Here is a 72089-nt window from a genome sequence, read left to right on the forward strand (position 1 = left end):
TGGGTGCATAAATATTTATAATTGTTATATGTTCTTCTTGTATTGATCCCTTGATCAATCCAAGTGTCCTTCCTTATCTCTTTTAACAGTCTTTATTTAAAGTCTATTTTATCTGATAAGAGAATTTTTACTCCAGCTTTCTTTTGATTTCCATTTGCATGGAATATCTTTTTCAACCTCTCACTTTCAGTCTGTATGTGTCCCTTGGTCTGAAGGGGGTCTCTTGTAGACTGCATATATATGGGTCTTGTTTTTGTATCCCTTCAGCCAGTCTGTGTCTTTTGGTTGGAGCATTTAATCCATTACATTCAAGGTTATTATCAGTATGTATGTTTCTATTACCATTCTCTTAATTGTTTTGGGTTTGTTTTTGAGGGTCTTTTTCTTCTCTTGTGTTTCCTACCTAGAGAAGTTTCTTTAGGATTTGTTGTAAATCTGGTTTGGTGGTACTGCATTCTCTTAGCTTTTGCTTGTCTGTAAAACTTTTGATTTCTCTGTCAAATCTGAAGGAGATCCTTGCTGGGTAGAGCAATCTTGGTTATAGGTTTTTCTCTTTCATCACTTTAAGTATATCCTGCCACTCCCTTTTGGCCTTCAGAATTTCTGTGGAAAAATCAGCTGATAACCTTATGGGGATTCCCTTGTGTGCTATTTTTTGCTTTTCTCTTGCTGCTTTTATTATTTTTTCTTTGAAATTAATTTTTGTTAGGTTGATTAATATGTGTCTTGGTGTGTTTCTCTTAGGGTTTATCCTTTATGGGACTCTCTGTGCTCCCTGGACTTTGGTGACTATTTCCTTTCCCATGTTAGGGAAGTTTGAACTATAATCTCTTTGAATATTTTCTCAGACCATTTCTTTTTCTCTTCTTCTTCTGGGACCCCTGTAATTCTAATGTTGGTGCATTTAATGTTGTCCCAGAGGTCTCTGAGATTGTCTTCAATTCTTTTCATTCTTTTTTCTTTATTCTGCTCCTCAGCAGTTATTTTCACCATTCTGTCTTCCAGCTCACTTATTCATTCTTCAGCCTCTGTTATTCTGTTCTTGATTCCTTCTAGTGTATTTTTCATTTCAGTTATTGTGTTGTTCATCTTTCTTTCTTTGTTCTTTAGTTCTTCTAGGTCTTTGTTAAACATTTCTTGTATTTTCTTGATCCATGCCTCCATTCTGTTTCTGAGATTCTGCATCATCTTTACTATCATTACTCTGAATTTATTTCTCAGATAGCTTGCCTATTTCCTCTTCATTTATTTAGTCTTTTAGGTTTTTACCTTGCTCCTTCGGCTGTAACATATTTTTTGGTTGTCTCTCTCTCTCTTTTTTTTTTTTTGATGGATGGGTTTGTGATCCTGTCTTACTGGTTGTTTGACCTGAGGCTTCCAGCACTGGAGTTTGAAGTCTGGAAAAAGACCCAGAGCTGGGTCTTGGTGCCGAGATGAGAATCTCACTCTGATGAATATTTCCTGGGGTGTGAGGTTCTCTGTTAGTCCACTGGTTCTGACTCGGAGCTCCCACCACAGAAACTCAGACCTGTCCCCCAGCTCCTGAACCTAGATCCTGCAAGCTGTGCAGGGCAGCAAAGAAAAAGAAAAAAAGGAGAACAATAACAAAGAGTAAAAAATAAAATAAGATTAGAAAACTAACAGATATGTTAGAAAAGTAAAAATATAGATGAAACTACAACCAGAATGTAAAACAGAACCACAATAGCAAGAAGAGGAAAAAACTAAAAGGCTGGAAAAGGCCTTAGCTGTGGGGGGTGGGGCTTAGGATGGGGCGGGGTTTAGGCAGCAGGCAGGTGCCTATGCTTAGGTCCCATGCAGCTGGAAAAGGACTTTGGGGGGTGGGGGCAGGGCATAGGCACAGCACGGACAGAGGGGCCCAGCAGTGCCTCTGACCTCAAGGGTGGAGGACAAGGTCCGGCATCCCAGCAGGTTCCCTGGAACTGAGTGGGTGGGGGGAATGTTAAGTGTGTTCCCCTTGATCCTCCAATCCTGGAGTGTCCCTCCCTTTTTGTCTCTCCTCTTCTTCCCCCCCCCTTCTTATTCCCCTAGGACCAACGTGGACAAAGAGGACCTCAGAAGGTGGAGGACCCAGTCCAGGACCCCAGCAGGCTTACTTGGGCCCAATTGGGCAGGGGAAATGCTAGGCATACTCCCCCAGATCCTCCAAGCCTCCAAGGGTCTGTCCAGGTGTGGAAAGCCCTCCCCTCTCCCAGCCACCCCTGGGTTGCCAGTCCCATCTGCACTCCACTTCTCCTCCCCCTTCACTCCCCCCAACTTCCTACCTGGTCACTCGCAGGTTCCTCCTGTCTCCTTGGGCATAGAGGTCCCCCACCAGTGTCTGGCAGGTGCTCTAGTTGTGGGGAGATGTGAACTTCATGTTCTCCCACCCTGCCATCTTGACTCCACCCCCACAATAAGTTTAATAACCATCTGTCCCCATACAAAACTATGACAACATTATTTACCATATTCCTTATGCTGTATATTACATCCCATTGGTTTATTTACTTTATAAGTGGAGGTTTGTACCTTTTAATCTTCTTCCCCTATCTCACCCACTCCACCAAATGTCTCCAATCGGCTAAACACCTATTTGTTATTGTATCTATGAGTCTGTTCTCATTTTGTTTTGTTTCTTGGTTTGTTTGTTTTTCAGATCCACATGTAAGTGAGATTATACAGTATTTGTCTTTTTTTGTCTGATTTATTTCACTTAGCATAATACCTTCTAGATCCATCCATGTTATCAAAAATAGCACAATTTCACTTTTTATGGATGAGTAATATTCCAATGTATATATATACAACTTCCTTATCCATTCATTTGTTGACAAAAAGATTGTTCCACATCTGCCTATTGTAAATAATGCTGCAATAAACATTGGTGTGCATGTATCTTTTTGAACTGACATTTTTGTTACATTTATCATGTTATTTTATTTTTTATTTTTTTATTTAAGTATAGTTAATTTACAGTATTTTGTTAGTTTCAGGTGTACAAAACAGTGATTCAGTTATATATATATTTATTATATATATTCTTTTTTAAAATTCTTTTCCATTATATTCAACTATATTGAAAATAGTCCCCTGTGCTATACAGTAAGTCCTTGTTGTTTACCTATTTTATATATGACTGTGGATCTGTTAATTCCATACTCCTAATTTATATCTGCCCTGCCTTCCCCTCTGGTAACCATAAATTTGCTTTCTATGTCTGTGAGTCTATTACTGTTTTGTAAATAAGTTCATTTGTACTATTTTTTACATCACTCATATAAATGATATATAATATTTGTCTTTCCCTGTCTGGCTTACTTCACTTAGTATGATAATCTCTAGGTCTATCCATGTTGCTGCAATTGACAATGTTTCATTCTTTTTTATGGCTAAGTAATATTCCAGTGTGTGTGTGTGTGTGTGTGTGTGTGTGTGTGTGTGTGTGTATACCACTATTCTTTATCTTTTCATCTGTTGATGGACACTTAGGTTGTTTCCATGTCTTGGCTCTTGTAAATAGTGGTGCTATGGACATTGGGGTGAATGTGCCTTTTTGATTTAGGGTTTTCATTATTTCCAGTTATACGTGCAGGAGTGGGATTGCTGGATCATATGGTAAACCTATTTTTAGTTTTTTAAGGAAACTCCATACTATTCTCCATAGTGGCTGAAACAATTTACATCCTCACAATAGTGTAGGAAGATTGTCTTTTCTCCCCACCCTCCCCAGCATTTATTTGTGATCTTTTGAATGATAGCCATTCTGACCTACAACCACCTCATTGTAGTTTTGATTTGCATTTCTCTAATAATTAACAATGTTGAGCATCTTTTCATGTGCCTTTGGAGAAATGTCTATTTAACTCTTCTGCCCATTTTCTGACTAGGTTATTAATTTTTTTTTTTGATATTGACCTGTATGAGCTGTTTGGAAATTAAGCCCTTGTTTGTCACATCATTTGCAAATATTTTCAACCAGTTTGAATGTTGCCTTTTTGGTTTGTTTATGGTTTCCATTGCTGTGCAAAAACTTATGTTTGATTAGGTCCCATTTGTTTATTTTTGCTTTTATTTCTTTTGCCTTGGGAGACCAACCTAAGAAAATATTGCTATGATTTTTGTCAGAGAATGTTTTGCCTATGTTCTCTTCTAGGAATTTTATGGTGTCAAGTCTTATATTTAAGTCTTTAAACCATTTTGAGTTTATTTTTGTGTATGGTGTGAGAGAGTGTTCTAACTTCATTGATTTACATGCAGTTGTCCAACTTTCCCAACACCACTTGCTAAAGAGACTGATTTTCTCCATTGTATATTCTTGCCTCCTTTGTTGAAGATTAATTTACTGTGTGTGGGGGGTTTATTTCTGGGCTTTGTGTTCTGTTCCATTCATTTATATGTCTGTTTTTATGCCAATGCCATGCTGTTTTGATTACTGTAGCTTTGTAGTATTGTCTGAAGTCTAGAAGGGTTACACCTCCAGCTTTGTTCTTTTTCCTCAGGATTCCTTTGGCAGTTCTTGCTCGTTTGTGGTTCCATATAAATTTTAGGATTATTTGTTCTTGTTCTGTGAGAAATGTCATGGGTAGTTTGATAGGATCACATAAAATCTGTAGATTGCTTTGGGTAGTATGACCATTTTAACAATATTAATTCTTCCAATCCAAGAGCATGGGATGTGTTTCCATTTCCCTGAATCATCTTTGATTTCCTTTATCAATGTTTTATACTTATCAGCATATGAATCTTTCACCTCCTTGGTTAGGTTTATTTCTAAGTATTTTATTTTTCTGGATGCAATTTTAAAAGGAATTGTTTTTTACTTTCACTTTCTGATATTTCATTGTTAGTGTACAGAAATGCAACAGATTTCTGCATATTAATCTTGTATTCTGCTATCTTGCCTAATTTGTTTATCAGTTATAATAGTTTTTGTGTGGAGTCTTTAGGGTTTTCTATATAAAGTATCATGTCATCTGCATATAAGGACATTTATTTGCAGATACAAAGAGGTACCACTTCCTTTCCAGTTTGGATAGATTTTATTTCTTTTCCTTATGTGATACTATGTACATAGTATTCCAATACTATGTTGAGTACAAGTGGTAAGAGTGGGCATCCTTGTCTAGTTCCAGAATTTAGTGGGAAAGTTTTCAGCTTTTCACCATTGAGTATTATATTGGCTGTGGGTTTGTCATAAATGGATTTTGTTATGTTGAGGTATGTTTCCTCTATACCCACTTTGATGAGAGTTATTTTTATCATTAATGAATGCTGAATTTTATCAAATGTTTTTTCTGCATTTATTGAAATGATCATATGGGTTTTGTCTTTTCTTTTGTTGATGTGGTGTATCATATTGATTAATTTGTGTATGTTGAACTATCCTTGTGACACTGGGATGAATCCAACTTGATAATGGTGTATGATCCTTTTTATGTGTTGCTGGATTTGGTTTGGTAATATTTTGTTAAGGATTTTTGCATCTATACTCATCATGGTTATTGGCCTGTAATTTTCTTTTTTAGTAGTGTCTTTGTTTGGTCCTGTTATCAGGGTGATGGTAGCTTCATAGAATGAGCTTGGGAGTGTTCCCTTCTCTTTAATTTTTTTGAAGAATTTGAGAAGGATAGGTATAAATTCTTTGTATGTTTAGTAGAACCCAGCTGTACCTGGACTTTTGTTTTCAGGGAGTTTTTTGAATTACAGGTTCTATTCCACTGTTAGTGATTGCTCTGTTCAAATTGTGTGGTTCTTCTTCATTCAGATTTTGCAGGCTGTAAGTTTCTAGAAACTGGTTCATTTCTTCTTTGTTATCCATTTAACTGACATATAGTTGTCTATAATTTTTTTCTTTTGTATTTCTGTGATATTGGTTGTTATTTCTCCTCTTTCTTTTCTTATTTTATTTATATGGGTCCTTTCTTCTTGGTGAGCCTGGCCAGAGGTTTGTGAATTTTGCTTATCCTTTCAAGAAACCACTTCTTGCTTTATATTGATTTTTCTACTCTTTTTTAATCTCTATTTTATTTCTTGTCTGATCTTTATTATTTTCTTCCTTCTGCTGACTTGAGGATTTGATTTTTCTTCTTTTTCTAATTCTTTTAGGTGGTAGGTTAGGCCATTTATTTGGGATTTTTCTTGTGTTTTGAGCAAGATCTCTATGACTATGAACTTCCCTCTTAGAACTGCTTTTGCTGCATCCCATAGATTTTGTATGGTTGTGTTTTCATTGTTATTTGTCTGAAGATATTTTTTATTTTCTCTTTGATTTCACTGTTGACCTACTGGATTTTTAGTAGCTTGTTGTTTAGTCTCTAAATAATCATTTTTTTTCTTCTCATTTCTCTTTCTGTGGTTGATTTCTAATTCTATGTCATTATGGTAGAAAAGTTGCTTGAAATAATTTCTATCCTTTTAAATTTGTTGAGGGTTGTTTCACAAAACAACTAGTATATGGTATATCCTAGAGAATGTTCCATGTGCTCTTGAAAAGAATGTGTATTCTGGTTTCTTTTGGATACAGTGTCCTGTAGATATCAATTAAGCCTAACTGTTCTATTGTGTCATTCAGGATCTCTGTTGCCTTATTGATTTTCTGTTTGGAAGATCTGTCCATTGATGTCAGTGAGGTGTTAAAGTCTCCCACTATTATTGTATTCCTGTTAGTTTCTCCCTCTATGTCTGTTAGTATTTGTTTTATGTATTTAAGTGCTCTTGTATTGGGTGCATATATGTTAATGAGTGTAATATCCTCTCCTTGTATTGATTTTTTATCATGATATAGTGTCCTTCTCTGTCTTTCTTTATGGTCTTTGTTTTAAGTCTATTTTGTCTGTTATGAGTATTGTTAACCCTACTTATTTGTCATTTCCATTTGTATGAAATATCTTTTTACATCCCCTCACTTTCAATCTATATGTATCTTTTGCCCTCAAGTGGGTCTCTTGTAGGCAGCATATTGTAGTTTCTTGTCTTATTGTCCAATCTACCACTCTATGTCTTTTGATCAGAACACTTAGTCCATTGACATTTAAAGAATTGATTGATAATTATGTACTTATGACATTTTAAACCTTCTTTTCCAGTTAATTTTGTATTTCTTCTTTCTTCCTTTCTTCTTCCTTTTATTTTTCCTTTTGTGGTTTGATGGTTTTCTTTTGCATTATGCTTGAGTTCCTTTCTTTTTGGTTTTTGTGACTCTGTTGTATGTTTTTGATTTGTGGTTACCCTTCTTTTCAAGTATGTTAACCTGTAACTACACCTACTTGCTTTAGACTGGTAGTCATATAAGCTCGAACACATTCTAAAAGATCTACATTTTCTTATTCCCTTCCCCAACATTTCATAATTTTGATGTCCTACTTTACATTTTCATCTTTATCTTTTTGCTGTTCCCTGTAGTTATAATCACTTTCACAGAGGTTTTTTTTTATTGTTTTTTAATCTGTTTAAGTGGTCTTCAATTATTTTATATATTTACATTTCCTATTGTGATTTCTCTTTCCTGTAGATTCTAGCTTCTTTTCTCTTTAGAGAAGACCTTTCAATATTTCTTTTACGATAGGTTTAGTATTGTTGTATTCTTTTAGTTTTTGTTTGTCTGAGAAATTCTTTTATCTCTCCTTCTATTCTAAATGATAATCTTTTGGGTAGAATATCCTAGGTTGCAGGATTTTCCCTTTCAGGACTTTGAATATATCATGACATTCCCTTCTGGCCTGCAAAGTTTCTGCAGAGAAGTCAGCTGATAGCCTTATGGGGATTCCCTTATAACTGACTCTTTGTTTTTTCTCTTGCTGTCTATAGAATCCTCTCTTTGTCTTTAACTTTTGCCATTTTAATTTGTGATATGATATGATATATCTTGGAGTAGGTCTGGTTGGGTTCATTTTGTTTGGGACTCTCTGTGCTTCCTGTACCTGGATATCTGTTTCCTTCTTTATGTCTGGGAAGTTTTCAGCCATAATTTCTTCAAATATATTTTCAATCCCCTTTTCTCTTTCTTCTTCTGGGATTCTTATTATGTGTAGATTGGCACACTTTATATTATCCCATAGGCCTCACATGTTGCTTTCTGTCTTTCTGTCTCCTGTTCAGATTGAGTGATTTCCATAATTCTGTCTTCCAGATCACTGATTATTTAGTTTATTTATTGCCTTTAGCTTAGTTTTCACCTCAGCAACTTAGTTGTCTAATTTTGATTGGCTTCTCTTTATAGTTTCTTGTTCCTTGTTACAGTGAGCTCTGTTTCTATTGATAGTCTTAATACCTTCAGCATTTTTATCACTTTTTTTGAATTTAGGAACTGGTAGACTGGAGAGTCTATTTCATTGTTCTTTCAGGGTATTTCTCTTGTTCTCTTAATTAGGAGTAGTTCCTCTGCTTTTTCATTTTACTTATATTTCTCTGACTCTATTAATTTAGGAGAAACAGTTATCTCCTGTGGTCTTGAAGTGTTGTTTTTATATGTGAGTGACTCTGTGTAGACAGTATGAGTCCAATATTTTTGGTGCAAGGTCTGCTTTTGGTATGAATGCTTGCCCCATCTTTCCATCAGGGTGTGCTGGTGTTTTCCCTCTTGATAGAGGGTGTGTTTGGTGTTGAGGAGACCAGAGCCTACACTGGATGTTGAGCAGGCTCTCCTCTTTGTCTGTGGTTGTCACAAACCTGTTGGGGGTAGGGTCTGCTCCCCAGCTGTTGGAGTAGAAACCCCCAGATCCAGGTCTAAGCTGTAGTGTGAGGAGGTGGTACTGGAGTGCTCCTTTGGGGAAAAGAGCCTGCTGCATGTTCTTCCCCAGGAGTTCTCCACAGGGACATGAAATTTTGTTATGCAGGCTGCCACCCTGTGTGTGCCCACAAAGATCAATGTTGCTGGCACTGCACTCAGGGACTGCCTCTGCTCTGAGAGAACTGGAAAATAGCTCAGAGGACACTTAAGCATGCATGTGCACTCACAAAACTGCCTGCCCAGAAACTGCAGAAGCTAAGACCCCATGCTTGCTATGAGAATGCCAGTAATTGACTCAGGTTTCAGCCCCACCTCTATGTATATATGCCCACAAAGTTCTCAAAACCCATGGCAGCCCTGAGCAGTGCCCTGTTGATTGTGCTGATAATGAGGCTGCTATGGCAGATTCATGCCTCTCCCTTGTTGTTTTGACAATGGGGCTCCTATGGCAGACTTGCCTCTGTCCTGTACACACCCCCAGTTGTGGCCCAGGCCACACTTCCGGCCCTTCAATCTGTCCTTGCACAGCTAAACCAAGTCCTCTCCCTGTGTCTCTCTGCTGAAGCCCAAGTTTCAGCAACCACTCACTGTACACACCAGCAGGTACACCACTCGAACTTGGGAAATGTGGTGATGTGAAAAGGACCATCTCTGCTCGTGTCTCTCTGAGCCTCTGAAGCTCCCTGTCTGTCCTAGCAGACCTCCCAGCCAGTGAAGGAGGTTCCCAAGGTGAGGAAACCTTTTTTCTTTCACAGTTCCCTCCCAGGGGCACTGGTCCCATCCCAAATCCTCTTCTTCTCCCTTTTCCCTTTGTCTTGCCTGGTGACATGGGGTTCTATCTTGAAGCTTTGCTTGTATGAGATCTTCTGCAAGCTTTCAGTAGGTATTCTGTGAGAATTGTTCCAGATATAGATGTATTTTTCATGTATTTGTACTTGAAAAGCATGTGCATTCTGCTGCTTTTGGATGAAATGTTCTTTATATATCCATTAAGTCCATCTCCTCTAATGTGTTGTTTAAAGCCATTGTTTTCTTATTGATTTTCTGTCTGGATGGATCTGTCCATTGATGTCTGTTTGGTGTTAAAGTCCCCTAATATTATTGCATCACTGTAACCTTCTCCCTTTATGTTTGTTCATCTTTTCTTTATGTATTTAGGTGCCTCAATGTTGGGTGCATATATATTTATAATCTTTATATCATCTTCTTGGGTTGATCCCTTGATTATTATGCAATGTTCTTCTTCCTCTCTTGTTACAGTCTTTGTTTTAAAGTTTATTTTATCTGATATAAGTATTGCTACCTCAGCTTTCTATTTATTTCCATTTGCATGGAATACTTATTCCCATCCTCTCACTTTCAGTCATGTGTGTCTTTAGATCTGAAGTGAGTCTCTTATAGACAGCATATATATGGGTCTTAATTTTGTATCCACTCAACCACTTTATGTCTTTTGATTGGAACATTTAATCTATTAATATTTAAAGTGATTATTGACAGGTATGTACTTATTGCCATTTTAACTCTTTTGGGGTTGATTTTGTAGTGTTTTTGTTGTTGTTGTTGTTGTTGTTACTGTTCTTTTCTTCTTCTTTTGCCCTCTTCCATTGTGATCTGATGACTCTCTTTAGTGTTGTTTGAATTCCTTTCCCTTTTGTGTGTGTATCTATTATAGAGTTTTGGTTTGTGGTTACCATGAGATTTATTTACAGCTATATATATTTGATTATTTTAAATTGGTGATGTTTTAAATTCAAACACATTTTAACTACCCTGCAATTTTACTCCCCTCCCTCCAACGTTTACTGCTTTTGTCATCATATTTTATAGTTTTTTGTTTTGTGAATCCCTTCACTATTTATTTTGGTTATAGATGATGGTACTACTTTTGTCTTTTAACCTTCATACTAGCTTTTAAATGATTGATCTATTACCTTTATTGTATGTTTGCCTTTACTGGTGAGATTTTTCCTTTTATCATTTTCATATTTCTAATTGTGGCCTGTTCTTTCCCACTTAGAGAAGTCCCTTTAACATTTCTTATATAGCCAAATTAGTGGTGGTGAAATCTTTTAGCTTTTGCTTCTTTGTAAAACTCTTTAGCTCTCCTTCAAATCTAAATGATAACCCTGCTTGATAGAGTATCCTTTATTATAAGTTTTTAATTTTATCTCTTTGAGTGTATTGTGCCACTCCTTTCTGGCTGGCAATATTTCTGCTGAGAAGTCAGCTGATAATCCTATAGGAGTTCCCTTGTATATAACTAGTCGCTTTTCTCTTGCTACTTTTAATATTCTCTCTTCATCTTTAATTTTTGCCATTTTAATTATAATGTGTCTGGGTGTGGATCTCTTTACTTTTATCTTGTTTGGGGTTTTCTGTGCTTCCTGGACCTGGATGCCTGTTTCCTTTCCCAATTTACAGAAGTTTTTAAGCTATTGTTTCTTCAAATAAGTTCTCTTCCAATTTCTTTCTTTCTTCTCCTGCTGGAACCCTTTTAATGCAAGTTAAGTATGCTTGATGTTGTCCCAGAGGTCACTTAAACTATCTTCATTTTTTCAAAATTCTTTTTTCTGTTCAGCTTGGGTGATTTCCACTACTCTGTCTTCCAGATTGCTGACCCATTCCTCGGTATCAACTAATCTACTGTTGATTCCTTCTATCATATTTTAAAATTTCAGTTATTGTATTCTTTGGCTCTGTTTGTTTTTTATTTTCTAATTCTTTGTTGAAATTCATACTGTTTTCATCCATTCTTCTTTCGAGTTTAGTGAGCATTTTATGACAATTGCCTAGAACTCTTTATTGGATAGATTACTTATCTTCACTTTTTAAAAGATATTATTACTTTGTTTGGAACATTTCCCTATGTCTCCTCATTTTACCTATTTCTTTGTGTTTACTTCTATGTATTAGGTAGGTCAGTTGAATTTCCAGATCTTGGAAAAGTGGTGTTATGTAGGACATGTCCTATGGGGGTCAGCAATATGTTCCCCTCTGGTTACTAAATCTATATGCTGCAGAAGTGTCCCCTAATTGAGTTGTGTGCCCCCTTCTTTTGTGGCTGACCCAACTACAGTGTGCACACTGGAAGGTGGAGCTGACCCAAATGGCTGCTAGGTCCTGTCTCATGCAGTGGCTGTGGGCCTGCTGGAGGGTGAAACTATATCCCCGTGGAGCTAGCTGCACAAGCTGGGGTCCATGGGCCCTCTGGGCTAGTGTCAGCCCACGGGTGGGCAGGGGTAGGATAGACATCTTTTTTTCTTTTTCTTTTTTTTTTTTCTGTGCAGTACATGGGCCTCTCACTGTTGTGGCCTCTCCCGTTGTGGAACAGAGGCTCCGGACGCGCAGGCTCAGTGGCCATGGCTTATGGGCCCAGCCAGTCTGTGGCATGTGGGATCTTCCCAGACTGAGGCATGAACCCATATCCCCTGCATCGACAGGTGGACTCTCAACCACTGCGCCACCAGGGAAGCCCAGACAGACATTTTTATTGCTATTTTAAGAATAAAGAAAAAAGGACACATAGAAGGTAAATAATTGGTTTGGTGTCACAGACCTAGTAAGTCCATATTAAGATTCTAACTGAGGACTGTTTCACCCAAACTCAAGCTGTTTCTACTATCCCACTTTGATTCTATTGACTAATCATCTTTCAACTAATAAAGAGCATGATCTGATACAATTTGGCTCAACTATTAGGGGCAAGATAAAAGAGTTAATAAATTATCAACGACAAAAAATCTTACTCTAATTCTGTACTTTTTTGGAGCAGTCAAGTTGACAATAAAATATCTTGAGGGAGATGTGAATATAAGTGAGGGTGGAAATTTGAGAAGTTTTTCCACTTTTCCTCTAAATTCATGACTTGGAACAGTATGCTGCAATCTCATAATTGCATAAAATATGATTTTCAGAGGAAGGAAGGATTGTGAAATGTGTTTTGGGTCACAAAGGTACTGAATTGTGTGTTTATGCTTAGAACATTAGAGCTGGATTTTTTAATGAGCACTTAGGAATTCATGGCTAGCAAGATTTTTGCTGATGTTTTCTGGAATTGGAGCTTTGACCAACCTTGTTGACTGAGGAGACTTTGGAATTTTTAATCTCAATAACACATATCACTGCTCATAGACATTTGTCCTAACTGGGTTGCATATGGACAGCACAAGTGAAAGATAATTGACAGGAAAGACTGGACTTAGAAAGAGGAGAGGGAAGTCAGAACATCAGAAATTCATGAGAGGAGGCCCTAATATTGAAGACTACGAGACATACACTGGGATAATAGACATATCCAGTATTTAGTTTTTGAAAATATGAATATTTGAGACAGAAAATTCTTGGAAAGCGTTAGGTCCAGGCTAAGATGGTGTTATAAATAGATGAAATGCAGAGATTGAATTTAGTCTGAAGACTAAACTTCAGACTAAACTACAAACTCTTGTTTCTATTTGATTTATAGGTTTTGACTGAACAACATGTGCATCAGCTCTGCTACTTACTGTGTATGTGAACTTGAACAAATGTTTTAACTTTTCTGAACTCCATTTTTTCATCTGTGAACTGAGGATACTGATATTTACCTTGTAATGTGGGTGTAAAGATTACACATAATATAACATGCTGGGTTTATAGTAGATAATCAATATATAGTGGCTTTCTCCTTTCTTAAAAGAGAGTTCTGATACATACCTGTTTGACAATACTACACACTCTGAGAAGAGTAAGAGACACTAATTACCTAAAAGTATATAAAATAATGAAAGTTCAGAACTTTTTTCCATTATTCTAATGGTATAGCTTTAATGGAGAGTAAGCTAGCACACCAACACATGCTCTCTAGGTTTATGTGAGTTAGCTCTGCCTTGGTACATATCCAACTCTAATTTAGTTATACAATACAATTTCATTTTGTCCTTCTTACATAATATGACCCATCCATAAAGATGTGTCAACATTAACAAATCATGACTCATAAGAAGGTGAAGTGTCTCAGCCATGGCAAAGTAGTGCCTAGGATCATTACACAGATTTGTCAGGGCAATGAGTATCAATGGTTACAGATATTTGACCTAACCCCCAGAATAAAGCACTTATAAATTCCAGAATTTAAGCAAAAAATATATGGATAACAAAAGAAAAAGTAATTCAGCCAAGTGTAAATACCCCAAACTTTCATTTATTTCAGAGGTGTGTAAGGCATGGAGTAGACACTTTTCCAGTGAGAGACTGAATAGACAAACAGACAATGATTGTACTATATATAAAAATAGAACTTTGACCCACAACCTCTAGCAACCTGCCCAGGAAACCAATCTCCTTATCTTCAACCCAGGAAGCCAACTTGTTGTAAGTGCATAGAGCTAGATTGATATCTCTAGTGACAATCCAGGACATTAAACAATAACTTCTGTGACAATCAATCAATCTAAAATGGCTAAGATTTTCTGAGAAACTGATGGGCTTATTTTTATCTCATTACCAACTGAGGATCCAACTGGACTTTCTAACCAATTTCACAGGATACACACTTCTAGTTAGCCCACCTACAGCATCCCCAGATCAATAGCTTTCAATCAGGATATACACAAATAGCTCCCTTTTCCCCACCGTAATGTTTCCCATGTGTCTATCTGCTTTGAATCTCTGCGAAAACACACATTTTGGTGGCTGACTCCTTTGCTACAGCAAGCTCTGGATAAATAGCAATTGCTTGGTCGCATTTGGTTGGTCTTTGTTTTTTTTTTCCACACCAGGGAGAGACCTGCCAAGTCAAAAAGAAAGGAACTCAACCTCAACTGTAGATGAGTTAGTTTCAATTCTCCCCATTTTGCAAGATTAATGGCACCCATGCTTTTTTTATCCTTCCTGTCCCTTTTCTGTCTGTATCATCTCTTTCCATTCTCAATTCTTTTTACTTATATCTGCAATCCTTCAGATTCCCCTTACAGCTCACTTAGATAATTATAATAAACCAGTCAACTTTACCTTCTTTTTATCCTAATCCACCTCAATCACTACTGCTGGATAAATCTCACAGAAGCAAGGTTCCAATGTTTTCACTTATCTTACAAAAAGACATTAAATGGGAAAATTTTCAGTCTAAGAAAACAAATGGCTTCAATCAAAATCCCAGCAAGTTATTTTTTGGGTGTAACAAACTAATACTAAAGTTTATATGGAGAGGCAGAAGATCCAGAATAGCCAACACAGTGTTGAAGGAGAACAATTGGCTACAGTAATCAACTCAGTGTGGTATGAGCAAAAGAATAGACAAATAGATCAATGAAACAGAATAGAGAGCCCAGATATAGATTCACATAAATATAGTCAACTGGTCTTTGACAAAGGATCAAAGGCAATGCAATGGAGCAAAGATAGTATTTTCAACAAATGGTGCTGGGACAACTGGACATGCACATGGAAAAAACTGAATTGAGATACAGTCTTACACTCTTCACAAAAATTAGCTCAAAATGAATCACAGAACTAAATGTAAAACACAAAACTATATATAATTAGAAAATTATATATATGTATATTTAATAGTTCTTTTAAAAAAAGAAGATGCTGGGCTAGTAGCCACTGAAGTAGTCTTTCCCAAACTTGCACTGCAGCAGATAAAATGTGAGGAAAAAAAGAAGTTATAACATTGAAAACAAAGTTGCTGTTTTAGAATATATTTTCCCACTGTTTGTAAGGACAGAGAAGCTATATTGGATAAAACAAAAGATTGCTTATCTATGTTTATCATATGAAACCTCAGGAACTTATGGTCATTTGAAAGAACTAGAAATATATTTTTTTCCTCAAATGTCTGATCAGAGACAAGGACATTTATTTTTCTATGAATGAGAAAACACTGAAGCCACATCTCTATCGGATGGTTGTTGATTCTGGAAGAGAGAAAAGAAATTGTGACCATAGAGTTGCATACCAATCCAAGATATCTTCCATAAGAGAGGTTAACAAAAGAGATGCTCAGATATGCTAAAATCAGTAAATTTCTCCTGAACCACCCTTGGAAAATTACATAAAGACATACAATTGCCAACTGACTCAAAATGAACAATTCCAGAATGTATAGTTCAAGCTCTAAAAAGTTTAACAGAGCTATCTTTTCTTGGTTTGTTTGCAGTTTTCTAACTGAAAGATGACTTAGGTTGATTTGGCAACATGGGGTTATGCTTGGTCCATGCTGCTTCTCACACCTATTTCCCTTCTGCTTCTACTCTGATCATCATATGAGAAAAAGTGTTTCTCAAGCAACATTTTATATCCTACAATCAGATGAAATACACTGCCCATTGGAGTACCACTAAAAACTTTGTCATTTGTTTGCACAATTGAAATAATTATGTCAAGAATATTACAAAATGCTCTCCTTCTTTCCATAAAATCAGAGTTGCCTGGAGTCACATAATGGCCATTGTCATTGCCAAGGAATTTGAATAATGGATTTCAACACATTTACCACTCCTGTTGAGTGATCTGATTCATTAGGCTTTTATAAATGAAAAAGATAGTCATTCCACGTGCAAATATTATCTGTTCTAAATTTCCTATTTCTAATCTAGTTCACATTCCAACTAAAATGTTTGAATGTCTCTGTGGAAAACAGACATAAAAATTAGTATATATGATCTAATTTCAACCATGAAAAATGTACATTTTAAAAAACCCATAAGCAACATGTTTTATTCTGTAATGCAGAGGGAATACATCCCTTAATAGTACTTATTTTTGGCTGATGATATTCAGTTTGTGGAAAAAAATAGATAAAATTTTATAAATTTTCCATGATCAGCATGATGTAAAAAATGTATACACAGGTATTAAAAAATCAAAAGTACAGTAAAGTGTTAATAGTGTTTTTCTCCTAGCAGCTTGAATGTAAATGATTTATTTTCTTCTAACTTTTTTATACTTAAAATTTTCTATAGTAAAAATATAAAATTTTATTGAAATGTAAAAAATTTAATTGAATGTATTTTGCAGAAACATGGCTTTCCATCACCAAGAAAATCAACTAAACATCTACAGTAGTTCCCCTTACATACTAACGAGTTCCGTTCCGAGAGTGCGTTCTTAAGTCCAACTTGTTCGTAAGTCCAACAAAGTTAGCCTAGGTACTCAACTAACACAGTCAGCTATAATACTGTACTGTAATACGTTTATAATTCTTTTCACACAAATAATACATAAAAATCAAACAAACACAAAAAATAAAGAAAACATTTTTAATCTTACAGTACAGTACCTTGGAAAGTACAGTAGAACAGCTGGCATAAAGGGGCTGGTTTCGAGTGAATGGGCAAGAAGAGTTACTGACTGGAGGAGGGAGAGGAGGTGGGAGATGGTAGAGTTGAAAGATGGTCAGCAATAGGAGACGGGGGGCAAGCTGCAATTTCACTCATGCCTGACGTTGATGGAACGCATGTTCGCATCTTTGAAAGTTCGCAACCTGAAGGTTCATATGTAGGGGACTTGCTGTAAAATAAATTAAATAAACTAAACATCTTAGTTGCAGGCTAATGGCCTTCCACAACGAGCTTCAATCTGTCTTCCCATAGCTTTATTTTTCATTTTTCATTATTCCCCTTCACACATTTTTCACTTCAATAAAAAATTAACCCTTTGCCTTTTTACGTATAGACTAAATTTTCTTGACTCTGTATGGTTGTTTATCCTGTTCCTGGATTTTCCTCTATGTCCAAATCATTTCAGGCTTCACTTATTTGTGGCTTTACCTTGGGCTTTTTCTAAACTAAGCAGCTTTCCTTCTGCATATTTCCTGTACAGCTTCTTTATTTCTTATAAAATCTTATGCAGAGGTCATCTCCTCTACTAGATTATACCCTTTTCTCCTTCATTCATTCCTTCATTCTGTCCTCTCATCCTTCCTTCTTTCCTATTTTTAAGTAGCTAATTTGGTCACTTTTTTTCTATATTTCTCTTTTAAATATTATCTCCAAATCTACAGTCTTACTTTGTTTATGCTGAAGAATTTAAGACTCAGACACTTGAGAAATGAATGAATAGCTAAAAGAATGATATATCAGCTGGAGGTAACAAGGATCATGTGTTATTTCATCTGATTAGTCATGGAGAATCATGATAAATAGGAAGACAAAAGTGAAAAGTTATGAGACAGACTGTTACTTGGACTAACTTCCTGCTTTTGAATCTAAGTTTGGATCAGATTTAAGTTTACTTCTAGACCTCTGATCCCTGGAGGTTAGATTTACAAAAGCACCCATTCTGACCCTTGTACATATTTCACCGTATGACAAATGATTATTCTATGGAACAGTCATCTTCCTTCCTGTGCAAAAAAAGCCCATTTTTTTCCCTAATGTTCACAACTCCCCTCTACATTTGATATATTGGGTTGGCCAAAAATTTTGACAGAAAAACCCGAACGAACTTTTTGGCCAGCCCAATATTTACTCTTTCTTACTCTTTTTCCTGCTTTTTTCCCTTTTTTCCCTTTCCCTTTCTCTTTTCCTCCCTCCATGTTGTCTTTTCTTCCTTCTTTCCTTCCTTCCTCTTCCCTCCCTTCCTTCCTCCACTCAGTTACTCTGTAATTTGCCTATTCCTTCGCATTATTCTGTTCCCTTTTAAAATTTAATCCACAAAATTCAAACTATCTCATTCATTGTCAGAAACCTCCTTGACTCCACAGTCTTAGTTTTGGTGTTCAATAGATATAGGAATAAGGACTTTAAGTATATAAATCTTTTATTTATTCTCTTATTAGAGAGACTTAAGATGATAGCTTGAAACTTTTTCTATGAAAATAAAATAAAATAAATCAGTTATTAGGGTATTTAGTAAATATGACATGTACGATCTGGGAATTTATATATGCATCATTTGTGAAATTTTTGACTTTTCATTTACCTGTTTGACTTTTGCTGTGAGCCTTTCATTCATAATTAATATATTAATTAATTCTCTACCCGATTTGGGGATTCCTGCTGTATGCAAAGCCCCACTGTAAGTATTAGGAGTACAGAAATAAATGGGAAACAGTCCCTACCCTCAAGACTTTACAGTAATATGGGGAGGCAGATAAATAAACTATTACACTAGAGTTCAGTATGAAAAATCAGGCAAGTACAGATACTGTTAAGAACTAAGTAATGAACTCCTCCTGGGGCTCAAGGAAGACCTCTCAGAGAAGTTTGTTTTAAAAGATGACAAAGTTCTGCACTGGCAAACTTGTGTTTTTCTCAGGAAGAAGATGGCCTCTTTTGTCAATCACTTTTGAACACTTGGGAAAATGAACATAAAATCTGTCAAGTTTCCCTCTAAATTTAAAAAATGTTTTATAAATTATGCTAGCAGAGAAAATTTACACAGAAAACCCCTTAATTTAGAAGGAATTGACAATTGTAGATGTCACAGCTCTTCTGCTTTTAATTTCTCACTACCTCTTCTGCCTGACTTCATTGTTTATCCCTGGAATTCATATCTGGTACAAGCCCTTACCACTCCAACCCCCTTAGCTCCCTTGACATCAGTGTAAACAAGTATTTTACCCTTATCTCAGTCAAAATGAAACAAGACACTAAGGAATATAGAACTCTAGTTTTGATGTGTCTTTGAACAGAATCTAGCCTAAAAGTGGATGCTCAAAAGTACCATATAACCCCTGCCAAGTGGTCATTAGGCCACTGGAAACTTCCAGCTACATGTTACAACCACTGAAGAATCCTATTACATCTTCTATAAATATTGAGTGAAACATCTCCAATATTTCTTTAAAAACATACAAAAAGTAAAGCAAAAAAGGAAAATTCAAAAGGGATGTAGTGGGAGAAATCAAAGCATACACTTATTAAATGTTCATTAAATGCACATTTTTATTCATCATTTTATTTAATTCTCACTCCCAGGATATTCTTCTCTTTAGTAAACAAATAAGCAAGCAAACAAAGAAAAAACAAAGTGTGGTGATAAATAAAAGTTTGTGCACTTAGTAAATGTTTAATAAGTGTAAGTTTTGCTTCCTCCCACTAGCATCCCTTTTGAATTTCTTTTTAAATTTATTTTTCTAAGGATATAGGAAGTGAGGTTGGTGGGGAGATAGGTTGGTGGCAGGTGGCAGGAGAATTGTATGTAAAGTATTTAACAAAGTTTCTTCCTCTGGGAAGGTTTAGGGTCTTCCTTACAAATATTTATTTCACACAAGTGATGTGAGCAGTAGTCCAGTTGACAAAGAAAAAGAAAGAAAAGGTAGGAAAGGGAAGGGAAGGAAAGGGAAGGGAAGGAAAAGAAAAAGGAAAAAAGGGAGGAGAAGATAAGAGAAACATGATAAGCAAAGGACAAGAATTTAGGATGGCTTTTTTTTAACTTTAAAATATCTACAAATTTGAATTTAGGGAGGAAGAAAAGAGATTGAAAGAGAATAAGAAAAGAGTAGAAGATAAGACAGAGGAGAATCTCAGTCTAATGAACAAAGTAATTTATATCAATTCTTTGAGTATTTGCGGAGTAGCTATTAAAGGTCTATCACCCATTAATAAATTGGGTACAGAATTAAGACCAACTAAAAGAAAATTGATATGTGTCCTTCTTCCTCAAAATCTTGAGGAATGAGCATCCTTCCCATGAGCATCTCCTCCTCAAGGACTAACAAGTCCAAGCAGAATGTGACAGTAGGTATTTCAAATCAAGTTTCAAAAAGTGAATTTCCCTTTCAATTTTATTCTAGATAGTATTTCTTCTATTTTTACAGAATTTAATAGTATAGACTGTAACTATTTATGCACAGCTTTGCATTTACTTATATCTTATTACATTTGATTTTAAATATGTTCTTCTTAAAATAAAATTACATTTAAAATTTCTACAGAATTCTGACTTTTTTACCATGTCATGCTACTTCTCAAATCCACAAACATAAACTATCTAGTAAATTCCAGTCACTTCTTTTTTCCAGAATAAAAAAAAACTGCTCCAGTTTTCTTCTTACCAAGACAGGAAGAATTTCCTGGAGATTAATCACTCTTTTGACTTGCAAAATGGAAAGGTTGAGAGAAATTAGTAAAGTAGGTTATATCATCCTATTTTGGATTTGAAATTTTTGAAAAAGGTCCTGCTGGAACTCATAGGAAAGCAATCATGAGTCAAGCTCTGTGTGGGTGATCTAAGCAAACATTGTCACCCTATAAAAGTCAGACTCCAGACCATTAACCTAGAAGAAGATAGGCAGAGAGCAAGGCATTAAGACAGAAGAGAGCTGAGAAATGTCAATGGAAATGAGGAATCTTCCAGTTCTGCTGTTGCTATGTGTGGCAGTTTGCTCAGCCTATCCATTGGACAGAGCTGCAAAGGACAAGGATGACAGCATGGACCTTGTTCAGGTAATTAAGGGAGCCAGCCCTCACGCTCCCTGACAGGGCTAACTGGAAACACTCTCTACTTTCTATTTATAAAACTCACAGAATTGTTTGAACTTAATGTATAGGAAGTTCAAAGGCAGAGAGTTATAGAGTGTTGTACGTGGAGAGGGTCTCAGTATCACCTATTTGGACTCCTCTTTTTATGCCAGAAGAAACAAAAGCCAGAGATATTAGGTAATTTCCTAAGATCAAAGCCACCTTACTAGCAGCACTGCTTAAGACACATGATTAACAAGTGGAGAGTATATGAAATATATCTTGCTTTGGAACTTCTGTAGGTATTTTAATCCAATATAAAGTTAGATGGATATTTTTATTGCTGGTGTCATGTTTAGATATAGAGATTTGTCTAAGTTTTTTTCTTAAGCCAGGTCCTTGTGAGAAGCATAAAGTGGAAAATTGAATAAATGTAGCTGAAATGTACAATTACTCACAAGGAAGTTTGTTTTGTTTTTCTCCTTTAAGTTCCCTGGATAATTATCTTGATTTTCCAATTCATTGCAATTTTCATTGCTTTGGTAGTAAAATAAGCTGCAGAGATATTCTGTTACAAAGATAAAACGAAAGTGAGGAGGAGTCTGCAACTGAAGAATTAAACAAATATGACACTTTGATTTCAAAAAACTAGAGGAATATTTCAAATAGATTAAGTGAGCAACTGTACAAGTTTACCATAAACCACTAAAAATCATAAAAATGACCTAAAAACTATACTTATGTTTCTGCTAGCAATACCTCGAAAACTACTACAACCTTGAAAAGGATGTGAATCTGTTTGTTAGAAGAAAGGACAGTAGTCCAGTAGTTAAAAAAATACAGGAAATGCAGAGGTTCCTGGGGCTGGAGGTGACGGGGAAGCTGGACTCTGACACTCTGGAGGTGATACGCAAGCCCAGATGTGGGGTTCCTGACGTTGGTCACTTCAGCACCTTTCCTGGCATGCCCAAGTGGAGGAAAACTCACCTCAATTACAGGTAATGGGTCCAAAGAGATTTTGACATAATACTGAGATTTATAAATCACTATCACAGGAGAAATAGTATCTTCAATTGTTTTTTCATACAGGATTGTGAATTATACACTGGATTTGCCAAGAGATGTTGTTGATTCTGCCATTGAGAAAGCTCTGACAGTCTGGGAGGAGGTGACTCCATTTACATTCTCCAGGATCAATGAAGGAGAGGCAGACATAATGATCATTTTTGCAGTTCGAGGTAAAAAAACAGAAACAAGGGGAGAAAAAAAACCATGCAAAATTTTATCTGTTGTCGTTTCATTAGAAAAGATTCCAGAGAGATCCTAATTACTAATCTTGACAATAATTTTTTTTTCTCTCTTAGAACATGGAGACTTTAGCCCTTTTGATGGACCTGGAAAAGTTTTGGCTCATGCCTATCCACCTGGGCCAGGGATTTATGGAGATGCTCACTTTGATGATGATGAAAAATGGACAAAGGATACATCAGGTTAGTTATACATCGCTCAGAATGATTTCAGTGTTGATTTTTGTTTTAACTTGGAGAACTCTTTTTTTTATTTTTTTATATCTTTATTGGAGTATAATTGCATTACAATGGTGTGTTAGTTTCTGTTTTAAAACAAAGTGAATCAGTTATACATATACATATGCTCCCATATCTCTTCCCTCTTGCGTCTCCCTCCCTCCCACTCTCCCTATCCCACCCCTCTAGGTGGTCACAAAGCAACGAGCTGATCTTCCTGCGCTATGTGGCTGTTTCCCACTAGCTATCTACTTTACGTTTGGTAGTGTATATATGTCCATGCCACTCTCTCATTTTGTCACAGCTTACCCTTCTGCCTCCACATATCCTCAAGTCCATTCTCTAGTAGGTCTGTGTCTTTACTCCTGTCTTACCTCCAGGTTCTTCATGACATTTCTTTTTTCTTAAATTCCATATATATGTGTTAATATACGGTATTTGTCTTTCTCTTTCTGACTTACTTCACTCTGTATGACAGATTCTAGGTCCATCCACCTCATTAAAAATAGCTCAATTTCGTTTCTTTTTATGGCTGAGTAATATTCCATTGTATATATGTGCCACATCTTCTTTGTCCATTCATCCGATGATGGACACTTAGGTTGTTTCCATCTCTGGGCTATTGTAAGTAGAGCTGCAATGAACATTTTGGTACATGACTCTTTTTTTTTTTTTTTTAAAGTTTATTTATTTATTTTTTTAATTAGTTTCTGCTTTATAACAAAGTGAATCAGTCATACATATACATCTGTTCCCACATCCCTTCCCTCATGCATCTCCCTCCCTCCCACCCTCCCCATCCCACCCCTCCAGGCGGTCACAAAGCACCGAGCTGATCTCCCTGTGCTCTGCGGCTGCTTCCCACTATCTATCTACCTTACGTTTGGTAGTGTATACACGTCCATGCCTCTCTTTCGCCTTGTCACAGTCCACCCTTCCCCCTCCCCATATCCTCAAGTCCATTCTCAAGTAGGTCTGCGTCTTCATTCCCGTTTTGCCCCTAGGTTCTTCATGACATTTTTTTTTTTTAATTCCGTATATATGTGTTAGCATACGGTATTTGTCTTTCTCTTTCTGACTAACTTCACTCTGTATGACAGACTCTAGGTCTATCCACCTCATTACAAATAGCTCAGTTTCGTTTCTTTTTATGGCTGAGTAATATTCCATTGTATATATGTGCCACATCTTTGTCCATTCATCCGATGATGGACACTTAGGTTGTTTCCATCTCTGGGCTATTGTAAGTAGAGCTGCAATGAACATTTTGGTACATGACTCTTTTTGAATTATGGTTTTCTCAGGGTATATGCCCAGTAGTGGGATTGCTGGGTCATATGGTAGTTCTATTTGTAGTTTTTTAAGGAACCTCCATACTGTTCTCCATAGTGGCTGTACCAATTCACATTCCCACCAGCAGTGCAAGAGTGTTTTCTTTTCTCCACACCCTCTCCAGCATTTATTGTTTCTAGATTTTTTGATGATGGCTATTCTGACTGGTGTGAGATGATATCTCATTGTAGTTTCGATTTACATTTCTCTAATGATTAATGATTTGAGCATTTCTTCATGTGTCTATTGGCAGTCTGTATATCTTCTTTGGAGAAATGTCTATTTAAGTCTTCTGCCATTTTTGGATTGGGTTGTTTGTTTCTTTGTTATTGAGCTGCATGAGCTGCTTGCAAATTTTGGAGATTAATCCTTTGTCAGTTTCTTCATTTGCAAATATTTTCTCCCATTCTGAGTGTTGTCTTTTGGTCTTGTTTATGGTTTCCTTTGCTGTGCAAAAGCTTTGAAGTTTCATTAGGTCCCATTTGTTTATTTTTGTTTTTATTTCCATTTCTCTAGAAGGTGGGTCAAAAAGGATCTTGCTGTGATTTATGTCATAGAGTGTTCTGCCTATGTTTTCCTCTAAGAGTTTGGTAGTTTCTGGCCTTACATTTAGGTCTTTAATCTATTTTGAGCTTATTTTTGTGTATGGTGTTAGGGAGTGATCTAATCTCAAACTTTTACATGTACCTGTCCAGTTTTCCCAGCACCACTTATTGAAGAGGCTGTCCTTTCTCCACTGTATATTCCTGCCTCCTTTATCAAAGATAAGGTGACCATATGTGCATGAGTTTATCTTTGGACTTTCTATCCTGTTCCATTGATCTATATTTCTGTTTTTGTGCCAGTACCATACTGTCTTGATTACTATAGCTTTGTAGTATAATCTGAAGTCAGGGAGCCTGATTACTCCAGCTCCGTTTTTTGTTCTCAAGATTGTTTTGGCTATTCAGAGTCTTTTGTGTTTCCATACAAATTGTGAATTTTTTTGTTCTAGTTCTGTGATAAATGCCAGTGGTATTTTGATAGGGATTGCAGTAAATCTGTAGATTGCTTTGGGTAGTAGAGTCATTTTCACAATGCTGATTCTTCTAATCCAAGAACATGGTATATCTCTCCATCTATTTGCATCATCTTTAATTTCTTTCATCAGTGTCTTATAGTTTTCTGCATACAGGTCTTTTGTCTCCTTAGGTAGGTTTATTCCTAGATATTTTATTCTTTTTGTTACAATGGTAAATGGGAGTGTTTTCTTAATTTCACTTTCAGATTTTTCATCATTAGTGTCTAGGAATGCCAGAGATTTCTGTGCATTAATTTTGTATCCTGCTACTTTATCAAATTCATTGATTAGGTCTAGTAGTTTTCTGGTGGCATCTGTAGGATTAACTTGGAGAACTCTTAATAGCTAAGAATACTGAAGGAATGGAGTGTTATGGATTTCCCAATGGGTCAAGAATCAGCAGAATCAGGCTGGAGATGGGAGTAATTGGATATGCCTGGATAATTTTTCCCAGAGATTGATTTCAATAATGAGCCTTGAAAAACACTTGGCTTTCCATTAAGTGTACTCATTCAATTGATCAATTAACCCCCCCCCCCAAAAAAAAGAAGCGGGAAGCACTGTGTGCTTCCAGGAAGTAAACAAATATAATACACAGCTGATCTGTGTAATGTACATGTATTTAAGGACTGAGTAACTATTATTTATGATTTCTTTAATAGGGCTCAATTTATTCCTCGTTGCTGCCCATGAACTTGGCCATTCCCTGGGTCTCCAACACTCAACCAATAGTGAAGCTTTGATGTATCCAGTCTACAACCCACTGACAGACCTGACTCGGTTCCACCTTTCTCAAGATGATGTGAATGGCATTCAGTCCCTGTACGGTGAGTGATGCTGGAAAAATTAGGCATTGTAACTTTGCAATGATGGTCTTCAGGAAAGCTTCAAAATGCTGCATAAAGCATTTGTAATTTAACTCAAAGCACTTTGAGTATGTTTGGAAAGGATATAAATTGACAGAAGAATCACATTTCTTCTAATGTTTGCATCCTCATATCTGTTCCTTTTAGGACCTCCCACAGCTTCTGCAGATGACCCTGTGGTGCCCACAGAATCTGTGCCTCCAGAACCTGGCACACCAGCCACATGTGATCCTGCTTTGTCCTTTGATGCAGTCAGCACTCTGAGAGGAGAAGTTCTGTTCTTTAAAGATAGGTCAGACCAGAAAACTATTCCTATCTATTCTTTTGATGTATCTATACAATGCTTAGAGAGGAAAACAAATAGAAACTTGATAGGGATTTTTAAATATTTAAAACAAAAAATTTTTTTTCTAAACTTGGAATCTTTCTGATGCTTCACTTTCCATATTTTCCTAAAATTGTGAAGTTCATTTTCAAAGACTTAGGATGATTTAATTTTTACCCTGTAATTGTCATTTCCAAATGTTATAAGTTACAGTTGCTTTTCAAAAGTCACAATTATGACTTTAGAATCAGAATTTTATCTTCACTTCCTTTAAAAATGATACCAGGATACCATTACATTTAATCAATCAATTTACTCACTGCTGGATAAATATGCACATGATAAAACTGCACAAGTGGAAAGAAAGTTAAAAGACAGTCATCACCACATCATTGACTCTTAGTACCTCAGTTCTCCCTATCTTCATCCATAGTAATGAACTCTTAAATATCCTTCCAGAATTGCTCTGTGTATATATAAAAATATACTTACATGCACGTATACATACACACACATCTGCCTATCTTTTTGAAAATACAAATGATGGTATAATATATATATATTGTTTTGCATTAATTGTAAGTATTTAAAGGTTACAGTCAGCTGATTAATTTGCATTGTAAGATAACTTTCCTTTCACAGAAGACATTACTCTGGAATCCTATGGCAACAGGTCCAGTGCAATCTTCTGGAAAAAAAGGAAAGATTTTTCCCCAGTGACAACACACCTGATTTCTGTCTGTCATTAAGCCTAGAGGATGTGGGACTGGGGGAAGATGGGTGAGACAGGACAATGAAGAAAATACGCTGAAAAGTGAAAGACTTCTTTCAATTTTCATTTCTTTTTACATGTTTTTCAGACATTTTTGGCGCAAATCCTTCAGGACACCTGTTGAATTTCATTTGATCTCTTCGTTTTGGCCATCTCTTCCTTCAGGCATAGATGCTGCATATGAAGTTATTAGCAAAGACAGCGTTTTCATTTTTAAAGGTAATTATTATATAATAATTTCTTTAACTTGCTAAAATAAAGCCTCTCACTGGAAAATTGATTAAGGCTTTAATTGGAAATTGCCCAGAGTTGTAAATTCCCTCAATTGGTCTGTGTTCATTCATTCAAGCTGCAAATTTTTGTTTAATGTCTATTTTGAGCTGGTGGCTAAATCTAAAATTTTGGCGTCCCCCCTTTTTTTTTTGTGGTACACGGGCCTCTCACTATTGTGGTCTCTCCCATTGTGGAGCACAGGCTCCGGATGCACAGGCTCTGTGGCCATGGCTCACGGGCCCAGCCGCTCCGTGGCATGTGGGATCTTCCCGGACCAAGGCACGAACCCGTGTCCCCTCCATCGGCAGGCAGACTCTCAACCACTGTGCCACCAGGGAAGCCCCCTCGTTTCCTTTTTACTGTGAAAATCAAAGGTGCTGAGAAGTATTTCTTAAACCAAAGATATCTGTTGTAGATTCAACGTGATTGTGATTTTTTTTTTAAACACAGGAAATCAGTTCTGGGCCATCAGAGGAAAGGAGGTGCAAGCAGGTTACCCAAAAGACATCCATACCCTGGGTTTTCCTTCAACAATAAGGAAAATAGATGCAGCCTTTTCTGATAAGGAAAAGAAGAAAACATACTTCTTTGTAGAGGACAAATACTGGAGGTAAAATTTGATTGGAATGACTTTGTATGATCCTAATTAGGGAAATTATTTTCTTTTTCTAAGGAAATCCCCCGCCTTACTCTTAGACCTGCGTCCCTCACAGTAGGAATGGTGGGGCTTTAGACAACTGTGGGGAAGTGCTTACTTTCAAATATAGCAGTGCCTGATAACAGGCATTTCTTAAGCTCTCCTGTTTTGAGTCCCATGTACAATAAGCTGGAGCTTCCCTTTGTGCTGTTGCCCCATCTGCCTGGAGTGTGCTCCTTTCTCCTCCACCTACACAAACCCTGCCCATCCTCCAAGTCCCAGCTCAAGTCGCACTACTTCCATGAAGCTTTCCCTGCTGCATTCCAAACCCAACTGGGCTTTTCTTTTTTGAAAGAAGCCCTGAGAATCCAGGCCACAGGGACACCATTCCTTTCCCTTTGTCTTATAGTCCACTCATTGTTTGAGTGTTTGTCTTGATTTCCCAACTGTACTATGTGATTCTCAAGGGCTTCCCTTAGCTTCACCCATTCATTACCTCTGCCTAAGAGGATGACAGGTGATAACAGTCTAGCTGTATAGGACTCTCAGAGGGGTTAATTCTTGGGCTATCTGCCCAGACTCTGAGATCTGGGCAGACCAACCAAAGTCCAGCCAACAATCAAAGATGCACTTACTGTGCTTTGCTTCTTGTCCCAATCCCTTTTCATAGGAGACTGCCATAGGAAATCCAGATGTGCATGGTAGGGACAACATATATGTACAAAGTATGATAGAGAACGTCAAATTTGTATTTTAGATGAATGATTGAATTCACTGTATGTTCATATCTTTGTGATAGAAGGATGATTAAGATTCTTTCTGTCCAAACCTAAGAAATATGGTAACAAACAGCATCTGCTAGAACAGGATGTTACCTCTATTTCTGGTAGAGATTTTAAGAGCTAAGTTTGCAGTACCATTAAAGTCACACATTTCTGTAGCACTAAACATGTCTGACATTTATTTGCAGTACTTGGAAAGTTTGTTAGAATTCCACATTAAGCCTAAGATGATTTACAAATTTTGGTAACATGATCTCCATGTAATGTTGAGCTTTGTTTCTTTTACTCGGTGCAGATTTGATGAGAAGAGACAATCCATGGAGCCAGGCTTTCCCAAGCAAATAGTGGAAGACTTCCCAGGGGTTGACCTAGAGGTGGATGCTGTTTTTGAAGCATTTGGTAAGAGGACACTTATTTTGTTGTCAGTGGGGCACTTGAAACAGTCTATAGTATCAGAGGGAAGAGGAAAATTGAAATAATATTTCATAACAGTTTTTTTTAACCAGGTTCCTCCTTTCAACCCTAAATTTCAACTTATGAATTTCATATCAATTATATGACTACCTCATATAATAAGCTATATAAAAATTTCCTCAAGTGGTGTGGCCAAGTTTAACACTGGCCAGCTGGTGTTCTCTATCTCACTGCTGCTACTAATTCCCGGGGAGATTTTCTCTGTCTTTCCTGAGTAGTCAGTCAGTTGCCAATATTTAACTTTCCATGAGCCCAAAGTCTAAAAAAATATTTTTTTCCTCCTCAGGGATAGGTGGGTGGAGGGATAGATGATCTTTATTGAAAGGTAATCTGATCACCATGATGACAGAGTCATAAAGGATCATCAGGCTCTGAAAGTGTCCCTGTGCCTCTCTGAGGCCAGAAATGCCCTCCAGGCTGCCTCATGAGGAAAGGGGAGGAGGAGTATTGGGAAGGAAAAGCTTAAGGATACCACAGTTTCCAAAGATGCAGAGAATTTTATCTGACTGCAAGCAGAATAACCTAATAACTCAGAGCATGATTTTGCTGTCAGACAGAGCTGAAGTTGAGTGCAATCTTCATTCTTTCCTTGTTGAGTGACCTTGGGCAAGCATCTAAATTTGTCTGAACCTCAACTTCCTCATCTGTAAAATGGAGTTAGATATACATGCCTCTTAGGATTGTTGCAGAAATAAATGAAAAAACATCACGTAAAATGTTTAACATAGTCCCTGCCAATTAGTATAATTCTATAAACACTTTCTGCTTTTAGGTATCTATTATTATGAGTTTTGTACTTTGCCAAATTTATTTATTGGAAAAAATATCTCACTATTTCTCCTGTCTGTATTTGCAGGGTTTTACTATTTCTTCAATGGATCTTCACAGTTGGAATTTGACCCAAATGCAAAGAAAGTGACACATGTTTTGAAGAGTAACAGCTGGTTGAATTGTTAGGAGAGATGTTTAGAAGGCATAACATGGGAATTCTAAATGAAGCTGATAACTCTTCACCTAAGTCTCTGTGAATTGAAATGTTTCATTTTCTCCTGTGTGTGCAGTGACTGAGAATGAGAGTGTGAGCTTCTGTGTCTTGCCCGTTAGCTTCACAAATTACAGGGCATTTAAATGGGCTGTGTGTTTGCACTTTGCTCACATGGGGTAGCATCCCACAGGGAAGGAAGAAGCACTTATGCAACAGACAAGTGACTTTATATATAATATTTTCTTATTATTTAATAAAGAGGAGTTGTCAGTTATTTTATTTTATTGTTTTGTTTGTTTCAAGAACTAGTTGTCCTCACAATCTTGGGTGCATTGTGGACTGAGCAGGAGACAGTAGAGGTGGCAGGATTAGGATCTCCACAGCTGGGGCCTCATAATGGGCTCATCTAGAACTGGAAACAATCTGCCACTTGCCCTCCCCAGGTACCCTACAAAAGAGATGCTATTTCCACCAACCAGGCATCATATGTGTTCCTGACATACCTAAGGAGAAAGATCTAGGGAAGCTGTCACCTTATAGGGCAGGCTCTGAAAAAAGGTGTGAAGCAGAATCCTATAATTATAACAAATCACTTAGTTCACACACTTCATTATTCAGGTGGGGAAATAAACCTGTTGTTCATCTTTTGCTTTTACTTATATATTCTATCAATGGAGCCCCTTTCCCTGCCCTAGCAAACAAATGTGCTCATATTCCCCCTATTCACACATGAAAATATCCTCCTGTGCTCATTTTGTATCTGTCCATGCCCACAAGCCCATGGACAACTGCATATCCTAAAACTGGTTTTCCACTCCTAAGTAATAAGTGTAACATGGTATCTGCTATACAGTAAGAGCTCATTCATGCTGTAAATTATTAATTCATTTGAGAATAATCTTTTAATCATATTCCATGTGTCAGGCATTGTGCTAGGTTGTGGGCATAGGAGCCTGAGAAAATGGACACAGTCCTTGCCTCACTGAGATTATAATCCAGCAAGAAAGAATATATGCAAATAGTGAAAAACATGAACATGTAACTGTAATTTTAGTAAGAGTTATAAAGGAAAAAAATTATGCTTCTTTGATAGAATAATAGGAGGATCTACTTTGATCTGGGTGGTTTTAGAAGAAGTTTTGGGGGAATGGCATTGGAGAAGGTTTTGAAGGAAGACATAAAAACTAGGTGAGAAGATGATGGTTTGGACTAAAGTGGTCACAGTGGAGAGTCAGAGACAGGAATACATATATATCTATATCTATATCTATATCTATATCTATATCTATATCTATATATATGATTGACAACAGAACTCTATGATGGCTTAGATATGGAGTTTAAAAGAGGAAAAGTTGCCGGAATAATTCCCAGATAACTTCCTTGAGCATAAGTGTTGATGGGGGAAGACCTGAAGAGAAGCAGTTTTGTGAGGAAAGGGCAAGAGTCAAGAAGAATTGCTCAGTTTTGCCAATTTTTAAAATGTCTGAGAGATTTCCAAGTAAGACCATGAGGTAAATTAGTCTAGAACTCAAAAGAGAAGATATAGTAATTATGTTTGGTGATGGATGTTAACTAAACTTATTGTGGTAATTATTTTGCAATGTATACATATAGCAAATCATTATGCTGTACACCCAAAACTAATACAATGCTATATGTCAATTATATCTCAATATTTTTAAAAGAGAGAGAAGATATAAACATATGGAATTTTTCAGCATTTAGATTGTTCTTAAAACCATGAGTATAAGACACACCATATGAGAGATTTTAAGAAGGAACCCTAATAAATAACAACATTTTGCCAGGGATTGAACATTTCTTTATTTTAAAAATTAATTAAATTATTTGGTTTATTTTTTTTGATAGGTACTATGTAGCTATGGCACAAATTCAAAAGTTAAAAAACATTTTGTATGAAAAGTTAATTTTCCTCACACTCGTTTCATCACTATCTAATTCCTTTTCTCAGAGCAACCAAGTAGATTTCTATGAATCCTTTCAGACCTATTTTATACATATACAAACAGTAATATTATATTATCTTTTCAAGTTAAAATGATAGCATGTAAATTTACACTGCTCTGCTCTTTGTTATTTTCACTTACTATAGTTTGGCAACAATTCCACATTAATACATGTGGAATTTGCTTCACTCTTTCATTGGCTCCATTCTATGAAATAAATATGTAATTTATTTATTCAGTCTCCTACTGGTCACTGAATTAGTGATTAAATAAATGTATATATCAAAGAAATAAAATTTAAAAATTAAAATAATAAATTAAATATATTTAAAATAAATAAAAATATATTAAACTAATTTAATAATATTTAAAACATATACTTGAAAAATATATCATATACTTGAAAATATATAATATACTTGAAATAAAAATAATGAAAAGTAAGTCAAATAAAATTGTGTGTATCAGTATTATTTTCAGTATTCAGTAGGTTATTTTAAATATTTTATTGTTATTCCCAGTGATACAATGCATATCCTTGAACACACTTGCATATCTGTTGAAGTTTAAACTTCAAAGTCTGAGCAGAGATGGAGGAGCAGAGAAACTCTCGTTTGGATTCTCCAGCATGTGGGCCATTGGATGCTGTTTACAACAGCAGTATTGGTGGAGTGGTGGAGTTGAATTCTGATTGAAGTGGATTGAAATATTGATGTCTGGATACTTTTGGCTACAGGTAGCAAAAAATTCCAACTGGCTTAAAAATAAAAGAGTTTTTCAAAAAGACAAAAGAAAAGTGTTGGTGAGGATGTGGAAAAAAGGGAATCCTTGTGCACTGTTGGTAGGAGTGTAAATTGGTGCAGCCACTATGGAGAACAGTACAGCGATTCCTCAAAAAGTTAAAAATAGAACTACCATAGGATCCAACAATACAACTTCTGGGTGTATATCCAGAGGAATGAAATCAGATTCTTGAAGAGATATCGGCATTCCCATCTTCACTACAGCATTACAATAACCAGGGCATGGAAACAACATAAGTGTCTGTTGATGGATGAATGGATAAAGAAATGTAGCATATATACAAATGGATCATTATTAAGCCCTAGTGAAAAAAAAAAAAAAAAAACAAGAAAATCCTACCATTTGCAACAACATGGATGAACCTTGAGGCCATTATGCTAAGTGCAATAAGCCAGACACAGAAAGGTTAAAACTGCAATAATTTCACTGATACATGAAATAAAAAAAAAAAAGTCAAATTCATAAAATCAAAGAGTAGAATGGTGATAGTCAGGGGCTAGGTGCGTAGAGGAAATAGGGAGTTTTGGTCAAAGCTTACAAATTTTCAGTTGTGTAGGGAAGTAAGTTCTGGAGATCTCACATAAAGAACGGTGACCAGAGTTAGTAATACTGTACTGTATACCTGAAATATGCTGAGGGTAGATCTTGTGTTCTCAATACCTAAAAAAAAAAAAAAAATTATGTGAGGTAATGGATGTATTAATTAGTTTGATTATGGTAATCATTTCATAATGTATAGGTATAGCAAAACATCATGTTGTACACCTTAAATATGTATAATTTTTATTTGTAAATTATATCTCTATAAAGCTGGAAAGAGTTTTTTGTTTTGTTTTGTTTTGTTTTGTTTGCGGTACGCGGGCCTCTCACTGTTGTGGCCTCTCCCGTTGCAGAGCACAGGCTCCGGACGCGCGGGCTCAGCAGCCATGGCTCACGGGCCCAGCCGCTCCACGGCATGTGGGATCTTCCAGGACCGGGGCAGGAACCCATGTCCCCTGCATCGGCAGGTGGACTCTTAACCACTGCGCCACCAGGGAAGCCCTGGAAAGAGTTTTTTTTAACTAATGAAAATAAAGGAGTTTATTGATTCACATACTTAAAAGTACAGCAGTCAGGAAGGTTTTAGTTTCAGTGTGATCATGGTTCTGACTCCTCCAGTCTACTCTTGTCTTGACTATGTCTTCTGTGTCAGTGTTACCCTCAGGCTGGCTTTCCTCATGGCAGCATAAGACCTATGGTAGTTCCAGGCATCACACCTATAAAATGCACCACCTCTAACCATCAACACATACTTCTGAGCCTCCCCCTTGTTTGGATCATCTCAATCATGTGTTCAACACCTAGAACAATCACTGTGGCAACAAGGACAGGTCATTTTTACCCCAACCATGTTGCTGTTACATAGTGGGGTGGAGGAAAACATACTGAGGCAGCAATCTCTATCCATCTACCACAGAGAGAATTTGGGAGGTAAGAAAGTGGAAATAATAGGTCAGATAACTCTTAGGGGAAGTTGGGCTGGGAAGGAAGCAAAGCATATTTTTTTGTATTTCCAGACGTAATTCATAGTTCTTATGCATGTCTTCATTTCATTGGGAAAAGAAACTAAACAACTTTTTACTTACTGAACACCTGTTTTTGGTTAGGCACTGCAGTAGAGGTGAAACTGAGCAGGACTTTGTGTCGCCCTCCTGGGTAAAAAAGCCTTTCAGTGTCCCCTGTTTCTTATTTGTAGAAAAATACTTCAGTCTCTTAGACCTTCTCTGGGTTCCAAAGAGCAGATTCAAGCACAGTTACTAATCAGGGAAGTGAGGGAACCAGAAACAAGGGAAAAGTAAGACCACCATAAAATAAACTTTTCTGTGATTGTTACCTTAAACCAATGCCTTAATTTATGACCCCAAACTGCTGAGATGTCCTGTGGCTTCAACCAGCTGGCCTCAAGGGGACTTAAACATTGATGACCCAGAGGATCAATTGAGAACTGAAACTGAACCATCATGTGGGCCCTAAACAAATGATAAAATGTCTCAACTATTGCTTTTGCTCTCTCCTAGAGGAAAGTTAAAGGATCACCAGACCATGATTTATGAGCTTCTTTTGCAGGAACATAAAGAATAATCACGATCACCAGCAACAAACGAAGTCACAAGGCAGTGCCAAAAAGTTTGCAGCTGAGATCTTATCAGGAAGCTGGGATCACAAAGCCCTCCACCCCTCCCCTTTTGCCTTTAAAAATCTTACACCTTGACTAGTCAACAAGATAGATTTGAGACTAGTCTAGGTCTCCCATCTTCCGGATTGGTGCCTCCTCGACTAATAATTTTTTCTCTGCTCCAAACTCTGACATTTCAGTTTGTTTGGCCCCATTGTTCATGGGTACTCGAACCTGGGTTCGACAGCAGGGGCTTGATGGGCACTGTTCATTTCATCCTCATAATGACTATTGTTGGTGGTTTGCCTCAATAAGTGCAGAAGTATAAGTTTAGAGCGATTCAGTAACTTTACCATGGTCATATAATAAGTAACATAGTCAGGATCTCATTTCATATCTTCCTGGTTTCAAAGATCATGGTTGTATTTAGTCTAGGATAAGAGAATAAATCAGCCTGTTGACCTTATCTTATTTAGTTTTGACCCTGTTCTGAACTAGATGTTCTGCTATATCATACTGCATGACCACAAAGGGAAGGAGCTAGTTCTTTCTCAATCCTGAAATTGAAAATCCCAAAGGGCCAGGGTTCTTCTTTTCACATCTGACATCTGGCTTTTCTAAATTCCCCTGTGCAGTGCAAAATTATAATGGACAACGGGGAACCTCACACCTTCTACTGTTCCCCTCTGTAAATTTCCCTAGGCAATCTTGTTCCCAAAAGACTCGAGTACATTTGTGTGCTGACAAGCCATTCACTCATGTTTCTTGACTCCAACCAGTGGCCAAGAACCAGAGACTAGACTTGTGGTTCATGTCAGGATGAGTCCAGCCTTAACGGTGATGGGATGCTGAATCCCAGAATGATGTTCAAGAACTGGCTCAATTCCTTTTGCCTTGGAAATTTGGAGTATGTTTCTACATTTATAGGAAGTGATCTGGTGACTGTAGGTTGGTGGGAGGGGAAAGGAAAGCAGAAGCTGGAAATTGGGTTGGAACTTGGCAATAAACCAACAGAAAGGTAGACAACACAGATGAGAAAGTAAAAAATAAAGGAGTTAAAGTTACACCAGAAGTTACACCAGTCAGGGAACAGATAGGTTACTGTCTCAGAAGAATTTGAGAAGCTCATCACCAGAAACCAAGCAATGTGGAGACTCGCTGTGATCCCACTGTGAAGAAAAATAATGGGAAAACCATGATGAATCTACTCAAATCCTTCAGGAGTAATGTGTGAAAGTAACTTTCTGTAAAACTGAAAAATTTGGCAGGGCTTAATTATAAGTCTTCAGCTTGCAGTGTAAACATCCTTGTCATTGATTTACAGTCACTGATAATAATCAGTTTGTTTAATTTTAGTGGCTGTAGTAGACTTGAAATAACAATTATCCTCTCTTTGGTCTGGGAGCAAACTAGTCACTTTTAGAAGTATTTAGAAGTATTTAGGAGGCTTTTATTTATATAGTGTTATGCTTTGTTAGTCATCTTGTAGTCATCTTACTGTTTTGCATATGTTTTCCCTGTTTTTAAAGAGTTTGAAAAGTGTATGATAATTTTATTTAAGGCATCCAATTCTTTGCTTTATTGTATTAATGAGTTACTTAAATGCTTAGAAATAACTTGCTTGTTTGATTTTAAGTATACACAATAGATTTGGATTATTTGAAAGAATTAGTTATATTAAAATCATAGTTGTAATTTGAAGTGTTGAAAATATTATGAATACAAATTGTATTAAATGTTTAAGGATAATTCAATATTTTAACCAAATGAATCAATTAAATATTAATTTAAGAGCTATTGAAAGTGATTGTACTTATTTTTATATAGTTTTACTAGATAATAAACAAGATTAGAAAGGTAAATTTAAAGTCTTAAGAAAACTTAAGGTTTGTCTTTAATAAATTGAACATTAATTATAATAAGTAAAACTGTATTAATTAGCCTGCAAAAAAAGCTGCCCTCAGACATTAACGAGTTCAACCGAATGTCTGACATATATTACTAGTCCTATTTTAATGCAGAAACAAATACTTTATATACACCATCTCACTTAATTCTTATTTGTGAGGTAGAGATTATTAAACCAATTTTACAAATATAAGGATTGCCGCTCAGAGAGGGTAAGCCATGTCCTCAGGGTCATGCAGATAATAAGTGGCCGAACCAGAGATCTAATTCATCTTGTCTGACACCAAGCTTGTTTGATCCACCCTGCTGCATCCCTACATGACATGAATTGATCTATAAATGTGATGAAAAGCAAAAGGGATACAGCAAAGAAAAGACTGACAGAGGTAATAAATCAAGAGTTGGCAAAGAGATAGAGTAAAGGATTGGCTCTTTGTAGCAGGTTGAGTCAAAAAGCGTAGGTTGGAGTGACCTAGGAATGGCAGTATGATTACAGACATTTGAAAGTCAAAGGTTCATAAATTGAGTAGTTCCTGTAAGTGCTGCTTTATATTATTTTTCCATTTAAATAAGGAATGCTAAAATATTTCATGTGCATCAAAGTATATAGGAATATGGTTTTGTTATTAATAAATAAAGTAGCCATTTCATAATTCAAGAATATTTCATGATTTGTCAATTGGGATTAATCTATTTAAAAAATCACTACAGAATCTGATACCAGAGGAAAGGGCATGGGTGATTCATAAAAGAACATTGTGGAGGGCTTCTACACTCTTGGGACAACATGTGACACATGAGACCACAAATACATTTTAAAGGCACGAAAATATTTTACAGATCTGTTAAAGAACACCAAATCAATATCCCTGACACATTCTACACCTGAAAATGACAAGTTAATCTTTAAATTTTTCTGTACATTAACTTGTTTTGAATTTCTTTTCCCATAAAATCTTAATGTGTTACCATTTGACTCTGGAAGGTGAAAGAGTCTTTTTCTCAATGCTCTTAGTCCATGTCAGTCTTGTGATTAATCAGATTCAGATTACATCCTCGTGAGCAAGTTAAAACTTGCAAGGGGAGTCACACCACAAGACTACAGTTGGCAGAAATCTAGGTCAAAATTCTGCAAAGAAAGGACAGAAGTGCTTCCTACCCTCTTGGAGTTCACAATTTGGGATGATACCACCAATATGGAAATAAACATAAAGGGTAAACAGGGTAGGAGACATTCACTTGTTTCTTTATTCATTCACTCTTGGGCCAATATTTACTAAGGACTCACTATATGCTAAGCACACTGCTAAAAGCTTGGGTAAATTTCAATAAATCAGTCAACAAAATGGACAAAGATGTTTGCCTTCTTAGAACTTACATTCACAAGAAAGGCAGACAAGAAACTAGAATTATAGACTATAAAGACACTACATTGTATGTTAGAAGGAGATACCTGCTATGGAAAAAAGAAAAAAAAAAGTAGAGTGAGGTAAGGGGATTTCAAGTGAAGAGGGCTGGGGGTGGTGATGGGTTACAGTATAAATACGAAAGTGAGCCTCACTGAGGTGATATCTGAACAAAGATGAAGGCGGCAAGAGAGCTGGCCAGATGAATTGGGGGGAAGAGCACTCCAGACAGAGAGAACAGCTAGCGTGAAGAAGTCTGAGGTGACCTGTGCTTAGCATATTCAAAGAACAGCAAGATAACTACTTACAGCAGTGAAGTAAGTGGGAGGAGGGTGAGAGTACTAGAAGAGAAAGTCAGAGAGGTACAGGTTGAGGTAGGAGCAAATCATGTGGGGTTATATGGGCCAGTGTAAAACACTGGTTTGTACCTTGAGTGAAATGGAGGAGCCATTGGAGGAAATGAGTCAGAAGAGTCTCTGGATGCTCTCTTAGATTAGATTGTAGGTGAGCCTAGGTAGAAGCCCAGAGACCTGTTAGGAGGCAATTGTAGTATTCCAGGCAAGAGAGGATGGTGGCTCCAGACAGTGTGGTAGTTGTGGAAGGAGAGAGAAGTTATTCTGAATATATATGAAAATAAAAACAGCAGGATTTAATGATGTGAAAGTGTGAGGCTGTGAAGTGTGAAAAAAATAGAAGAGTTTAGAATGATTTCAAGTCTTTTTTTTTAATTAGTTTCTGCTTTATAACAAAGTGAATCAGTCATACATATACATCTGATCCCACATCCCTTCCTTCTTGCGTCTCCCTCCCTCCCACCCTCCCTATCCCACCCCTCCAGGCGGTCACAAAGCACCGAGCTGATCTCCCTGTGTTCTGCGGCTGCTTCCCACTATCTTTCTACCTTATGTTTGGTAGTGTATATATGTCCATGCCTCTCTTTCTCTTTGTCACAGCTTACCCTTCCCCCTCCCCATATCCTCAAGTCCATTCTCAGTTGGTCTGTGTCTTTTGGACAGAGCAAGTAGAAGGATGAAGTTGCTGAGTTGCCATGACTTGAGATGTGAGGGCTGAGGGTGGAGCAGGCTTTGGTGGGGAGATTAGAACTTCAGTTTTGGGCTTGTTGTGTATTGAGATGTCTATCTTACATCCATATAGTGATGCTGGATATGTAAGTCTGGAGTTTAAGGAAAAGATCTGGATTGGAACTGTAAATTTAGGAGTCATCAGCACATAGATGGTTTTAAAGTCTTGAAACTGGTTGAGCTTAACAATGGAGTAAGAATATAGAAGGGAAGTGGCCCAAAAACCAAGCCCTGGGGTACTAAGATATTGAGTTAAAGAACACATGCACAATAAATATATATTCGATCACTCTTCTTTAGTGCTGACTTGAAGCATCGCAGTCATTAATGAAATGAAGTAGGGTACCAGGTGTATCATAATCTACAATTATAGATTGTCTTTTTTTGCTATTTGTGAGAGTCCAGGATGTGGATTATTATATTTATATAAGTGTGTCTGACAGAGAGAGGAGGATGTGATATGCTGGTAGTATGGACAGTTTGGGGAGGAATCTGTAAACCCTTCTAGATATCCAATGATGAATAGATGTTGGGTGGAGGAGTGTTTCAGCAGGTCAAGGGAGGAAATCAGGGAGAAGCGAGTGAAGAAGGGAAAGGATTAAGATGAAGACATACAGAATCACGTGAGGAAAGTAATTTAGATTGGTCACATAGGAAGTAGATAGCCAACAAGGAGGAGAGAGGTGTCTGGAGAGAATTTTCATCCAGAGTCCCAGGGTTGAGTCCAGAGAACCTGCAGGAGAGCTTTTGTTACTCCTGGACTAGGGGCCAAGAAAGCACCAGATGGCCTACCTAAGAAGCAAAACCAGACTTAACCTTTAAGCAAGGAAATGGGTGCTGCTGTGGTTTGACTTATCTCCATCTTATTCATGTATTGATTTATTCATTCCTTAAACAAATATTTACTGGATATCTCAGATTGCCAGTAGATGTGTTTGGACTAAGCAACCATGCTTCTACCAGCAGTCCCACAGTTGTGCAAATATCTAATTGGATTACAGAGGGGCACAAGAATAAAATAGAGCCTATCTAGTGCTCTCTCCCAGAATTAGAAACAACAGGCCCAGAACACATGGTCAGATCGTGTTGTAGACAGAATCTCTAAGATTTCCTAGGATTGGAATCAGAATCAGGACCATGGTGTGTCAAAGTCCTTCATGGAAAGATGTTATGGGAGATCATTATCCTTGAAGCAATGCTGGTCTACAGAAAGAGAATAAAACAGTGAACATTCAGGCTAAGGCTGAGAACATGAGAGACTGAGAGGGAGAGACAGAGACAGAGCCTGTAATTGTCCCATTTTTCAGGAAGGCTGTCCTGAGATTGGACTCCATGAGATTCTCCAAGTTCCTTATTATAAATCCACTGTAATTATCCTCCCAACAAAATGATTTCTGTCTTAGACATAAGTTGAGAGTGGCTTGGCAAGCCACAGACCTTCAGAGAACATGTGGAATTTGCTGTGGGGGTCCCAGCAGGGCAGAGGAAAATGCCATGTCAAGGTGCAGCCAGCAGTCCATGAGAGAAGGAGAAAAAGCAGCTGGTTCAACTGCTATCTGTGTTAAACTGTTTCCTGAAACTCAAGCCAGGGCTTCCCTGAGATCAAAGTTTAGGGTCTTTTAGGATGAAAAGTTAAGTTGTCTGAAGTTGTTGGTTACTTCTTGTCATCTAAAGTCTACAAGGAAAGGTATATATTACAGTCCAGGTTTCCTTCCTTAAAATAAGAAAAAAACTAAATAACTGTTGGCAGAAGCCCTTACAGTCTTTATTCAGATTCAGATTATGAAAATGTGTCCGGAAATTAATCACGCATCTGGCTGAACCGCACCCTTTCCATGCTCTGCCCTACCGAGTGCTAACAAGAATGGTATGGTTGAGTGGTGAGAAATGGGAATGGAGACTGTTGAGAAAAGCTGGTGGAGGGGTTGGAGGGGTGTAACTACCTGCCCAACCCATCCCTTCAAACCACTTCTCATTATCAGAGTCTATGTGATCCCTCTGAGTCCTTAAAATAAACTTCCTTTTAATTCAGGTTATCAATCTCTTCAATCAGATGGTTCCTGATGAAAGCAAACATTCCGTTCTCCCAGCAGACTTGCTCTTGAAAAGCAGTGCTTCCTTCTGGATGTGAAGAGCCAGCAGGAGTCTATCAGGCCAAGTGTGGAGAGGAAGGGAACATCATGTGAAAGGATGACGATATGAGAGAACACACCATATTTGGGGGTTAAAGAGAAGAAAATATTTTTTTATGAGTTAAGTTGTAAAGAGAAGAATATTAAGTATTCAACTTGCTAATTATATAATGAAGAACATTAAATTTCAAAAAAAATATTAAATGTTATTTAGTAAGTGTAACAACTGAGAAAATGCTCCCCAAAGCATATTACTTAATTCAGTCAGTGAATAATTCAGCAATAAATCTATTTTGGAAGTAGTCAGGCTATAAACAATAAATTAAACAACTTTACTCAGCTAACAAGCATTGCATCCTACACACAAAGGACATTTTGTAAGCATATTTGAAGTAGATTAAAAGTGCTTTAGAGAGAGGCAAATAATATAGGGGGATAAAAACCCTGGCCTTTCAAGGATTTACCAAAAGAGAGGTACTTGAAGATCTATTTAAGCCATTCAATCCGTGTTGGTCAGTAAAAAATAAGCTGCTTTGGGGGAAAATTCCACCCTGGGGTATGGTCCTGGTAAGTGTCAGACCACAGAATAACAGCTGATTCTTAATATAAGCATCTTTATCAATAAAAGCTCCTCAGCATGATTAAGAGGAAATGTGTTTCACATTCCTAACATAAAACTAAATGTGAGTATATATGATACCTGACTTCCTGGCCATGGTTTATGCAACTAAGAAATTTTCCACCTTGACAGTAACGTTTAGCTTGTGACAATGAAGGTGATGATGATGATACAGCACCTTATAACATGGCTGCTTCTTGGGCAAGGTTCCAAAATTAATAAAGGAGGCAACTCACTGTGTTGGTTAATGTTGTGCATTTAACTGAAAATTAAATTCCCATTGACTTCTTTTACCTCATGGCACAATAAGAATTTCCTCAAGAATTGTATTTAATTTACATTATAGATAATTATTTACTATCAATAGTTAGCATATTGATACATTCTTGTCAGGACTCATAATTCCAATAGCTCTGATAGTTTTGCTTCCAATGAAATAAAACAAATGAAAATTTAGGGGTGCTATTTCCTCATCTCCAATGTAAGGGGGTTAAGGTAAACGATTTGGGGTGTCTATTCACTCTAGAGGAATTAATACTCATTGAGCAGCTATTATGTGATGGCATGATGCATATTGCATTTGAGGAATTAACCATCCCCAAAAAAGCCATGGCCTTTCTTAATATTATTATTTTCACTTTGTATGTGAGAAAAAGAAATATCAGAGAGGTTAACATGCCTAAGGTTATAGGTCTAAAATGCTGCAAAATCGAGTTTTGAATCCAAATCTGCCTTATAGAAAAATCAGAATGCTGTTTTGGTTCTATATTGTTTCTATATACATCTAATGATTCTACATTTTCAATCAAGCTGCCTAGAGTATCAATCAATGAAAGTACCTCAAATATTTATGCATGTACAGAATTTTGGTTAATATTCTAATGACAAGTTTAACTTTTTATTTCAAGAAAATACTATGAATCCAGAAAATGGGCTTCATGTCTGTGAACTCCTTCTTATCTTGTATTGTTACATAGTACCTAGTCACAGGGACAGTCGTAAAGGTCAGGAAGTAATAATTATAGTATGGAATCATTCAATTTATAAAGTACCTGTCAGTTCAATTGTATTATAAGCAAATGGGCAAGCATTATTATTTTCTTTTTACAGTTGATAACATCCAGGATTGCTGAGCTGTGATTCAAACCTACGTCATTTGATTCAAAGTTCTGTGCTTTTTCCTACCACACCCTTTGGAAGGTAACTGAAAGAAAATTCTCTTACACATCCCCTCCCCATGTACAAGGTAACTATCCTCACTCACTACAATTAGAAAACCACTGTTTTGTGCACAAAGATATGATATTTCTAACAGGAAGTGCATAGACTTTTTTAAAAAATATTTTAACATCTTTATTGGAGTATAATTGCTTTACAATGTTGTGTTAGTTTCTGCTGTAAAACAAAGTGAATCAGCTGTATGTATATATATATCCCTATATCCCATCCCACTTGCATCTCCCTCCAACCCTCCCTATCCCACCCCACTAGGTGGTCACAAAGCACCAAGCTGATCTCCCTGTGCTATGCGGCTGCTTCCCACTAACTATCTATTTTACATTTGGTAGTGTATATATGTCCATGCCACTCTCTCACTTCGTCCTAGCTTACACTTCCCCCTCCCCGAGTCCTCAAGTCCATTCTCTACTTCTGCTTCTTTATTCCTGTCCTGACCCTAGGTTCATCAGAACCTTTTTTTTTTTTTTAGATTCCATATATATGTGTTAGCATACGGTATTTGTTTTTCCCTTTATGACTTACTTCACTCTGTATGACAGACTATAGGTCCATCCACCTCACTACAAATAACTCAATTTTGATTCTTTTTGTGGCTGAGTAATATTCCATTGTATATATGTGCCACATCTTCTTTATCCATTCATCTGTCAATGGACACTTAGGTTGTTTCCATGTTCTGGATCTTCTAAATAGTGCTGCAGTAAACATTGAGGTACATGACCCTTTTTGAATTATGGTTTTCTCAGGGTATGTGCCCAGTAGTGACATTACTGGGTTGTATGGTAGTTCTACTTTTAGTGTTTTAAGGAATTTCCATACTGTTCTCTGCAGCGGCTGTATCAATTTATGTTCCCAACAAAAGTGCAAGAGGGTTCTCTTTTCTCCACACCCTCACCAGCATTTATTGTTTGTAGAATTTTTGATGATGGCCATTCTGACCGGTGTGAGGTGATACCTCATTGTAGTTTTGAGTTGCATTTCTCTAATGACTAGTGATGTTGAGCATCCTTTCATGTGTGTGTTGGCAATCTGTATGTCTTCTTTGAGAAATGTCTGTTTAGGTATTCTGCCCATTTTTGGATTGGGTTCTTTGTTTTTTTGATATTGATCTGCATGAGCTACTTGTATATTTTGGAGATTAATCCTTTGTCAGTTGCTTCATTTGTAAATATCTTCTGCATTCTGAGGGTTGTCTTTTCGTCTTGTTTATGGTTTCCTTTGCTATGCAAAAGCTTTTAAGTTTCATTAGATCTCATTGTTTACTTTTGTTTTTATTTCCAATTATCTAGGAGTTGGGTCAAAAAGGATCTTGCTGTGATTTATGTCATAGAGTGTGCTGCCTATGTTTTCCTCTAAGAGTTTATACTCTCTGGCCATACATTTAGATGTTTAATCCATTTTGAGTTTATTTTTGTGTATGGTATTAGGCAGTGTTCTAATTTAATTCTTTTATATGTGGCTGTCCAGTTTTCCCAGCAGCACTGATTGAAGAGGCTGTCTTTTCTCCGTTGTAGATTCTTGCCTCCTTTATCAAAGATAAGGTGACCATATGTGTATGGGTTTATCTCTGGGCTTTCTATCCTGTTCCATTGATCTATATTTCTATTTCTATGCCAGTACCATACTCTCTTGATTACTGTAGCTTTGTAGTATAGTCTGAAGTCCAGGAGCTTGATTCTTCTAGCTCCGTTTTTCCTTCTCAAGATTGCTTCAGCTATTTGGAGTCTTTTGTGTTTCCATACAAACTGTGAAATGTTTTGTTCTAGTTCTGTGAAAAATGCCACTGGTAGTTTGATAGAGATTTCATTGAATCTGTAGATTGCTTTGGGTAGTATAGTCATTTTCACAATGTTGATTCTTCCAATCTGCGAACATGGTATATCTCTCCATCTGTTTGTATCATCTTTAATTTCTTTCATCAGTTTCTTATAGTTTTCTGCATACAGGTTATTTGCCTCCTTAGGTAGGTTTATTCCTACATATATTATTCTTTTTGTTGCAGTGGTAAATGGGAGTGTTTCCTTAATTTCTCTTTCAGATTTTTCATCATTAGTGTATAGGAATGCCACAGATTTCTGTGTGTTAATTTTGTATCCTGCTACTTTACCAAATTCACTGATTAGCTGTCATATTTTTCTGGTAATATCTTTAGGATTCTATATGTATAGTGTCATGTCATCTGCAAAGTGCCAGTTTTAATTCTTCTTTTCTGATTTAGATTGCTCTTATTTCTTTTCCTTCTCTGATTGCTGGCTAAAACTTCCAAAACTATGTTGAATAATTGTGGTGAGAGTGGACAACCTTGTCTTGTTCCTGGTCTTAGAGGCAATGGTTTAAGTTTTTCACCATTGAAAATTATGTTGGCTCTGATTTGTTATATATGGCCTTTATTATGTTGAGGTAAGTTCCCTCTATGCCTACTTTCTGGAGAGCTTTTATCATAAATTGGTGTTGAATTTTGTTCAAAGCTTTTTCTGCATCTATTGAGATGATCATGTTGTTTTTATCCTTCACTTTGTTATCATGATGTATCACATTGATTGATTTGCAAATATTGAAGAATCCTTGTATTCCTGGGATAAACCTCACTTGATCATGGTGTATATCCTTTTAATGTGCTGCTGGATTCTGTTAGCTAGTATTTTGTTGGGGATTTTTGCATCTATGTTCATCAGTGATATTGGCCTACAGTTTTCTTTTTTTGTGACATCTTTGTCTGGTTTAGGTATCAGGGTGATGATGGCCTCATAGAATGAGTTTGGGAGTGTTCCTCCCTCTGCTATATTTTGGAAGAGTGTGAGAAGTTTAGGTGTTAGCTCTTCTCTAAATGTTTGATAGAATTTGCCTGTGAAGCCATCTGGTCCTGGGCTTTTGTTTGTTGGAAGATTTTTAATCACCGTCTCAGTTTCCGTGCTTGTGACTGGTCTATTTATATTTTCTATTTCTTCCTCGTTCAGTCTCCGAAGGTTGTGCATTTCTAAGAATTTGTCCATTTCTTCCAGGTTGTCCATTTTATTGGCATATAGTTGCTTGTAGTAATCCCTTATGAACCTTTGTATTTCTGCAGTGTCAGTTGTTACTTACCTTTTTCCATTTCTAATTCTGTTGATTTGAGTCTTCTCCCTTTTTTTCTTGATGAGTCTGGCTAATACTTTATCAATATTGTTTATCTTCTCAAAGAACCAGCATTTAGTTTTATTGATCTTTGCTATTGTTTCCTTCATTTCTTTTTCATTTATGTCTGATTTGATTTTTATGACTTCTTTCCCTCTGGTAACTTTGTATTTTGTTTTGCTCTTCTTTCTCTAATTGCATTAGTTGTTATGTTAAGTTGTTTATTTGAGATATTTCTTGTTTCTTGAGGTAAGATTTTTTTTTTTTTTTTTTTTTTTGTGGTACGCGGGCCCCTCACCGCTGTGGCCTCTCCCGTTGTGGAGCACAGGCTCCAGACGCGCAGGCCCAGAGGCCATGGCTCATGGGCCCAGCTGCTCCGTGGCATGTGGGATCCCCCCGGACTGGGGCACGAACCCGCGTCCACTGCATCGGCAGGCGGACTCTCAACCACTGCACCACCAGGGAAGCCCTTGATGTAAGATTTTATTACTATTAACTTCCCTCTTAGAACTGCTTTTGCTGCATACCATAGGTTTTGGGTCCTCGAGTATTCCATGTTTTTTTTTTTTTCCAGGTAATTTTTGATTACCCCTTTGATTTCTTTAGTGATCTCTTCATTATTTAGTAGTGTATTGTTTAGCTTTCATGTGTTTGTATATTTTACAGTTTTTTTCCTGTAATTGATATCTTGTCTTATAGTGTTGTGGCCGGAAAAGGTACTTTATGCAATTTCAATTTTCTTAAACTTACCAAGGCTTGATTTGTGACCCAAGATATGATCTATCCTGGAGAATGTTTCATGAACACTTGAGAAGAAAGTTTATTCTGTTGTTTTTGGATGGAATGTCCTCTAAGTATCAATTAAGTCCATCATGTTTAATGTATCATTTAAAGCTTTTATTTCCTTATTTATTTTCATTTTGGATGATCTGTCCATTGGTGAAAGTGGGGTGTTAAATTTCCCTACAATGATTTTGTTAATGTTGATTTCCCCTTTTATGACTGTTAGCATTTGTCTTATGTATTGAGATGCTCCTATGTTGGGTGCATAAATATTTACAATTGTTATATCATCTTTTTGGATTGTTTCCTTGATCATTCTGTAGTGTCCTTCTTCGTCTCTTATAATATTCTTTATTTTAAAGTCAATATTGTCTGATATGAGTAATGCTACTCCAGGTTTCTTTTGATTTCCACTTGCATGGAATAGCTTTTTCCATCACCTCACTTTCAGCCAGTATGTGTCCCTAGGTCTTAAGTGCGTCTTGTGTAGCCAGCATATATTCGCATCTTGTTTTTGTGTCCATTCAGCCAGTCTATGTCTTTTGGTTGGGGCATTTAATCCATTTACGTTTAAGGTAATTATTAATATTTATGTTCCTATTACCATTTTCTTAATTGTTTTGGGTTTGTTTTTTGTAGGTCTTTTCCTTCTCTTGTGTTTCCTGCCTAGAGAAGTTTCTTTAACATTTGTTGTAAAGCTGGTTAAGTGATGGTGAATTCTCTTAGCTTTTGCTTGTCTGTAAAGGTTTTCATTTCTCCATCAAATCTGAATGAGATCCTTGCCAGGTACAGTAATCTTGATTGTAGGTTTTTCCCTTTCATCACTTTAAATGTGTCCTGCTATTCCCTTCTGGTTTGCAGAGTTTCTGCTGAAAGATCAGCTGTTAACCTTATGGGGATTCCCTTGTATGTTATTTGTTGATTTTCCCTTGTTGCTTTTAATGTTTTTCTTTGTATTTATTCTTTGATTGTTTGATTAATATGTGTCTTGACATGTTACTCCTTGGATTTTTCCTATATGGGACTCTCTCATCTTCCTGGACTTGATTGACTATTTCATTTACCATATTAGGGAAGTTTTCAAATATAATCTCTTCAAATATTTTCTGTCCCTTTCTTTTTTCTCTTCTTCTTCTGGGACCCCTATAATTCGAATGTTGCTCTGTTTAATGTTGTCCCAGAGTCTCTGAGACTGTACTCAATTCTTTTCATTCTTTTTTATTTATTCTGCTCTGTGGTAGTTATTTCCAGTATTTTATCTTCCAGGTCACTTATCCGGTCTTCTGCCTCAGTTATTCTGCTATTGATTCCTTCTAGAGAATTTTTAATTTCATTTATTATGTTGTTTATCATTGTTTGTTTGCTCTTTAGTTCTTGTAGGTCCTTGTTAAACATTTCTTGTGTTTTCTGCATTCTATATCCAAGATTTTGGATCATCTTTACTATCATTGCTCTGAATTCTTTTTCAGGTAGACTTCCTATTTCCTCTTCATTTGTTTGTTCTGGTTAGTTTTTACCTTGCTCCTTCATCTGCTGCATATTTCTCTGTCTTCTCATTTTGTTTACCTTACTGTGTTTGGGGTCTCCTTTACTCAGGCTGCAGGTTTGTAGCCCACGCTCTTTTTAGTATCTACCCCCAGTGGGTGAGGTTTGTTCAGTGGCTTGTGTAGACTTCCTGGTGAAGGGGACTGGTGCCTTTTTTCTGGTGGGTGGGGCTGGTCTTGTCTTTCTGGTGGGCAGGGCCTTGTCCGATGGTGTGTTTTCGGGTGTCTGTGAACTTAGTATGATTTTAGACAGCCTCTCTGCTAATGGGTGAGGTTGTGTTCCTATGTTGCTAGTTGTTTGGCATGGGGCAACCAGCACTGGAACTTGCTGGCCGTTGGGTGGAGCTGCGTCTTAGCATTGGAACAGAGATCTCTTGGAGAGCTCTCACCAATTGATATTACAAGGCACTGGGAGTTCTCTGGTTGTCCAATGTCCTGAACTCGGCTCTCTCACCTCAGAGGCTCAGGCCTGACACCCAGCTGGAGCACTAAGGCCCTGTCAGCACATGGCTCAGAAGAAAAGGGAGAAAAAAAGAAAGAAAGAAATAATAATAAATTAAAAAATAAATTATTTTTAAAATACTAATAATAATAACAAGAAGAGAGCAACCAAACCAATAACCAAATCCTCCAGTGATAACAAGTGCTAAACACTAAACTAAGATAATCATAAAAATCAGAAACAAATCAGTTTCAGACAGCAAACCCCAAGTCTTCAGTTGCTCACAAAGTCCACTGCCTCCATTTTGGGGTGATTCATTGTCTATTCAGGGTATTCTTTAAATGCAGGGTTAATCAAGTTGATTGTGGGGATTTAATCTGCTGCTCCTGAGGCTGCACAGAGAAATTTCCCTTTCCCTTCTTTGTTCGCACAGCTCCTGGGGTTTAGCTTTGTTTTGGCCCCACCTCTGCCTGGTCTCCCTCAGACATCTGTTCCCACCAAAAGAGGATGGCGTTAAAGCAGCAGCTTATTAGGGGGTCTTGCTCACTCGTGCTGGGGGGGAGGGAGGGGTACGGTAGTTATAATTGGAATGCAGGGTGAGCCTGCAGCAGCAGAGGCTGGTGTGAGGTTGCAACAGCTTGAACGCACTGCATGTTCTCCTGGGGAACTTGTGCCTGGATCATGGGACCCTGGCAGTGGCGGGCTGCACAGTCTCCTGGGGAGGGGTGTGGATAATGACCTGTGCTTGTACACAGGCTTCTTGGTGGCTGCAGCAGCAGCCTTAGCATTTATACCCATCTCTGGAGTCCAAGCTGATAGCCGTGTCTTGTGCCCATCTCTGTAGATAGTTTAGGTGGTGCTCTGAATCCCCTCTTCTCATGCACCCTGAAACAATGGTCTCTTGACTCTTAAGCCAGTCCAGACTTTTTCCCAGACTCCCTCCCCACTAGCTGTGGCTCACTAGCCCCCTCAGGCTGTCTTCATGCAGCCAACCCCAGTCCTCTCCTTGGGATCTGAACTCCCAAGCCCGACCCTCAGCTCCCAGGCCCCATCCACCCCAGGGGGTGAGCAGACAAGCCTCTCAGGCTGGCGAGTGCTGGTCATCACTGATCCTCTGTGCGGGAATCTCTCCACTTTCCCCTCTGCACCCCTGTTGCTGCACTCTTCTCCGTGGCTCTGAAGCTTCGCCCCCACCCACCTCCCATCTCCACCAGTGAAGGGGCTTCCTAGTATGTGGAAACTTTTCCTCCTTCACAGCTCCCTCTCAGAGGTACAAGTCCTGTCACTATTCTTTTGTGTGTATTTTTTCTTTTTTCTTTTGCCCTACCTAGGTACATGGGGAGTTTCTTGCCTTTTGGGAAGTCTGAGGACTTCTGCTGGCTTTCAATAGGTGTTCTGTAGGAGTTGTTCCACATGTAGATGTATTTTTGATATATTTGTGGGGAGGAAGGTGATCTCCACGTCTTACTCCTCCACCATATTGAAGGTCTCCCCATGCACTGACTTTCTAACAGACAGCTCTGAGCTTAAATCTCCACTCTGCCACCTCTTGGTGCCTTGGAGAAAATAATGTCTGAGTTTCAATTTTTCCTCATCTACACTGTGTAAGGATACAGTTCTAAGGGATCCAGACTCCCTAGGCCCACATCACCACCACACCAGCATCTTCCAAGGAGCTGGAAATGAACAGGGGTTTTTATGCCTGGTGGGAACTGCCCAAATGTTCCACTTTCCAGTTTAAAGAAATTGCTCCTCTCTCTCATGCTTCCCTCAAATCTTTTTCCTTTCTCCTCTTAGTTGAAGATACCTGGTATAACCTTCTCAAATGATCTTAGGTTTTCCCATGGTTGGAAAGCTATGCCTTCAAGCAAGTAGCTTTTGATTGTAGTCCTGAAGGCACATCTGAGACTAGGGAACACAGTTCTTGGCAAGGTCAGAGGAAATTATAAAACGGAAACCACAATTTTACATCTCAGTATACTATCTTGTGCTATATACTCTCTATAGAACTATATATACATATTCTTTTGCAGGCACTGTGTTAAGTATATTTACATATGTAATGTTCTATAGATACATATATTTACATATATTGAATCATGAAGATTTATGGATATTTATGTAAAATATGTAGTACACACTTGTTTTTTTTTATACAGAGACTGTGCTAATCCCTCAGTATAAGTGAGTACAGTTGTCCCTCAGTATCTGTAAGTGATTGGTTCCAGGGCTCCCTACAGATGCTAAAATCCGTGGATGCTCAAGTCCCTTAAATAAAACAGTGTAGTATGTATATACATTTGTCCTTACAACCTCAACAGCAGGCCCTGGGAGAGATAAAAAACAGAGGACTCTAGGGGACTTGAGGGGCTTCTATGACCTCAGGCTGAGCTCCAAGGCCAAGGAAGAAAATAGCCCTATGCCCTCATAGTATAGATTTTAGGGTAGATCCCTCTAAAGGGTTCTGGTTCCTATCCTTGAAGAATATTTCTCTAAAATCCCTCATGCCCCATTCGTTCTATCTGTACACATTCTCCTGCTCCTTTTGAAATCTGTGTGACCTGGGAACCTAGTTTCTTTTTCCTATACCATGGAGGGAAACCAGCTTGTGCCTAAGGAGAGGGCACTGTCTTTTGTGAGCTTCTGTATAGAATCCATGCCATACCCAGACCCCCACAGAATCTCGTTGGAAGTGACAGGTTATGGCTATGGCTATCTCTGTACTTTACATTACATTAAATTTAATTGGTGAAGGAGAGATAATAATAAAAACAATAAAACTAACTCTTCCTTAGCAATTTCTGTGGCAGAAAATATTCTAGTTATATGTGATTTATTTGGTAAATAAATAAATATAGAATGAATGAGTAAATAAATGAATGAATGAAACCTAACTAATACATACTTATGTTTTGGTGTATGGATGTCTTGAGACCCTTTCACTTTCATCAGCTCCCAGGGCTTAGCAGAAGACCCTCCAAGAGAGCTTATTAAAAGATACTCCAGCCAACTGTCCAACCACAGGTCCCTTAAGTGACTCTCCACTCACCTTTTCAACAAGGCCAGTGGATGTTCCTTATGCCAATGGATGTTCCTTATGCCAACAAGATTTATTGCCAGTGCTAAAAGGTATCAGAAATAAAAGAGGCATGCTTATATGAGTAGCAAAAGGAGACTTTGATTTAATTTGTTTTAGCCATTAATAAATTTCTGGATAAATTGACTGGAAAGTATATACTTGTATTTTAATCTTATTTTTCCTGTTGTCTTCTATACTAATAGTGGAGGTATGTGCCTACATAAATGTTCCTTGGTATAATATAAATTACACCTAAGATTTTAGCAGATACTTGAAGAAATGATCATTTATAAAATATCAGGCTGTATCTATGTCATGAGAGAATTAACTGCCTAGAGCAAAATTGGTGTCTGATTGTTTTTGCAATTCCTAGCAAGTAGCCTGATGCTTTCTATACCATACGTGTTAAGTAAATGGGAGTAAATTAAGTCTATATGCATTCAATGTTTTATACAAAAGTCAGGGAAATGGTTAACTAACTTGTTCTTGTCCACATATGTGATAGCAACCCGATAATTATAATTTTGCAGAGTTCATTATGATTCCTTGGGTTTAACCATTTCAGCCCTCTTAGTGACTCTGATTCCTTTTAGGCTCGCCAATTAAAATAACTCTTTCTGAAAGAAGAAACACTCTCAAAAAGTGTTCATGTGCCACTTTTTCTATTTTATTGAACTTAACCTACAATTTTTCATATCAAGCAAATTTATGTAAACCCAGTAAGACCTGAAAAAAGGTCAAGGACATAAACACAGGTAAAACACCGGCCCTCCTTTCAACAAATTACCTTCCTTTAAGAGAGTGAAGTCAAGGTGAGGAAAATATGAAAAGTGCTTTAAGGAAGTATAATGTTCTATGAAAATTCATAGTATAACTACCTCAAAAAGTAAGGAAAGAGAAAACCTTGTGAATGAAGTAACATTTAAACTGGACTTTGAAGAATAGGTAGAATTGTATTAGGTAGAAATAGAGGGGAATAAAATGTATGACAAGGTAGGGGAACAAGTTTCAAGGCACATTCAGGAAATAATGTAATTCAGTTTGTTTGGAAGAGTGGGAAGTGAAGCACAAAAATCATTTTTAGTCATTTTTAAACATGGCAGGTTCTGAGTGTTACAATTGGTAAGTATTTGCTTTGGTAGGTAATGTAAACCACTGAAGGATTTTTTTCATAAAATTAATTATATGACTTTTTTGTACTTACTGTGTTTCAGTCATTGTATTAATATACTGTACATGGATTATCTTATTTCAATCTCAGAAAAACCATCTGAGGACATGCTGTTATTATTTCTACTTTTCAGATGAGAAAATCAAGATACAAAAAGATTAACAGGTCATTTAGCTATTAGTTGGCAGAACAGGCATTTGAACCTGAGTTTGTGGTTTAGGAAGCTCTGCACTAGATAAGAAGTAAGAAACTGAGGAATAGGAGTACTGGTTAAAAGAAAATGATACCAGATAGGTCCAAATGTAGATGCCCTGGTGGCAGTTGAAACTGAGGTAGGAGTTCAAGAAAAAATTAGGGCCAGAGTTTAGGGTGGATGCAGATGTTGGCTGAAGTCATAGAAGTAGATGAAACTGTCCTGGCAAAAAAAAAGTGGCCAAAGATTAAAGGTGAGGACTCAGAGTGGGACCTTAGTGAATGGCTTGATTCAGGAGGAGGGAAAAGGAAGAGATGCCAGCAAAGGAGAAAAAATAATCAGAAAGGTATAAGGAGAAAAAGAAAAGTGCGGAAACTCCCAAGACAGGAAAAGAAGAATTTCCAAGACTGAGCATCAAATACCAGAAAGGATCAATGAGAATGTGAACTGAGAAAAAGCGATTTGACTTGGTGGTGGGAGTTAGTAGTAACCATTGAGAGTGCAGTGGGAGGGGTGAAAGTCAAGGTTAAACTTAGTCATAAGACTGGTGGTAAAGAGAAGAGTAACAGCTTGAAATAATAGTTATCACTGGGGTCATCAATCTACTTCAGCACAGACTTGTTCACAGGATGAGGAAAAAGATCTGTACCAAAGGAAACATGCTTGTGGAAGAGAGAAGGACTGAACTCACAAAGGGGAGATGTCAGCTTAAGCAAAAATGGACTGTGGTGTCTTATTGGCAGTTTCAACAAAAATTTTCTACTAGAACTAAAAAATGCATCCCAAAGTCAAGTATATAAAGGTGTCTACATGGTATAAAGTTTTGTATTAAGAGCTGAATCACCTGATTTTGTAACCAAAGATCTAATTTCCAGATTCTACTTCCAGAATTACCAAAGCAATCCTGAGGAAAAAGAACAAAACTGGAGGCATAAGCTTCCCAGATTTCAGACAATACTACAAAGCTACAGTAATTAAAACAGCTTGGTATTGGCACAAAAACAAACATATGGATCAATGGAAAAGAATAGAGAGCCCAGAAATAACCCCCCACACCTATGGTCAATTAATCTTCAACAAAGGAGGCAAGAATATACAATGCAGAAAAGACAGTCTCTTCAGTAAGTGGTGCTGGGAAAACTGGACAGCCACATGTAAATAAATGAAGTTAGGACACTCCTTCACATTATATACAAACCTATTGTATAGCACAGGGAACTATATTCAATATTTTATAATAACCTATAATGGAAAAGTATATGAAAAAGAATATACACATATATGTGTATAACTGAATCACTTTGTTGTACACCAGAAACTAACACAAAATGGTAAATCAAGTATACTTCAATAACAACAAAAAACCCCCCACAAAGATTCTATCTCTTCCACTTGCTAGTGAGACACCCTGAATTAGAGACTTAATCTTGGAAAGTTGCAGTTTGTATACAGTTTCTTAATCTATGAAGTAGAAATAATAGTATCTGCCCTAACTATTACACAGGATTATTGTGAAGATAAAATAGTCATGTATGTAAAAGTCGTTGAGGGCTCACTAAATGTTAAATGCTATTTCTTTTGCTCAGCACTTATAAGTGTTGACTGACTCAGAAAACCAGCTGTCATCACAATAAATTATAATTGGGGCATGAGTAGTTGAGAATTAAAAAGAAATGGATAAAAAGCTAGTGAGCTTAGTGAACATTTTACTTTTTCAAAAGAAAAATAATAATAGAAAAAAGTTCTGAAGGCAGCAAAGGTGTATACATCAGAGACTCCCAAACAAGCAAGCAAGTCATGGTCTGTGCATTGTCTCATCATCAAAATCTCATAGAGGTGTCCTAAGCTTCCTCACACATCCCAAATCCATATCACAGACTTGACTGCTGGGAGAGAATGGTTCCAACGTGTCTGGGCTGAGCCATGGTACAAGCAGCACTTATCCCCTGCAGGACACTTGGTTTGAACATCCTTAGAGGAGTGCTACAGCTGCAAAAGTCTGTAGGCTACTCTCAAGTATGTGTTCCTGATGAGCATTTTCCAGACTGTTTAATAAAATATTTAGATGGAGAAGGAAGTATTGTTGGCAAACAAATTAAAATGCTCAAAATAATCGGTGAATAAATGGCTATAGAATGACATGCAAATAGCCAAAACTAAATGTGCAGCATTTCATTCAAAATCTCCACTCAATGGATATGTCCAGATTTTGCCTATGATATTTTAAATAATTTTAATCTTAGGAGAATGAAATAAATAAAAATCTAACCATGGGTATGAGGCTTTTTGCAGACAGTTGAGACTTCCAAGAAATGCCCTTTTATTTGTGTCATTAGTATCTATTTATTCATTCATTTATTTATTTATTAGTCATTCAACAATCATTTGTAAATACCTACTATGCTGAGGTAGTAACTATAAGCTACAATTTTATTAATTTTGGTAAAGAAGTAAAGGTTATTGAGTGGTAGCTTTAAGAGGAAGATTCTTTCAGCTTTGAGGGGCAGGGTGGTGGCATAGAGACATTATTGTAGACATGACATGACATTAGACAGCCTAGCATCTCACAACATTATCTTTCTGTTAGGGAGGCAAAGTTTCTATATCCAGAGTGTGTGTGTTATGTCTCCTGACAAGAGCACCATGAAGACTGCTAGGAGGTGGACTGGAGTTCCACAGACACATGTCAGTAAATGACTTAGGGCTGATGTGTCCATCATTTTTACCTGGAGGGTAACCACGAGGACTGAAGTAACCAAAGGCACAAAGTGTCTGTTAAGCATCTGGCACACGGTGGTTATCCAAAAAGCCACCATGTGGCCATATGTAGAGAAAATATATTGGGTTGGATAAATCTTTCCCTCATGTTACTCTCAAAACAAAACAGCATTAAATATTTAAAGTTTCTGGCTAAAGGCCATTTCAAGACTTGTAAGACCAAAAAAAAAAAAAGTAAAAAGAAAAGAAAGAAAAAATATCTGACACTCAAATTGAACTATAAAATTAAAAACTGGATCACTTTGCTGTACACCTGAAACTAACACAACACTGTTAATCAACTATATTCCAACATAAAATAAAAAGTTAAAAAAGGGCTGAATTTCCAAGCATAAAAAATATGAAGCAAAATTGAAATTCCACGATTGGATTTAATATGGAAAAATACAAACACGTTTGAGTCTTTCCACAGAGCAGCCAGCATGGAAATAATTTGCCTGTTTGGAAATAGGAATCAGTTGACACAGACATACTTCAGAGAGCCCTCTTAAGCCTGTCATTCTCCCAGAGGAAAAAGGGTAGCAGGATAATTTCCACAAAAGTACATCCAAAAGGGGATTATGGGGAAAGAAGAAGATCCCAGAGAAAAAAACATTCAAATGTGAAGAGCAATACAATTTTAATGTGTTTTGGGTTTATTGGAAACAATGCTCAGTGCAAGCATTGCTAGGATTTTGGTAGGATTGAATCACCAGCTTTTTGTTCTAGATTTTTGTGTTTTCTTTTTCACTCTCAAATAGATCACTCACAAGCACGAGCCTGGGAGTTAACATATATACAATGGAATATTACTCAGCCATAAAAAGAAACGAAATTGAGCTATTTGTAATGAGATGGATGGACCTAGAGTCTGTCATACAGAGTGAAGTAAGTCAGAAAGAGAAAGACAAATACTGTATGCTAACACATATATATTGAATTTAAGAAAAAAAATGTCATGAAGAACCTAGGGGTAAGACATGAATAAAGACACAGACTTACTAGAGAATGGACTTGAGGATATGGGGAGGAGGAAGGGTAAGCTGAGACAAAGCGAGAGAGTGGCATGGACATATATACACTACCAAACGTAAAATAGCTAGCTCGTGGGAAGCAGCCACATAGCCAGGGAGATCAGCTCAGTGTTTTGTGACCACCTAGAGGGGTGGGACAGGGAGGGTGGGAGGGAGGGAGACGCAAGAGGGAAGAGATATGGAAACATATGTATATGTATAGCTGATTCACTTTGTTATAAAGCAGAAAGTAACACACAATTTTAAAGCAATTGTACTCCAATAAAGATGTAAAAATTAATTAATTAATTAATTAATTAATTAATTAATTAAAAAATACCTAACTGGAAATTTCAAGATTTAGGACCATGTGAATCTTTGAGGCTTTAAACAAAACTTAACTTAAATTTCTTTGTTATTTTAGGAAGAAATTTAACAAAAAGCTATTTAAGTATCCAGTTTCCAATCCATGTCAGCATATCTGAAGCTGTAACAAAAGACTTAGAGCATTTAAGTCGAGAGCTCTGGACTCAGACCAGGAGAAAAAGGTGTTAGTCCAGGCTCTGTCTTCTCTTTTCCCCCACCCTTATCCTCCCATCCCTGCAGAGGTGTGACACCAGATCTGTAGGCAACTACTGTGTCCTTTAGTTTCAACTGGAAAATCAGGGTCTTGGACTAGATCCATGGTTTTAGAGATTCACTGCACTGAACCCTCATTGTTCCCTAGAAATTGGGGACTTTGCTAAAGAAAGGGGGATGGGGCAAACTGGGAGTGATGTAGATGGGTCTCACAGCCCATTTCCCCTTTCATTAGAGCACTTCTCCTGTCATCTGGCTTACAACTTGGTCTTCCAAAAGAGATTTTGTTTAAAGGATACAGTAGTTTATAAGGTTTGAAAACTTCTAGACCATAATATATAGACTCTTGTCAGAATGAACAGTGTATGAGACTCTTCCAGGGTGATGCTTATGTAATTCCTGACCCCATCCCAGATGGTCACAATGTTATTCTCTTGCGTTAACCTAGTGACCCTTGTTTCCCAGACCCCAATGGAGTTGAGGGCAACTTCACATTGGCCAGATTCCCTAACAGTCAAGGTGCGTCAACCACCCTTTGACTTTGAATACACAATCTGTGTTCAACCTTTAATGTAAAGAGCTCCTTTCAGTATATTCCTTGCCTGTGCTGGAGTGTCTTTAATTGCCAGTGTTCTTTGGTCCCCACCTTCCATCTAATGCCTGTGAGAAGGAGAAGGTTTCATCTTCATGAGAGCTTCTTCCAATTCCTCTCACCACAATGAACTCACATGTTACTCAACTCAGATGAGGAAATTGTGGTTAAATGATTAAGGAGGAAATAAGCTCTTTCACATCAATTCAACAACTACTGAAGCAAGATTTATGCATAAGATGTATTTCTTAGTGTGGTGAGGAAGACAGAAATTGGTAATGTGAGAAAAGTCCTGAGAAATCAAACCTGACATTATGGGCAAGGTGGGCGACACCATCAGGTGCTAATGTGGAAGAACACAGGCAAGTGTTTCTCAACTTTATGTCGCATTTAAACTTTCATTGAAGGAGGGTGGTGTGGGGGTAAAAGAAGCTACAGATTTAGACCAGCTTGCTTTACCAAGAGTGGAACAGATACCACTGATGACCCTAAGACACTTTAATGTGGATCCTGAAGAATGAATATACATTTTTCATTACATAACCATGTATTTATTTTAATATGCAGACAAAAATAATGACCCACTAAGCTATTATTTTATGGATATGATAACCTATAATGAGGCAAAACTTTTAGAGTAAATTTAAAGAAAAATACAAAAATGATATTAGAGATGGCACAAAGATTTGGCAAAAATCATGACAGAGGTAGAGGGATTAATGAAGGTCAGAAAACTAGGGCTAGACCAGGTCCAGAGCCTCTCCTATCCCAGTACTTTCTGGTAAAACTGATCTGTGCAACTTCATACAGACTTCTGTTAATGCCATCTTAAGGTGTCCCATAAGATGTTTCTTTATTAATTAACCCCATTCCATCATAATTGGTGCACAGAAGATGCTAAATAAGATCTTTGAAATAGATGAATGCATACATGAAAGAATAAATAATTGCTGCCTAGCCCCAGGGAGCAGAGATGTGCTCACATTGAGGAGAAGGAGGATGATTAAAAATAAGACCTCAGACTCATACTTGATCTTTTACTAGCCCCTGGCTCACCTGCTACATTCTGGCAGGTTTCAGAGAAGGATCCCATTTGTCCCATGATGCCACTGGGCAGTGTCTACACAGGGTGGGGAGTTACCTCATACCACACCTGTGGATGGGGACCTTCTAAGCCAAGGTTTTCAAATCTTGGGCCTGAATGAAAATTAAGGGAAACTATGGCGCTAAGAAAATAGTGTACAAGGCAGCTTAGCAAAGGTATAAGGGAACACCACTGAACCTAGGAGAGCCACCCCCAAATGAATGCCTGTCAGTACAGGTGCTGAACAGCCATAGGGCATACATGTCAGCAATTCTGTCCTCTGCTTGGGGAAAAAGGTGTGTATATAACCAAGAGCACTTTATGACCAGCAGGATCAAGTACCAAAGTCTATTTTTTAAAAAGTCTGTGGAGTACTCTGTGATCTCCAGATATAATGAGGTCTTTCTCAAACAGGATAGAAATGAGTTGAAGAAAACAACTGTTTACATGTTGGACGTGTCTCCTTTGTCCATGTTCCATTTAATGTTAATCATAAGCTTGCAACACCAAACAATCCCAAATAATCTGCTTGGAGTCACCAGTTGTGATGATTGTTCAGTTTATTCACTGCTAATCAAGAGGATGTAATGAAATGTGAGTCAGACAGCCTCTGGCTTTCTGGAAGTGCCAGAACCCTATATATAGAGAGGGAGCTTCCTAGTTGAGACATTGGAGCAGCAGAGAGGTGGGAGCCATCAGTTTCCTTAAGCTGAGAAGGAAGACAGAGGCCAGCATGCCCAGACTGCCTCTGCTGCTGCTCCTGCTTCTCTGGGGCGTGGGGTCTCACAGCTTCCCAGCAAAGACTTCAGAAACACAAGAGCAAGATGTGGAGACAGTGCAGGTAAATGCTGAATTTCACATGCCGAAGATGCAAAAGCCTTTATTTACATTTTTTCCACAGTATAACAGAGTAACAGCAGTATAATAGAGTTTATTTAAGGATGGATTCCCTACAAACAGAAATTTTTGTCAGAAAGGGCACTATCCCCAAAAATGTATCTATCCATGCATAGACTCTCCTTTTCCAGTTAGAAGTGATAGGGAACTAAAAGAACAATATGCAAATTTGTCTCAACAAATTATAATTCTGACTTCATAATAACTAATGGTAGGGAAATTTCTACTCCAAAATTACAGTTTCCACCAATAATAAGGATAATAAGGACCATGCAATCTAGACACAATCTTTAAAAGTAGTTCTGTGTTTCAGCTATAACTTTATACTGTCAATATTTAGAAAAATTAGAAAGATTTCCTATCCAGTGTTTCAATAATTTTGTCTTTCATCAGAAATACCTGGAAAACTACTACAACCTGAAGAGTGATGGGAAGCAAGTTGAAAGACAGAGAAACAGTGGCCCAGTAGTTGAAAAACTAAAGCAAATGCAAAAATTCTTTGGGCTGAAGGTGACGGGGAAACCAGATGCTGAAACCCTGAATGTGATGAAGCAGCCTAGATGTGGGGTGCCTGACAGTGTTCAGTTTGTTCTCACTCAGGGGAACCCGCGGTGGGAGGACACACACCTGACCTACAGGTAATTAGACTGAGCACCAGAGTGGGAATGCTATTTCCCATCAGAGCCATCAGAAATGAAATCTGATGTGTCTGTATTTTATTTCATTTGAAGGATTGAAAACTACACACCAGATCTGTCAAGAGCAGATGTGGACCATGCCATTGAGAAAGCCTTTCAACTCTGGAGCAGTGTCTCACCCTTGACCTTCACCAAGGTCTCTGAGGGTCAAGCAGACATAATGATATCCTTTGTCAGGGGAGGTAAGCTCTTCTTGTAGCATGAAAGTATTCTCACCTTAACTTCCCCCTGCCTTTGAATCTCTTCAGCTTTGCAACTAGATCTCCTTGTTTGAGAAGAGTGTTGATTTTATGGACTTAAGAATGAAAATTATATTGCATTTGCTGCAAATCTGTTGGCCTCTTAGCAAAGCTAGTGCTTACTCTCCTGGGTTAGCCTAAATAAGAACCAAGAGGAACTTTCTTTGAATTTTGTTTCTTGCAGATCATCGTGACAATTCTCCCTTTGATGGACCGGGTGGAAACCTTGCTCATGCTTTTCAACCAGGCCCACATATCGGAGGGGATGTCCATTTTGATGATGATGAAAGTTGGACCAACAATTTCAGAGGTAAGTCAGCTCATCTTGCCTCTCTCAACCCTTCTCCCCCCACCCACCTTCTTGGCTCATTGTAATATTGGTTGACTTAACCGAAAGAATGTATTAATAGAAGTATGAATTTTTCTGCTACCACTTAGAAAATTAATGGTGCATTTAGAAAATGTAAGAGAAGAATTATTTCTGTTAGTAAGAACATCTTATTGGCTACAAATAGGCTACTCTGAAATTTCTAGTAAGTAAATGTTGAAAATCTTAATGTTTTCTTTGTGGGCATCTACATAGAATCTTTTTTATTGGAAGAACACACCAAAGTGTAATAATGTTAGTAAGATATGTGGAAATCAAGGGAAGAGAGGCTATATATATTTTCCAAAATTTCCAGCATTAAGCATGTATCAATATGTAAATAGGAAAAAAAATTGTGTTAAAAGAAGACTATTTTTCCCTATGAAATAATATGTGCCATCTAACCACTGACAAGACTGACTAATCTGTGCTAGACTCTTGGTTGGCTGAATTTGCTTTTTAATTGTAATCATAGAGTTTAGGCTTTAACTGGTCTCTTCACTATTAATAAATGCATTCTTCTTACCTTCAGAAAAATTTTTATACATTTCAAAAAGCTATTGAGAAAATAAGAACATTAATCCTTTAGAGTTATAGATTACTTCTTAATTAAATGTCTCAAAACTGAAAACATTTCAAATAATTGCAAATGGGTTTATTATCCATTTTAGATTATAATTTGTATCGTGTGGCAGCTCATGAATTGGGTCATTCCCTTGGACTTTCTCATTCTACTGACATTGGGGCTTTGATGTACCCCAACTACATCTTCAGTGGTGAGGTTCAGCTATCTCAGGATGACATCAGTGGGATCCAGGCCATCTATGGTGAGTATAAAGAAAAACATTATAGACAAGGGGTCTATTAGAATAGCCATTGGCTTTATCCTTTAAGAAGCTTTCATTGGTTATGTAGTTTTCCAAAGCCAGGTGGAACTAACTCCAGATCTCTTGTTCCTTTAGGACCTTCCCAAAATCCCACTCAGCCAATTGGCCCGCAAACCCCACAAGTGTGTGATAGCAAGCTAACTTTTGATGCTATAACTACAATGCGGGGAGAAGTGATGTTCTTGAAAGACAGGTAAGACATCAGTTCTTCTTTGTGTTATGTATGTGTAATAACAGGACTCACTGTTATGGGTACATATGGGCCACTACTGTGCTTCACACATTGTTTATCTTACATTTGTTTACATATATTATTATAATTATAGTTGAGTGTAAACAATTGCTTGCTCTTGCACAACATAATGAACTTATAACAACCTTTTCCCCAGCATGTATTCTGTCATTTGATTCTCACAAAAATTACCATTGAAGTAGAAAATCAGTAAATACAATTCCATTTTACAGATCAGTAAAGTAAAGCAGAGAGAAGGAAAGAGATCCTTTGGGGCACAGAGTTCTTTGGCAACAAAGTGGTAATTGGTCTTCTGACCTCTACTCCAGGCCTCTTCTCATTTTTTGTCACTCTTTAGGATGATGAGTATGTCAGTATTTTATTAGGAGAAATCAGTCCTTTTCATAGCACCATCATGCTGAGAAGGATTGTGTAGACCCCTTTTAAGTATCATCCTGGAAAAGACGGCCCTTCCAAAGCCTGTGGTCATAATAGGACTCTCTCCCCACCCCTTTCCCTGGGAGGGGGCAAAGAAAGATAGGAGCCATTGCAGGGAGAATCACCAAGAATTCATGAGGACCCTGACTGTTGGGGGTCAGGGGATATGGGCAGTCACAATGTGCTTCCCTCCTCAGAGGAGGGTCCTAAAACTCCCTTAGCAGCATGTGGCCTCAGGAAGGCTAGGGTCCCCTCACACACAAGGAATAGGCCTGCTCTGTATACACTTCTGATTCCTAAAGGACAAGGCAAAATAATAATACAGTCATTTTCTGAATAATACAGTCTGCCACACATAGAAAGTAGGGATGCTCTAAAAGACTCGCTTCTCCTCACCTCTCTTCTTGGAGTGTCACTGGAACTGTTTTACCACTTTGTGATCATAGCTACCCCAGAAGGCAGTGTATTGGCTCCTACTGCTTCCCATACTGTGCTTTACTATTTCTAAGTATAAAAGATAAGGATGGATATAAACCATACAGGGTGTGACTCAATGCTGGGGAGTGCTAGGAAAGACTTGGTTTTAAAGGAAAGCTCTCAATATAGCAGGATGCTCTCATCAAAGCAAGTATTTGAAGGATGACTCCAAAGAACAGGACAAAGTCTAGGATTTGCAAAAACTAAAAGGACACTGAGATCATTTAAATGTCACCAGGTCATGAAGCCACAGAAGGTTAAGTCTAGAAACAGTAATAGTAATTGACTTGCCCAGGGTCTCACAGCCAGGCAGAGGCAGGACTGGATCGAGAAGTCAGATTTGACTTCCAAGGGTAGAGTCTTCCCTGTGGCCTGGAATTGGGAAAACTCTTCTGCCGGCCCATGTGACAGTCTATGCTTTGTCTTTACCCCAGTCAACTTTGTAAACCACCAACCAAAAGAAGACAAAGGGAGTGCTGCTAGATCTGAGTTTAAAGTTAACCTTTGCCTCTTAACAGTTGCATGGCCTTGGACACCTCCCTTCGCCTCCCTGACCTCAATTGCTAATCTGTGAGATGAAAGCAATGTTCTCTTGTAGGGTATTTGTGAGGTAGGGCATGATGTAGGTAAAGTGTGCACTAAATGTAGGATGTTAGTGCTGTGTTCTAGGCCCTGGTGTGCTTGCCAAAGATGATTGTTACATTTTGAGAATTTTGCAAGCTGGTTGTTAAACAGCATTGTTAAAAGTTAAATTATTAACTTTAAAGTTAAATTATACAACTTACAATTGTATTTAAACCAAAGGTAATAAAAGTAATCAGAATTCATCCCTTTGTAATTATTTTGCTGCATTTTACTATTTATTTATGTTCCTGAGGCAGTTCATGCCTAGTGTATCTGTACAGTGGAAACACTATACAGTGGTGCACCACTGCAAAAATTTGCAGTGGTTGTAATATTTCCACCATGAAAATAAGCAAGTGCTACTAACCAGGACTCCTCCCCAGCCCCATCGTGGAGAGCCAGATGTTAAACATTTATGAGCACACTACTAGTGCCAGCAATAGAAGGACCTGAATGACAGCCAGAGCTTGCTATGGATTAGATAAAAACGTTTTTCCTTCTTTCAAATCAGGTTTTACATGCGCACAAATCCCTTCTACCCGGAAGCTGAGCTCAATTTCATTTCTGTTTTCTGGCCCCATCTGCCAAATGGACTTCAGGCTGCTTATGAGGTTGCCGATAGAGATGAAGTTCGGTTTTTCAAAGGTAATGTTTCTAATTATCTTTCAGTTTTTATGCATTAAAGTTTCTTCTGCTTTTGGCCTGATATATGAGACTACTAGCTACTTTATTTCCATAGACTTTGGAAAATCTAGCAAATCAATGGGAGTCTATCACTTTAGTTAAGAATTGCATGGTGCATGTCTGAATAAATTTAAGTGAATAGCATATGACTGGAGATACATATTTTATGGCCTGTTTGTGAATGTGGACTTATGGAGGTGTTTTCTGTGCAAACTGTTTATGTATTTTAAACCCTCTCCACATTCTTGGGGTGCTCAGGAGTAAAACTGAGAAGATGGAACAGAAACATTTGAGTTGGGTGGTTTCCTAGAGCCTATTTTATACTAATAACTCTCCTGAGAGAGGAGGCTCCAAAGGGCAGCCAGATGGGGGTGCTGCATCCTTGATGTCAGAGTATGGTCTTCAGACCAGCAGCACTGACACTGTCCTGGGGACTGTTAGAAAATCAGAATCTCACTTACCATAATACTGACAAAGTTCATCCATATTGTCAGATCCTATTCCAGACCTTCTCAAATTTTAACAAGATTGCCAGGAATTCGTATGTACATTAAAGTGTGAGAAGTCCTGAACTACCATGAATAGAATGGGGTAAACTTCTTTGATTCTATCAGAATGAAACATGCTCCAGTGATCAGCTCCTGACTTTGAAGACACTATGCCAAACACCAGTATTTCTCCAAATGTATGTTTGGCATAGTGCAGACAAACGTTAAGACACCTGACCCAGTCACACACTCAAGGCAAAGAACTCAATACAGTTCAGATGGGCAAAAAACTTTGAAATGGGCTTTCTAGCCCTTATATAATGAAATTAAATGGGATTTTAGATACACAAAGTTTCAAACTGGTTTTTCCTGAGGGATAAATAAGGATACTTGAGTAAAAAGTACAAGCCTGGCTACAAGACGTAAGACCAGTTTTATATGACATGGAGTTTACTAAGTCTAAATATGCAGAATCTGGACACAGCCTAAATTCAAGTATTTGGAACGGTAGTCAGGTGCAATGATTTCTACCCTGGGTTGCAAGTCATTACAGATTGTGAATCATTACAACACTCTGGCCTTTAAGATACCCTTGGTGTGAACTTCCACAAGCCATGGGCAACCTGGAGAAGTAAGGTTTCTATCACTGAGGTGGCACGATGAACTCTGTAGTCATTTGAACATCTGGCTTTGGAAGGAAGCCCCCAACTCCACAAACTAGTCTTCTCAAAGCTTGTTACTGGTTAGAATCGTCTAGGAAATTAAAAAAAAATACTGATTTAATTGGTCTGGGGTAGGATACCAGCATCGGTATTTTAAAAAAAAAAATCTCCCTAGATGATTCTAATGTGCAGTCAGGATACTCCTCTAGCACATGAGACTAAGCATTTAGCTGGAAATCCACTTACTGTCTACTGGTGCCCTGGGCAAGTGTTTTCATCCCTGTTTCTTGATTGGCAGGTGATAAGTACTGGGCTGTCAAGGGGCAAGATATGTTATACGGATACCCCAAGTACATCTACAGATCATTTGGTTTCCCTAGGACTGTGAAGAACATCGACGCTGCTGTTTCTGAGGAAGATACTGGGAAAACATACTTCTTTGTTGCTAACAAGTGCTGGAGGTAAAGACTGGGTACAGAAAATGGTAGGGTATATATTCTTTCTACATAGAGAGAAGTTACTAAATTGAATCATATAAAAATGAGTCTCATAGTGCCTTGGCTAGCTGCCTTTTCTGGGAATGGCTGTAGCTTGTCCAGCTTCCAAGTTGGTTGACCAATAATCATTATTCAATTCCTGTCCCAGAGATCCAGGGAGAACATGGATCTGGATTTGAAAAAGAAGATGTGAAAAGGAGGGCATTCATCTACATAGAGCTGCTGTAGCCAACAGGAACTTATCTTTCACTGCATTTGACATTAATAGCACCTACTGGAGAAGTAGAATTAGATGTTGGAGTACAGAGGGAACTTATAAATCTTCTAGTCCACCCAACATCCTGCCTCACTTTGTCCCACCTCCTATTTTTACACATGACCTATGGAATTAAAAGGTCTTATTACATTCTTGCTGGTGAATTCCCTGTAATGGTTTTGTGAAGGCTACACATTTAACAAATAGTTCTGACACTTCTAATTATTTTTTGACCAGGTATGATGAATATAAACAATCCATGGATGCAGGTTATCCCAAAATGATAGAAGAAGATTTTCCTGGAATTGGCAACAAAGTTGATGCTGTTTTCCAGAAAGATGGTAAGTGAATATATACATATTTCCTCTATTTTGTTGCCACAGAATAGCATCAGTATTGTTATTTGGAATAGAAAATACCAAAAATGTTTATTCTCACAAATGACTTGGATTTTTGAAGAATTAAAGTTAAACCTAGAAATCATTTGTATAAGATAATAAGTCTCTTTTGTTTTATTTCTAGGATTTTTCTATTTCTTCCATGGAACAAGGCAATACAAATTTGATACCAAAACTAAGAGAATTTTGACTCTCCAAAAAGCTAATAGCTGGTTCAACTGCAGAAAAAATTGACCAGCTGTTAAAAGGTTAAACAGAAAAATATATTTCATGAGTCCAAGGAAGCTGTTTTCCTGAAGAGACATATATTTAAATAAAATACAGAGTTGTGAAGTATAATCTTATTTATACCTCATTCTGCATAATTTTTATAACTTAGAATGTAATGTTTTGTGTACTGCTATAATTTAGTTCCACAAATGAGGGCAAAGTAAGGTCAAATTCCTGACTCCACAGTTCAGTTCTCTGCAGATGTGGCAGGAAAGGGTAGGCAGTCACACTTGGATAGTCCTGGCCAGTGGATTGTGCCCAGAAGTGACCAATATCACTTCCAGATGGAATCACTGGATTGCTGGTGCAAACTTCTCCAGCGCAATGATGATTGTAAAAGCACATCTTGAGAGAATTTCCAGAAGGTTGAAGAAGCCTGAATTCCTGGGCCAACACTCTGAACAGTTACCCCAAACCTCAGTAGATTTTGCTTAACAAATAAACTTTCACTGTGTTAAGCCACTAAGATTTTAGATTTTGTTAAAGCTGCATAACCCAGTTTTTCCAGACAAATATTATCTATTTTATCATGCCTAATTTGGGAGGATGTTAATGGAGGTAGGAGTCCTGTAGGTAGCTTCCAAGACCTATGAGTTTTATGAGTAGCTCAGAGAGTGCTCAGAGTGTTTGCAGATTTTCCAAATACACAGAGAGTCTTGGGAATATTTTGAGGTATTCATGATTCTGAGGCAGGCAGTTCTCAACTCAAGAATTTGGACAGCAGTGTAACCTTCCCTTTGGCCAAATCTCTCTCTCCATTAAACATTTTTATATTAAAGTATAACATAAATGCAGAAAAGTGCACATATCATAAATGTTCATGTCAATGAGTTATCACAAAGTTAACAACCCCATGTAATTCTCACCCAGCTCAGTAAACAAAACATTACCAGTGTCAGGGAGGGGGAAATATCTCCCTTACCCCTCTTGAGCGCTTGTGGCTGAACTAATAATAAAGTTGACACAAGACAGATTAACAGAAGAAAAAGAAAGTTAATTTAATTCATGCACACAGAGGTGTCATAGAAATGAGACCTAAGGATTGGCTAAAGCAGGCAGCTTTAATACTTTTTAGATAAAGAAACAATAAATTTGTGAGGAATTAAGAAGATGAAGAAATTTAACTGGTGAAGAATCTAAAGAGAGTTTGGGCTTGGGGTAGTAAATTAAAACAGTAACAAGGTTTGTATATTCAGTCCTGCATCCCTATCTCTGGAGATAAGGATGTCCTACTACCTCCAGATGCAGGGATGCCACTGCTGTCAATCTGATCCCCCCATAAGTACTGATATGACAGCTGTTTATGATGAGGATTCTCAAAAAAGTCTTCCTTTCAAATTACCAATTTATAGGATCCATTATCTGGCCATTGATGTGTAGGATCTTATATTCATTTCAAATAGTGAGTCAAACCAATAAGCCTTTTTTGTGGCTTAACAAAAGATGCAAGAGACATCTCACAAGAGAGTATGTATCCTTCACATGATCCCATCACTGCTCAACTTTTTCTTAGCTTAGTTCTCCAGAATAAGAGCCTGAAACAGGAATTCTTTGGTGTTGTCATTGGGGGAGGAGGGCTCTCAGGAGGAGTGGGGGACATAGTTTAGAACAGGGAAAAAGCTAAAGAATGTGGTCTCAGACAGAGCTTGCTTTGATCTTATGAACAAAGAGCTCTGGAGCAAAAACTGAATTACAGTTAGTCCCACCTTGAGGCAAAGGAACTAGACTTTTGCACCCCTGTGTCAATCAGTTATCAGTTGAGGTCTGTTTTGGGGAGAGGGGCATTGCTCCCAGGCAATATGATCCCACTTGGCAAAGTAACAGGGGACAACTGGAAGTTGTAGAAGTCAACACTTGCAGTATCCATGAGGATGCCGAGGAGGATCTGGGGACAGTACCAACAGCATTCTCTATACATTCTCTATCTCCCAGAGTAACCACTATGCTGACCTCTAATACCTTAGATTAAGTTCACCTGTTTTTTAACTAAATTAGAACAACTGTGTATTATTTTGTATCTACCTTATTGTGTTGAACATTATTTATCCACTGGTAATGGGTTTTGGGTTGTTACCATTTGGGGGCTTTTATAAATAATGTTGCACATATGTAGGCATTTCTGTTGATTATATATCTAAGAGTGCAATTGCTGAGTCATAGAGATTATCAGACACTCTTCAGATTCTTCCTTGCCCTCATCTTTCTTTTATCCCTGCCACAGCAGTGGTGACTTGCTTTGTACAGGTTCTAAACCAGCTCCTAAACTAGTAGCTGTTCTCGTTGGGTCTGTGCAATGTGTTTCTTGCTTCCTTCTCTAGAATTTTCCATCTTTTCTGTTGATGTTCCATCCAGCTCTGTTATGGAACTCATTCAGAGCTCATGCACATACAACTTAGATATGAGAAGAGTAATAGTTTGTGGGACAAATATTTTACCAATGTGAAAGTAATGGATGAATAAATGCATTCCCCTTTCTTTCTTCAGAAGGTGCTTCTAAGACACATTTCCAGTAGTCCTCAGACAGTTCCATATCGTACAACACATTTCTCATATCTGTATCCAGTTGACAATTCATCTGTGTATTGTCTCTCCTGCTTTCCCTGCTTTGCTCTCCATGTCTCACAATCCAGCTCCCTGGATTACACTTAAATTTTGTCTCAGGCTCTGCTTTCTAGGAATGCTAGATTAAGATAACTTGTGCTGAAATGTGGTGGTGATAACCCTTGGTATGTAGTGGCATCACAATTACTTAGACTTTCATCTGTGGTTGATTGTGAAAAGATGATGAATGGTGAGGTGTTGGGTTATCAGGTGTCTGGGACACTTCAACAGTATGAGAGGGAGGGTAGTTTTAAGAAATGCGGAGTGAGCTAGTTAACTGCCCCGGGAATTTGATAAAGAAAGTAATAGGCTCAGAGAAGCCAAATACTAACTCAAGACATATTGTGAAAGCTAACAGACTTTAATGGCAACATTTAAGAAAATCCTCATCTATTGTAGACTATCCTAAAAATCAATCCAAAATCTAACTGCAAAATTGGACAATTTCTAGCTGGAATAATGGGTAAACAAACCTGAAAATCTTGAACACCTAAATTTCTCTGAAAGCTCCACATGGGTAGAAGTATCAATAATATCTCCTTGACAGAGGAGGACAACTTACCCTTGTGTAGAGAATCAACAAAGACCATATGTGACTCAGCATCTCACAAGATAATGCTTGTCCTCCTCCCAAATTGTCTCCCTCACCCCTCATCGTTTTCAGGCAAATGACTAAAGTCAGGTCTCAGTTTAGCTCAAATCCTAGCTATAACAGGAAATTACTAACACACCAAACTTGTTGTGGACTGATTTGAGAGGAGAGTTTGGAGATTTCCCTTATTTTCTATAAGCCCATATATGCTGAAAAGTATTTTTATTAAATATAGTTGATGTACAATATTATATTAATTTTAAATGTACTATATAGTACTTTGACATTTGCATACATTATGAAGTGATCACCATAATAAGTCTAGCCAGCTGTCCCCATGTAAAGTTATTACAGTACTATTGACCTTATTTCTTATGCTGTATAATACATCCCTGTAGCTTATGTATTTTATATCTGTAAATTTGTACCTCTTAATCTTCTTCACCTATTTCACCCCTTCCCACCCCTCTCCCCTCTGACAACCACCTGTTTGTACTCTGTATCTATGAGTCTGTTTTCATTTTGTTATGCTTGTTTATTTCATTTTTTTTAGATTCCACGTATAGTGAGATCAAATGATATTTATCATTCTCTGTTTGATTTATTTCACTTAGCCATAATACCCTTTAGATGCATCAATGTTGTTTCAAATGGTAATATTTCCCTTTTATATGACTGAGTAATATTTCATTACATTTATATACCAGATCTTCTTTATAAATACATCTATTAATGGACACTTAAGTTGCTTCCATTGCTTGCCTATTGTACATAATGATACAATAAACATTGGTGTGCATATACCTTTTTGAATTTGTGTTTTTTCTTTCTTCAGGCAAATGCCTAGAAGTGAAATTGCTGTTCTACTTCACTACCACATATGACAGTTCAATTTTTAATTTTTGAGGAACCTCCATGATGTTTTCCATAGTGGCTACACCAATTTACACTCCTACCAACAGGG

General features: G+C 37.5%; 2 protein-coding genes across 2 annotated transcripts; both read left to right on the forward strand.

Moving 5' to 3' along the window:
• Nucleotides 1-20929: 20929 nt before the first annotated feature.
• On the forward strand, nucleotides 20930-30426 carry LOC308619769 (stromelysin-1-like). The gene is made up of 10 exons (XM_081238896.1): nucleotides 20930-21105; nucleotides 21874-22118; nucleotides 22210-22358; nucleotides 22485-22610; nucleotides 25701-25865; nucleotides 26052-26196; nucleotides 27090-27220; nucleotides 27725-27884; nucleotides 28989-29092; nucleotides 30024-30426. Exons 1-10 carry the CDS (start codon nucleotides 20989-20991, stop codon nucleotides 30122-30124), a joined length of 1443 nt encoding a protein of 480 aa, XP_081095022.1. The 5' UTR covers nucleotides 20930-20988; the 3' UTR covers nucleotides 30125-30426.
• A 30075-nt stretch (nucleotides 30427-60501) lies between these two features.
• On the forward strand, nucleotides 60502-68001 carry MMP1 (matrix metallopeptidase 1). The gene is made up of 10 exons (XM_081238898.1): nucleotides 60502-60659; nucleotides 61109-61353; nucleotides 61447-61595; nucleotides 61837-61962; nucleotides 62691-62846; nucleotides 62982-63099; nucleotides 65189-65322; nucleotides 66810-66972; nucleotides 67502-67605; nucleotides 67787-68001. Exons 1-10 carry the CDS (start codon nucleotides 60552-60554, stop codon nucleotides 67894-67896), a joined length of 1413 nt encoding a protein of 470 aa, XP_081095024.1. The 5' UTR covers nucleotides 60502-60551; the 3' UTR covers nucleotides 67897-68001.
• The last annotated feature ends 4088 nt before the right edge of the window (nucleotides 68002-72089 follow it).

Source organism: Mesoplodon bidens, assembly GCF_964165515.1.
Source record: "Mesoplodon bidens genome assembly, chromosome: 7".
NCBI classification, from domain to species: Eukaryota; Metazoa; Chordata; class Mammalia; order Artiodactyla; family Ziphiidae; genus Mesoplodon; species Mesoplodon bidens.

What these genes read in the sequence shown, in the direction of transcription:
- LOC308619769 (XM_081238896.1), top strand. Translation starts at nt 20,989, where the DNA reads ATGTCAATGGAAATGAGGAATCTTCCAGTTCTGCTGTTGCTATGTGTG. An exon ending in GTTCTGTTCTTTAAAGATAG is followed by an intron (nt 26,197 to 27,089) that starts GTCAGACCAGAA and finishes CATGTTTTTCAG; the next exon opens with ACATTTTTGGCGCAAATCCT. An exon ending in CAGCGTTTTCATTTTTAAAG is followed by an intron (nt 27,221 to 27,724) that starts GTAATTATTATA and finishes TTTTAAACACAG; the next exon opens with GAAATCAGTTCTGGGCCATC.
- MMP1 (XM_081238898.1), top strand. Translation starts at nt 60,552, where the DNA reads ATGCCCAGACTGCCTCTGCTGCTGCTCCTGCTTCTCTGGGGCGTGGGG. An exon ending in GACACACACCTGACCTACAG is followed by an intron (nt 61,354 to 61,446) that starts GTAATTAGACTG and finishes TTTCATTTGAAG; the next exon opens with GATTGAAAACTACACACCAG. An exon ending in TGGGATCCAGGCCATCTATG is followed by an intron (nt 62,847 to 62,981) that starts GTGAGTATAAAG and finishes TTGTTCCTTTAG; the next exon opens with GACCTTCCCAAAATCCCACT.